This window comes from Quercus lobata, chromosome 6, assembly GCF_001633185.2.
Source record: "Quercus lobata isolate SW786 chromosome 6, ValleyOak3.0 Primary Assembly, whole genome shotgun sequence".
Classification (NCBI taxonomy): Eukaryota; Viridiplantae; Streptophyta; class Magnoliopsida; order Fagales; family Fagaceae; genus Quercus; species Quercus lobata.
This window is the reverse complement of record NC_044909.1, coordinates 27,293,850-27,365,938: the sequence shown is the minus strand read 5'-3', so window position 1 is coordinate 27,365,938 and position 72,089 is coordinate 27,293,850. Positions and strand designations below refer to the sequence as shown.

Here is a 72,089-nt window from a genome sequence, read left to right as displayed (position 1 = left end):
TTTTACTCTTTGTATTTCCTTCAAATGACTACCCTTGCAAGGGGTGCTATGTCACAAGAAAGTAATTTTGTAGTTTGTAATGAAAGCATTGTCATGAAAAAAGAAGTAGAAAGCAATGAAAATGGCAAACGAGGTATTCATAGAAATATGCAGTATTATAAAGCATATCAAGTATTATAGTAGAAGTAGCAATAAGTTACACACCAAAAGCATAAGTCATACTAGACTTAGTAGAAATAGTCATAAGTACTAAGCAAAATAAGCATATTGTGAAAAAGAAAAAAGAAAAAAGAGAAAGCTATAGAATAGTTGAGGTGGCAGAATACATAGCAGATGATCAAAGGCCAGTAATAAGGGGTTTGTCCTAGAAATGGTCAGGAGCAATCACATTAGAAAGGAGGCGCTCACGGCAAGCCTTAGAATCTACTATCTCCTTCTTCAAGCTCTTAATACAGGCATCAATAGCATCAACCACAGGTTATATCTTCCTCCTGAAGAAGATCGGGCAATCTCACGAAAATGCTCCAGTAGAAATCCCACTTCAAAATCAACATGGATCAACTCTTGAACCGATGCCCTCCATTGCAAGATCATCTTGGCAAAAATAGTATCCATGAAGTTGTGCTGTATATCATTCATAACACATCCCAACAAGTTGAGGAAACATTCTCTAGCAGAATTGGGAAATCTTTGCATAAAATCCCCATGGTCACAATGAACAGCTTGTAGATGCTTCAAGCAATTCTGAGGTACCCTGTATCCATGGAAGTCTACATAAGGAGGCCCAGTGCCCTAGAAGTCCATTAGGTCGAGATCATTCCTCTCCACCTGATCGAAGCGAGTGAAAAAGGAAGTGGCCTCCTCCATAGGATCAGCAACAGCGGCATAATTGTTCCTTGTCTCAAACACAACACCCTAGGCTCTCTCGATGGGCAATGGGCCTAAAAAGAATAAAGGAGGAAGGAAGAAACAAACAACATGTGAGCCTCAAGCAAAGAAGAATATGTTAGGATTAGTGCCCTAAAATCTTATTGTATGCTATGTATGACATTATGTTATATGTAATAAAGTTGTTTTATTATTATCTAAAATAATGGTAACATGAATATTTAGACATTATCATATAGTTTTTGAGATGCATTGTATATGATTTATGTGATTTAGTTACAGAAGATATAAATCACAAGTTCTATGTAAACTCAAAATCTTAATTTGTAGTCGGTGATGAAATTGGGTCTTTCATTTGTGAAGACTATAACATATCAATTAAGATGATTTGTCTTGATCATGGAAGTGAAGACTTCTAGTTGATATGTTAATATGTTTCAAGTATATAATACATATTGAACTGGATCGTTGTGAGATTTATTATTCTATTAATGACAGTCAAATGAATAATAAATGTCACGACTTTTATTTACATAAACTCTCAATCCTGAGAGAATAGTAAACTCGATCATGAAATATAGGTTGCTTTGATATATCAGGAGTGAGATCTATTCTAACAGTCAAAACCTCAGTATGTTGGGCAACCACATGTAGTATTGAAGGAACACATATTCTCAAGATGGAATTCATAATCTCTTTATAGAGATATAAAATATTTCATTGAAATAAGTTTAATGGGTTAGGCTATACAGAGTGTTAGGCCTAATCACTTTAGTAAAGAGTTACTAAAGTTTATATTTTATGAAATTGGATTTCATAAATATGTACGAATAACTTAAAGGATTAAACCGGGTACTCAAGGATCAAGATGTATTAATCTTCAAAGTGACAGTTATATATTAAGACTTTGTATTACTACAAATATTTTCATGAAGGGGTTAAATGTTTAATAAAGTTTTGGGATATAATTTATTAATAAGGCCTAGAGTGCAATTATATTTATATAGTGGTATTAAATATAATTAATGATAACTTTGGGCTTGTCAAGAGTTGACAGATAAGCCCAAAGCCCATTGGAGCTAGAGATTTATTTCTTCCTTTTGGTCTGACTCTAAGCCACATACTAAAACCCAATTGGGCTGGCCCAAAAGGCTAACCCAATTAGGTAATCAGTTATTTATTTAATAAGAGTTATTAAATAAAGTAATTGCCAAGTGCAGAAAGAAATACGTATGATTGAAAGAGAAACATTCAGTTTTTTCTCAAGACACTTGGTTATTCTCTTGAACAAGTACATATAGAACTGATTGGGAGACCACACATCTTGGATGTATTGTGGAATTGGAGTGAAGATTGAAAGTCTTCCCAAGTTCAATCTCTGTTTGCTTTAAATTTCACTGCATCAAGGTACGTCTTCTTGTTCTTTGTTTCTAATATCTAGATGTTTCATGTTATCTCACATGAATGAAGTAGATCCGTTTATTTCTGCTGCGTGTTTTTGTATGAGATACAAAAATGTATTTTTCATGTGTTTTCCCAACAAAATAGTGGAATGAAAACATCTATACAATAACAAGAAGAGAAAAAAAAAGAAGAAAAGATAAAGTAAGAGAGCTTATACCCATAGCCTCAGTGTCAGGTTCTTCATCAGAAGTGTCCTTGGAATCAGAAATACTTGTCTTCATGGCTGGATCATCATCAGAATCCTTACAAATCTCCTTAGATCCCTCATCGTCAAATAACTCCACATCAAGCATTTGGGTGGCAGAAGAGGGGTTAGAGGATGGAGTGACCATCAATAAAGGCCCACCTCCAACCGCCTGAGAAAGGACAGCAAATGGATCACTGGGAGATATGATTGGTAGAGGAGTAGTGAAAGAAACCCCCTTAGTCTAGGTAACCATGGGAGAAGCATCTCCTTTTAGGCGAGTAGAAAACTCAGCAGAAACAGGGCCAAACTCTGCTAGGGCCTTTTCTTCAACGAAAGCACCCTTCTCAGCAAAAAAAGCTCTGATGGAGGAACTAAAGCCTCGGTAGAAACCTCCCCGGCAATAGTAGCAGTGGTGAAGGCCATGGCATCTACAATAACATCAACACCATAAAAAAAAAAATGCCTCCATGGAGGTGACTATAGCTACAGAAACCTCCTTTTTCTCAGGAACATCGCCCTCAACAAAAATTGTTGTCGTACCAATAATGGGCCCAACAAAAGCCTCCTCGCTCATGGTAGCATAGACAGAAATGGGCTCAACATCAATCTGAAAGTGACAAGATGAAGAAAAGAACAAATAAATGAAATAAAGCAAAAAAAACTCACCTCGGCCTCATCAAGTATAATGGGCTAAGTGGCCAAAGTGTCCTTTTTGTGCTTAGCCTACCAAAGAAGGGGGGATGCACACACAAGGTTAGCCATAGACAAAAGCACCAAGGAATTACAATAAAGACAAAAGGGAAATCAGAGATAACATACTCTCCTCTTAGAAGCAACAAATGAAACTAGGGGAGATGTCATTCTCTTGCTACCATGGGTTTTGCTAGATGGAGGGTGTAGACACCACATTTTGTACCCCTTACGACTCAACCCCCGTTTCCCAATGATGCCAAAATTCTAAAGGCCCAAGGATGGTTTAGGGCCCAATCAGATTATAAATTGACTTAAGAGGTGTTAAAATGGAAAATATAACTTTTTATGAGCAAATAACTTTATTTTTGGAAAATAAAAGGCCATGGAAACCCTTGACCTGCGTACACAGGCACGGACCTGCGCACGTAGCAAGGGTTTTCGAAACCTATGAAAGACAAGTTTTTTGGCATTAAAGACTAAGGTTTGGAATAAATCTCACATCATCTAGGAGTCGTTCCAAACTCCCATTTTTCAACTATATAAAGCCTTACATGGTATATTTCAAAACACACAAAAAAGCCTAAGGGAAAACCTAAGATTCACTAGAAACAGTAAATCAAAAAAGGAGTTTTTTACAAAACATCCTCAAGTCAATTTATTTTGATTACAACCTTTTTTGGTCTTGATCCTCGAATTTTGAAGTTTACTAATCATTTCTGTTTGGTTGTGAATAGATTTGACTGAGGGGAGCAGTCAAAATTAAGCTACAAGAGCTTTTGTTTTAAGGTATATATTCTAACCTCTTTTCTTTCATTTATGCCTTTAATCTTGCTTTAAATATTGTTTCTTTGCTTTGTTAACATGTTTGTTTAGTTCAGGTTTAGGGTTTTTTTTTTTTTTTTTTTTTTTTTTTTTAAAGCATGCTAGGTTGCTAGATTTGTTATTCTTTTATTTTCTGTTCTTGCTTTCTGGGGTAGGGTTCTTTTGAGTTTGTCTGCGTGTGCATGCTTCTGCATGTGTACGTAGGCTCGAAGTATGCATATGCAAACAATTAGCTTGCGTACACAGGCCTATGTATGCACACACATACTTGTGCTTGAAAACCCTAATATAAGTTTTTCAGCTTCTGTTTCTTTGTTCCTTTCATATAATATGCTTCTGTTTTAATCCCCTTTTTTTTATTATGTTTTTAAGTCTTCGTTTCTCTATTTGATTGTTTGTTTGCCTTTAACATGTTAGATTAGAGGTTTCCTCCAATGTTTTCTTTATTCTACCATGAACATGCACATGATATGATCATGCATTGATGCATAAGTGTGTGATTCAGTAAGATAAGTAAGGTAAGTTATGCATTCACATGAACATGCATTTTGGATGATGAACACAATGAATATGTTTGTTTGATGCTTGGATACCATGTTTAGATGTTTGAGTTATATTTGATTTTAATACCTTGCTGCCATGTCTATGTTTCTGCCTTTGTGAATATCTTGTTTGTTTGCTGCCTTGGATGAGATGATATGATATGCATGATAGATGTATGCTAGACTTGAGATGATTGCCATGATAGATGTATGCGAAGGTTGGCTGATTGCCATGATAGTTGTATGTTAGGGTTTGGAATGAAGTGCCATGTTGTATGCTTAGATGTATGATAATGTGTGTGTGTGTGTGTGTGTGTGTGTGTGTGTGTGTGTTTAAGATGCAATGTTGTGCCTTTAATAGGGTTATGATGTAGGAAACAATGAGTGGAAGTTGACCCACGAGCCGGGCGGTTCTAGGTGCCTAACACCTTTCCAAAATAGTACTTAAACTCTGAACCCAAACTCTGGTAGTAAGATCAGTCATTCCATGTAAAGACTCTATATTTATGGTTCCTAGACCATAAAACTAGTGGTGACTCCTTTGAAAGTTCAATTAGCGTATAAAACACTAATGAATGTTTAGAGCCCTAATTACAAAATTACCAACACAAGCTTATACATAAATAGTATATGTGTGGAATGATAAATATAAGCTAAACCCAAATTGGTAAAACACTCTAAACCTAAACTAATCACAAACACAACAATAATTAAAAGGTAAAGAGTAATGGAAGAGAAATGCAAATACAAAGATGACATAGTAATGTGTTATCAAAGAGGAAACCGAAGAACTCGGTGAAAATCTCTTCACCGCCCTCCAGGCGGTAAATGATCCACTAGAAAATCAGTTGGGATACATGAATAGCAATAGACTCTCCAAGCCTTATCTACTCGATGCACCTAAACCCTCTAAGCTTCTTGCTCCAACAGGGTTATGTCGAACCTTGTCTTCTCTAGCTTACCGGATCTCGTAATAAGCTCCATATTGCATCCGCCATCCTTGACATCTTCCAATGCTTCCCAAAACTCCAAAACACTCTCAACACCTAAAATGGGTGTGGGTAGTGTTTGGGTACAAATCTCCTCTTAATGGGTATAACAATGGGAGAGGGAAGGAGAAGAGACTACAAAGATTTTTCTATAAGAATGAGTAGCTCTCTCTAATAAGGTGGGTGTGTTGTAGAAGTCTCTCTTAGGATTTTTCTCTCTGAATAGCCACCCTTACATTTCGTGGGTATAAGGGTATTTATAGTAGAGTATGTGAGGAATGTGAAAAGTCAGTTTTCATTCAAACAGGGCATTCTAGTGACTTGGCCTCGCGACTAGAATGAGTCTCGAGTTTGAGTCGCAAGATAACTTCCAAGCTAGAGTGTACTTTTTGTCCAACAGTGCTCCAACTATTATGACCCAGCAACTCCCTACATGCTTCACACGTGTGCCACTTTGGCGACTTGCCAGTCGCGAGATCTAGTTGCAAGACTCCTTTGAATGCACACATTTTGAGTTTCTTCATATTTTCTCACACACAACCCTTACATTATTCCTACCTAAATATAGAGTTTCTACATGCTGAATTACAAGCAAATTTGGGACGGAATAAAGTCAATACATGGTTGAATAAATTCAACCTTACATCCTTGTTTCTCCACCCTAGTCCACTTGGTCGAGGCGTACTCCCCAAAAACAACAAGGAGCACCAAACCGCGCGTTGTGCTCACATTGGCGACTCCACTGCAGATAGAGAGTTTGATTCCAATGTGTTCTATTTCTTAATCTTAATAAAGACTTGTTCAATACTTGTTTGCACACACTTCACTTGGTTCTTTTGTCCATTTACCTCAGTTAGTGATGAGTGGGAAGATAAGTATGCTCCATTCGAGCTCAAGTCTTTCAAAGTTCATCCCACCAACTCACAATGTGTGCCATTACCTATGATGGGTTTTGAGTATGTTAACAGTTTGCCACCAATCCACAAAGGTCCACTTAGGCCCTCGGTTGAAATCATAGCTCACCTAGTTGTGAATAACCTACTGATCTATCCCTTTAGCTTTAAGGAGCTTACCCACACTTAGAGAGATCCTAGATCCCATCAAAAGAGGATACCCTTTATATCTCTTGTCAGTTCAACCATATATCTTGTGCTCACTTAATTCTAAAGGACAAATAAAAGGTATAAAATTGAAGGATAAGACAAAAGTTATGGCATACCCTAAGATATTTGGGATAAAATAAAAAAAGTTCTCACATATAAGAAACTTATCCCAAATTCTAAAGGTATATCTTAACTTGAAAGGTTCATAAAACCATAGTCTAATTGCTATCATAAGCCCAAATCAAAAGGCCTTTTGAAAAAGAGAGCATTGGGTTTAAGGTAACAAGTATACTATGAACTTAGTATCCAACATCCTACAAAGTCAAAATGAAATTCCATAATCTTAGGCCTCCTTGTTGTATATTTAGGCCCAAAATGATGAGAAATTCATAGACTTTGAAGGAAATGTTGCAATATATTCTAGCTAAAGGGTTACTTCAAAAACGATGATGATAATAAAATAAGTACCTTTGGAGCAACAGCTGGGAAATTGCTAGGTTTTTTAGTAAGTGACAGAGGGATAGAAGTTGACCCATCCAAGATCAAAGCCATATTAGAGATGCCTCCACCGAAGAGTGAGAAAGAAATAAGGGGATTCCTAGGTTGATTACAGTACAAGCGATTCATTACCAAACTCACCTCCACTTATAAGCCCATCTTCAAGCTCCTAAGGAAGAATGAACCCCATGCATAGAACAATGAATGTCAGAAAGCCTTCGAACTTATCAAAGAATACCTCCTTCATCCACCCATCCTAGTGCCTCCACTGTTAGGATTGGTGCCCTTAAATCCTATTGTATGATGTTTATGTATGACATTATGCATGACATTATGTATAACTTAATGTTATAATTAATAAAATTGTTTTATTATTATCTAAAATAATGGTAACATAAATATTTGGACATTATCATTTAGTCCATGAGATGCATAGTATATGATTTAGTCACTAAAGATATAAGTCACAAGTTCTTTGTAAACACAGAATTTTAGTTCGTAGTCGGTGATGAAATTGGGCATTTCATCTACAAAGACTATAACATATCAACTAAGATGATTTGTCTTGATCATGGAAGTGGAGACTTCTAGTTGATATGTTTTAAGAGTTAAGACATATTGTACTGGACTGCTGTGAGATTTATTATTCTCCTAACAACTGTCAAATGAATAATAAATCTCACGATTTTTATTTACATCAACTCTTAATCTGGAAAGAATAATGGACCTAATCATGAAGTGTAGGCTGCTTTGATATATCAGGAGTGAGATTTAAAGTCACGATCAAAATCTCAGTATATTGGACAGTCACATTTAGTGTTGATGGAACATATATTCTCAATATGGAATTCATAATCTCTTAACGGAGATATAAAATATTCCCTTGAGATAAGTTTAATGAGTTTGGTTATTCAGAATGTTAGGTCTAACTATTTTAGTAAGGAGTTAATAAAGTATATATTTATGAAATTGAATTTCATAAATGTATGATAAATAATTTAAAGGATTAAACCAAGTACCCAAGGATTAAGATGTAGTAATCTTCAAAGTAGTAGTTTACATTCATGACTTTGTATTATTACGAATATTTTATGAAGGGGTTGTATGTATAATAAAGTCTTGGGATATAGTTTATTAATAAAGCTTAGAGTGCAATTATATTTATATAGTGGTATTAAATTTAATTAATAGTAACTTTGGACTTGCCAAGAGTTAACAGAAAAGCCCAAGACCCATTGGAGCTAGTATGTATAATAAAGTCTTGGGATATAGTTTATTAATAAAGCCTAGAGTGCAATTATATTTATATAGTGGTATTAAATTTAATTAATAGTAACTTTGGACTTGTTAAGAGTTGACAGAAAAGCCCAAGACCCATTGGAGCTAGAGTCTTATTTGTTCCTTTTTGGTCTAACTCCAAGCCACATACTAAAGTCCAATTGGAATGATCCAAAAGGCTGACCTAATTAGATAATCAGTTATAAGGAGAGAAACAAAAAATTTTTTGTTAGAGTATGAAATGGTTTTGTATATGAGTATAGGACATTTTTTTATTCTCCTTTGAACACACACATATAAACTGATTGAGAGACCACACTTTTTGGGCATAAGTGGAATTGGAGTGAAGATTAAAAGTGTCTCCAAGTATTTCTAATCTTTAGTTTTGAATTTCACTGCACTAAGGTACACTCTCTTGTTCCTATATTTTGAAATTTACATAGTATATGTTATCAATTGCAAATGAAGTAGATCCGTTAATTTTCCGCTGCGTATATTTTGTATGTGATACAAACATGTATTTTTCCAACAATTAGTATCAGAGCCAAGTTTTGTGAGTTTTGGAATTAGAGATAGTAATTTCATGATGTTAGAAGATTATACAATTAATTTGCTGCATGGTTGTTGAAATTACTATTTGATAAAAACTGATATTGATGTTATGATGTTGTTTAAGTTTGATGTTAAGTATGTTAAATTGAACTTTAAGGCTATAGCATCAATGGAATTCAGTTTTGATATCAAATTCTGTCTATTATGCTCATATGATGGTTATTTGTTCATGAAAAACCGTTGAAAACTGCTTCAAAAAAAATTCTGGAAAATTCGAGTTTCATGTGTTTCGATTGATCGAAAATTGCATTCGATCAATTGAGTAAAATAGTGACCAATCTGTTTGATTTGATTGATATTCGATTGCTAGTCAATCAATCGAGCAGCGATCGAGTACCAATCGAGCTGGTAGATTGTTAAGTACGAATTTTAATTTTTTCAACCGATCGAGACATACATTTGATTGATCGAAAACTGTGAATTTTGAATTTTTCTAAGTGTTTTCACATGGATGAAGTGCAAGGCTATGTGTAATGAGATTACACATGTTTTCTAAATAAAAACCTTTCTTTTAAAATATCTAGTGGGAGAGAGATACAGGGGTTGGATCTCACGGCCTCCATTGTCGGTTCATAGTAGTATAAAATATATACTTTGTCTTTGCTTCGAGCTTAGCATTCCATGCAGAGAGTATTTATTTCATGGTGCTACAAGATTGAATTTCCTAGTTTATAGTGGTTTGATCAAACACCTTGTCTTAGCCTTGAGCTTTGCATTCCATGCGAAGGGTGTTTTGAAACATGGTACTACAGGATAAACTTGTTATTGGTAGATGAAATGTGGCTACACATGATTCTAGACATTGGTATATACTAGACTAAATATTATAGTATCCTCTATGCTGAGTTCTTACTATTATTATTTAGAGGCTAAATGTATAACGGCATATTATTAGTGTTTGATAAGAGTTATCATGATAGCACTAATAATGAGAATAGTTCTCAATCAATTATGGTATTTAATGTTCACTCTATGCTGAGGGATATTAAATATGGGACTAGGTTGTCGTTATATAAATTTTATATTATGGTTTTATTAAAGTTTCATACTATATGTTTATATACTAAATTGATAATATCCAGTTTACTTATTATATTCATGTTTATTGTTTTCAGATTTAATCATGGCATCATTTAGCCCACTTGTTGCTATTCTTAATCAAAACAAACTGACTGGATCCAACTATGTTGACTGGAAAAGAAATTAGGACATTGTTTTTACTGCTGAAGAGCACAAATACATGCTTACTTAAACATGTCCAAACTTTCCATCATTAGATGCTCCTTCTAAGGAAAAAAGCGATATGATCGTTGTCAGAAATCTAATGAGATGGCCAAGTGTTATATCCTAGTATCTATCTCAAATGTTCTATAACATCAAATGCAGGATGTAGGACTAGCTTCGGACATAATGCTAAGTCTGAAGGAGATGTTTTGTAAGCAAGGCTGTTCTACAAGGTAAGAAACCATGAGGCAAATTTATAGTACCAAAATGGCTAAAGGCACTTCAGTGAGGGAGCATTGTTTTAAGATGATCTCTAATCTGAATACACTGGAAGTTTTAGGTGTCGATATTAATGGAGAAATCCCAGTGGATATGATACTCTAGTCACTACCAGAATCATTCAAGGAATTCAGATTTAATTATTCAATAAAAATTTTGCTTCGTTTATGATATGACCAAAAGAAGCATTGTCCCAAATCAAAGCTTTAATGATTACTTCAAAATCGCCTTCAAGAATAATGGAAAAGGCACCAATATCCTTAGCAAAAAGAAAAGTTCTAACGGCAGCCAGGGCTTCAACTTCATTCACAGATTGTGGGAGAGTGGATTTGTCTGACATCGAAGCAATAATCAGCCCCTTCTCATCTCGAATGGCAACACCAAAACTAGCTAGCCCTTCTTCTGTGACTTTGACATGAGAAAGAGAGACTTTTTATTTCTGATTTTAGTTTGATATTTTTTTTGTAATCAAATTTAAATTTAAAAAATCACAGAAATCACATTATAATTTTGGTTTAGCACATGAGAGATGATGTAGTTGTCTTGGCTAGAAGGGCAGCATTGATAACACATTAAAAATATATAGAATAGGTACTAAATTTATTAAATCAATCCAAGATGTAGGATTAATCCTACTACTCCTATCTAAGCTATTGGTTATTGCTAGATTCTAAAAAAAAAAAAAAAATTATTATTGGTTACTAATAAATTAATAACACAATAATATAATTTTCAATACATTTTGGAAACATTTATTAGGTTTAAAATAATAAATATAGAGGAAAAAATTTAAAATTTTTTGATGATCAGGTTTTTGGATATGACTTTCACTTTCCTAAAAAAAGAGCTTTGGATCTAGCATTATTATATGGACAAAAGAAAATGATGTCATGTTACTGTAAATATAAGATTAAAGAAAGGAGAAAAATTGTAATGACCAGAAATCACCATAAACACTTGTTGTTTCAAACAAAAGTAGCCGAAAATTAATTCCAGCATGTGCTAATAAAAGAGATCCAATCATACGTGATCAAATTTAAAATAATGGTGTTTCTATTAAAAAAAAATAGAGAAGAAATTAATGCCAAAATATGGGATATAAAAGGTGTTTTGTTTGTTGCAAAATAATAAAACTATAAACACAATATTTTTACAACAATTTTAAATAATATATTATTAATGATTGGTAAAAAAGTGATATAAGATAAAATCTTTAGTAATAATTTTCCAAATTGTTAATAATTAGTTAAAAAGTGTTGATACCCATTTTTTGACAAAAGGCCCAACAGCAGGAAAAGCCCTATAACGAGGAAGGGTGAAAGAGCAAGGAAGCAGAAAAGATAAAAGTAAAGTAAATGGGCATGGAAAGCCCAAGGAAAAAGGTGATAAGCCCAATGGACCAATATAATAGGAATGACAGCCAACAGACCCATAGGCACCACAAGAGGTAAAAGTAAAGTAAATAAGCTGGGAAAACCCAAGAAAAGAGATAATGAGCCCAATAGGCCAATATGGCAAGAATGACAGTCAGTAGACCCATAGGCACAACAAGAGGTAAAAGTAAAATAAATGGGTCGGCGAAGCCCAAGGAAAGAAGTAATAAGCTCAATGCGCCAATATGGTAGAAATGACAGCAAGCAGGCCCATAAGCACAACAAGAGGTAAAAGTAAAGTAAATGAGTCGAGGAAGTCCAAGGAAAGAGGTAATAAGCCCAATGGGTCAATATGGCAAGAATGATAGCCAATAGGCCCATAGGCACAACAAAGAGGTAAAAGTAAAGTAAATGGGCCAGAGAAACCCAAGAAAAAAGGTAATAAGCCCAATGGGCCAACATGACAAGAACGATAGCCAGCAAGCTTATAGGCATGGTAGGAAGAGAAGTAACAAGAGCAAAAGTCCAACGGACTAGATGTAGGGACTTCTACCAAGCCAATGTCCAAGCCCACAGGGAAATAAGAGAAAATAGTACAAGCCCAAGAGCTCACGCCCTTCATGCCGTGGAGGATAGCATGAACACAAGAGACACACAGCAGAATGAGACATGGCAAGAACGGCAGAAATGACGTGGGAGTATAAGAAGACAAATGCAGAAGGTAGTAGAACACACACACAAGGGCCGAAGCACCACCCATTTGTATCCAACCAATATAGAAGATGTGGGCCCATGGTCAAGGGGTTCAAAGGGTGTGGTTTGGTGGTGGGGGGAAAAAGGGTTCTATTTTGGGGTTCTTGCCAAGACTTCTTTTGGGAAAAATGTCTTTTTGGGATGACATTTCACCCAAAAGAGGTAGGTAAAGGGCTGGAACTATCTGATGCATGCCATAGAGGTAGGTAGAGAAAGGAGTTCGAGCCCTTATCCATTCGGGTTAAAGTAGGAAAGGTGAGTGGAGAAACAAAACAAAGTAGAGTTTTATCCTAGAACGGAGAGTGGTACAGCAAGTACACTCTAAGCAGAGGTAGTGGCTGGGCAACCAACAGGTTAGTGAGCAATCTTGAAAGAATGCCTACAAGATTCCAAAAGCGATTGGTGAAGCCTTAGGGACAAAAGTGAGAAATCTCATTGAATGAATTCATTATAAAAGGAAGAGGTAGCCAAGATGGAAGGGAGGAGGAAGGAAAAACCCATGATGAGATAATAGCAAGAAACTAGAAGTAAAAAGAACTGAAAGAGAGAAAGAAAGTGGTAAAAAGGAAGAGAGAAAACATAGCAGAAATGGGGACATGCATCAATAGACTTTCTTTTCCCTCCTCTTGACAAACCCACTCTCTAGAGCTCTACAAACCATAACCCATAACCATTTAGGTCATTCCTCCAGAACGAACAACTTTGATGACAGAAGCTTATAACAAGGTTGTCCGTGTTGGAGTTTGGATCCCTTCTTGGACCTTTTGCTGTTGAAGGACTTGACCTAGGATTGAGAGAGTGAACTTACGTTATTTCACCTGCCTAGAGTTGTTGTCATCGTCCTGCTGTGGCTTCTTTTAACTTGCTTAGCATTCTTATTGTTGTTTGTTCCGCTGTAGTATTTTACATTGTTGGTTTTTCTGCCGTAGCACTTCTTTTATTATATTTGTTATATAAGTTTTTCTGCCGTAGCACCCTTTTATTATATTTGTTGTATCAGTCATTCTACCGTGGCATCTTTTATTGTACTTGTTGTATCAATTGTTTTGTTGTGATTTTCTTTTATGTTTTTGCTGTATCAGTTATTCTGCTGCGATGTTATCTGCTGTGTCCGCCGAGGCACCCAATCTGCTGTAGCACTTTTCGTCTTGTCTAAACATCAAGAATGTTAGGCTCGCACACAAGCTGACCTGCAGTATAATCCCATTCCACAGGACCTAGTGTAGCAGAATGGGCTTGGCCCATCAAACACACAAAAAAAAAAAAAAAGGCCCCATGAAAAGTTAAGTAAATTCAGTAGTCGGTAAAAAAGAAAAGAAAAGAAAAGTAAAAATCAGCTGGGATCTGATGGTGTTTTTTTTTTTTTGGTACGTTTGTTTGTTGGGATAAACAGTTAAAAGCACATCCTTCAGGCTCAAATTTTGAGAGGGTGAAATTGTCGTAAGCTTCTTCACAAGCGGTAAAAAAAAAAACTAAATAGTAAAAACGGCCTGTAATAATAATAAAAAAAAACAAAAAACAAAAAACAGGAGAAAAGAACAAGTAGAAAGAAAGAAGAGGGTCCAGCTACGACATATTATAGCTTGTAGGCGTTACAGTACATAAAAAGAAATTGTTAATTAAATCAATTCAATTGCCTTTTATTCATTTCTATAATTGTCTGCCTATTATACTCACCATCAGATCCAGAATTTAGCTAAATAAAAAAAGAAAAAAAAGAAAAAACATACACATACACGCACAAACAAACCACTACTCAAGAGGCAGAGCTGAAGGCAGCGGTGACCCCTTTGCTTGTGTCCATCTTATTCCTCCTCATCAGGCTCAAGGGGTCGCCTCTTTTCTTTTTTCTCTTTTACCTATCTCTAGAAAACAAACAAGTTCTCTCTCTCTCTCTCTCTCTTATTCTCAAACATGTCGGAAATGGCGAACACAGATCCCGAGGGAATCGACGCAGTTCGGATGAGTTGGAACGTGTGGCCACGAACGAAGGTTGAAGCGAGCAAGTGCGTGATCCCACTCGCTGCCTCCATTTCTCCGATCCGTCCTCACCCTGACATCCCCACGCTCCCCTACGCTCCGCTTCGCTGCAAAACCTGTACCTCAGTTCTCAACCCTTACGCTCGCGTCGACTTCGCCGCCAAGATCTGGATCTGCCCTTTCTGTTACCAGCGCAACCATTTCCCTCCTCACTATTCCATGATCTCCGATACCAATCTCCCCGGCGAACTCTACGCTCAATACACCACCGTGCAATACACTCTCCCTCTTTCTCCCCATAACCCTAACCCTAACCCTAATTTCAACGATCCTTCTATGGCTCCTCCGCCACCGGTTTTCGTTTTCGTTCTCGATACTTGCATGATCGAGGAGGAGATGGGCTATGTCAAATCGTCTTTGAGGCGTGCGATCGGCTTGTTGCCCGAGAACGCCCTCGTTGGGTTCGTTTCATTTGGGACTCAGGTTCAGGTTCATGAATTGGGGTTCTCCGATATGTCTAAGGTTTATGTCTTCCGTGGGAGCAAGGATGTTACAAAGGATCAGATTTTGGAACAATTGGGACTCGGCAGCAGCGGCGGCGTTTCCGCAAGGCGATCCGTTGGTGGCATTGGAGCAGGAGCAGCAGGGTACCAGAAGGGAGGAATTCCCATTGGATTTCCCGGTTCTGGTTCTGGCGTTACGCGGTTTTTATTGCCCGCCTCGGATTGCGAGTACACTCTCAATGCTGTGAGTTTCGGGATCCTTTGTTTGTTTGAGATTGATAATTGGGATTTTATTTTGATGTGTTGATTTTGATTTCAGCTGCTGGATGAGCTACAAACGGATCAATGGCCTGTTCCACCGGGGACTCGGGCTTCACGGTGCACGGGAGTGGCTTTAAATGTTGCCGCAGGGTTGCTTGGAGCTTGTTCCACCGGCACTGGTGCTCGAATTATAGCTCTAGTTGGTGGTCCTTGCACGGAAGGACCTGGCACGGTAAAAACTATTATATCAATGTTGTTGCTACTAATTTGCGCCTGATGTTGTCTTACAGTAATTCACCGTTTTATTGGTGTTGAGTTGTCAATGTTCTTTTGCTGTTAAGCTACCCTTGTTGTTGATATACTTTTGGGTTGTACTAGGAGTGTATGATACTGTGGAATTAGATCTTGGTATCTAATCGCTGTTATTTTGCAATGTGGCTGAATTTGGCTCATATTAGTAGGATTTTATTTCAATTGTAATTTTATTTTTTTTGTAATTGTAATTAACTACTTGATGCCACTCTTATGGTGCGAGACATACTCTACTCTTAGGTCTTGTTCTTTTTTCTTTTGTGGATTTAGTGTCACACATTGGGTCTTGTGTTATTATTAATTGAATTCTTACTTGCATTTCTATATTTAGTTGGGTTAGTGCCAATTTAATCATGGCCTTTTATATTTTTGTTTATATGCCTCTATTATCAAGCTTTTCAGACACCACTGCTTTAATGGTTTCAAATCTATATAATGCCAACCTGGGCCTGCCCATTTAGCACTTGTGCCAAGGCTAAGGCACCTAGAATTTTCCTATTCAATGCTTCTTAAGTCAAATATGAGAATTTTTTATGCTCTAATCTCATGGAAAAAACAAAATTCCCCCTTGAACTTGAATTTTCTTATTGTAAAATATTATCTTTTTATGTCAAGTTCTAGAGTTCACGATGTCGCTTTTGATTTTGTCTCCGTACGTCACCACTCCATCTTCCAAGTTTCTTTTTTTGAAGTATATATTTTTACATTTTGAATAAGCAGTTTCTTTTTTTATTTTACTCTATGTACATTATTTGCCCGTGCAATCCTGTGTCCATATGTTTGCCCTCTATTTATTTTCCAATTGCACCACCTCTGTGAATACTGAATAGTCACATATGCTGGCCTATGCAGCATGAATTAATATTAGGGAAAAATGGTGGGGTCTTGTGTAAACTGATTTATGCTCAAGGGTGTGATATTCTTGTAAGATCATGATGGTAAAGATATTGATTTTGATAAAGTTTTGTAGATTGTGTCGAAAGATCAATCAGAGCCAGTGCGATCACATAAAGATCTCGATAAGGATGCGGCACCGTATTTTAAGAAAGCGGTCAAATTTTATGAAAATCTTGCAAATCAACTGGTCAGCCAGGGTCACGTTTTGGACCTCTTTGCATCTGCACTTGATCAGGTTTGTGTTAGTTTGCAGTTTAATTCTGTAATGACTTCTAAGATTCTTTTCTTTATTTTTTTATTTTTCAATTTTCATGTAATTTCACAAACTGGATCATTGCTTGTGTTTTTATTTTTTCACCGTGATTATTTCTTCAGTCAGTTAGGTCATGTAAGATACATTCCTTTTTTTAAACATATTATGAATTGTGGGTCCTGCCACTTTCCTCATGGTAACCTTTTTTATTTATTTATTTTTGATTGGTAAGTTACACATGCATCTAGTTGGTTTTGAACCAGTAGCTCACCCTCCATCCCATTGTTATGGAAGGACGAAGTGCCAATTGAGATAGAGCTAATTTGCCCTCATGGTAACTTAACGTGAATAGCTTACATGTGGAATAAATGGTACCATATATGAGGGTTTTTATTCCCCTAATGGACCTCATTTGAGAAGGAAAGGTAGGGTTTTTGAGCTTTATGTTCAAATACTGTAACGAGCCACTACAGCTGTAAAGAAATCATGAATGCCTGTGTAATTTAAAGATTTAAATTATTCATTTGAAATGACTTTTACGTTTTATTTTAAAACTTAGCCAGTTGGCATAGATATATTTTTTTAATATATCAAAGAGTTTTTTTATCACTGGTTTCAGGTTTAAAGTGTGTTTACACATCTTTTTTATTTATATTTTTTTTGATAAGTAACGTAAGAATATTATTAATAATAGGAAAAGTGCCAAACCAAGTACATTGGGGATGTACTATGGGGGCACAAATCAGGAAACAAAAGTACAATGGTCAAGAAAAATAGGAAAGGAAGAACAAGAAAAATGAGAAAAGACCACACTCTATTCAAAGAGAGTTTGCAAGAAAAAAGACTTAATCTCTATCAAAGAACGTTCACAACCCTCAAAGCTTCTAGCATTCCTTTCACGCCAAACTTCTAGCATTCCTTTCACGCCAAACGCACCAAATCAAGCAATGAGGCACTAATTTCCAAACATCAATGTGATGATGTCGTGCAAACTTTCCTTGCCAAGCCTCAAACAACTCAAGAACAGTATGAGGCATAACCCATTGAATACCAAACAAGCAAAAAACCAAAGACCACAACTCCCAAGCTATGGAGCAAAGAAGTAGAAGATGATCCACCGACTCCCCACAACTCTTACACGTATAGCACCAGTCAAGCACTATAACACGTCTTTTACGAAGGTTGTCTATTGTTAAGATCTTATCTAAGGAAGTAGACCAAGAAAAGAAAGCCACCCTTGGAGGAACCTTCGAGTGCCATATCATTCTCCATGGGAAGGAAACAAGATTAGGAGGATAGAAGGAGCTATAATATCCTCTAACCTTAAAACCTCTATTCCTTGCAGGCTTCCAACAAACCTTATCTGGGCCAAACCCCTGCCCTGTCGTGGAATAGACCAACCCCAAGGCTTCTTCTTCCCAATCTTGTGGTGAACGACGAAATTGCACATTCTAGTGAAACCTTCCAGCAGACCAACCCATAACTTCAGCTATCGAGGAATCCTTTGACCTACTAAGACAATAAAGCTCTGGAAAGGCCTCTTGGAAAGTACAATCCCCGCACCACACATGCTTCCAAAATTTCACTCTAGTACCATCCCCCACATCATATACAAGGAGTTTAGAGAAGTTCAACCAGCCACTTCTAATGTATCTCCATAGGCTGACCCCATAAGGACTTGTCACCTTTTTCATACACCAACCACCCCAAATATTCCCATATTTTGCCTCTATAACCCTCCTCCATAAAGCATTAGTCTCCATGCCATACCTCCACAACCATTTTCCGAGCAAGGCAGAATTAAAGCTTCCCAACCGTCTTATACCCAACCCCTCAACCTGCAAAGGTTTACAGACCTTGGCCCAACTAACTAAATGTATTTTAGGTTCACCACCAATCCCATTCCACATAAAATCTCTGTAATTTCTCTATACGCTTTGCCACCTTACCCGGTAAAGGAAGAAGGGAGAGAAAGTATGTAGGTAAAGATGAGAGTGAGCTTTTAATGAGTGTCACCTTACCCCCTTTTAATGGGATTTTAATGAGCTTTAATCATTGGTTTTCAGGCTCAAAGTTTGTTTACATGTCGTTTACATGTTTTATTTATATTTATATTTTTTTTACTTATCAAAATTTTTTATTTTGAATTTTAATGTACTTGTTATTTTCCTGATGTTTGGTGGAAGGGAGATCGCCGGAAATGTATGGAGAAGGATATCTGAATCAAGGCAGCAAGACCAGTAAAGGGTCCCACTTGATTTATTTAATTAAATGACTATAGCAAAAATATTCACCTTGAAACATAAACATATTTAATGTATATAAGAAATAATATCCTCTATACCTTTTGAAATCTGTTTTAGGTCATTTAATTAATATGCAAGAGATTTGTTCTCTGTACTGTTGCTTTTTCTATGGATTTTCTTGACAATTGATTGCAGTGGGATACTGTTTAAAGTAATACCTTATGTGTAATATGAGAATTTTAGGGGCTTCTTCAGCCTTTGATTCTTCTACTGCTTTTTTAAGGATATTCTTGGCATATTTTTTCAGATTATCTTTAAAAGCAATATTGTTGGCCTCCATGACAAACTTTTAAATGCTTATAACCAATTAATAATTAGGTTTCATAGTATGTTCTTGATCAGGATTTTTATGTACTGTAGATTGAACGGGATTATGCTTTGACTCTTGGGCATTTTAAAAATGTAGGTTGGGGTTGCGGAAATGAAAGTGGCAGTTGAAAAAACTGGTGGCCTTGTTGTTCTGGCTGAAAGTTTTGGTCATTCTGTATTTAAAGACTCTTTCAAGCGTGTATTTGAAGAGGGAGAGCAGTCTCTTGGCCTTTGTTTTAAGTGAGTTCATCATTATGAAACTTTTGAGGTTTACTTGTCTTCTTCAATAGCTTTTGCCCCTATTTCTTCTTGGTCTTTACTTTGTGGCTCTTGCATCTTTTCTATTTCTTTAGTACCAATTATGCTTAGTTACAAAAATGTTCCATACTGTTAATGCAGCAGCATTGGGATTATGGTTGTTTGATTCTGACTTTGGACCATATAGATCTAGCTGTTTACATGTGATGGAGTACTGGTGGCTTTAGAAATAGTTTTCTAATAAGAAACATGATTAAAAATAGGGAGGGATTAAAAATTCAATTAGAAGAATGCAGCATCTGTCAAAAGCAGGGAAAGAAAGGAAATGAAAAAGGATATAGAAAGAGATTCTATGCGATAGAGAAGGCAGAGCAAGAAAAGATTGATGCAAAAGCTTCTAATATTGAGTTAACATTAAAGCAAGGGAAAGCTTCTAATAGCATGCCACCTCAAGGAGAAATTTTTTTTTTGGCTGGAACAAGGAGAAATTGTTGACTATTGAAACATCTGATCTTAGCAAAGAAGTGAAATTGCTCTTCTTATTTAAGAATGCATACATAAATAACTTTTATAAAAAAAAAAAAGATATATACATGTCAAGTTACACCTAGTGTAACTTTAAGCAATATTAAACCACATAAAATAATTTTTATTGGATTAATGTTTGGAAAATCCCACTATTATATAACATTTTCTATATGTTTTTAATATGTACGTCAAATTTTGTATCAATCAAATGTTATTTACTATCAAATTCATAGACTCATCTTTTATGCATAATTTAAAAAAAAGAAAAAGAAATTTGCACATTTTTTAGAGTGGCTGACCTAAGTAATTTGTTGAGATCCATAGCCAGCACTAAAAATTTGGAATTAAGGCTTCTTGTTGTTGCATAGTTATCGATCTTTGATTATCTTGAAATTTTGCTAGTATCAGGTTATAAGAAGAAATGTAATCCAAATGGTAGATTATTTTAATATTTGCATCCAATAACATCGCTTAAAGTTACACCAGGTGTAACTTGATCCCAACTCATATATATATGTGTATACTTTTCCTAAGAGCAGGACAATGTAAGATCTATTGAGATTAATGATAACTTGCTGTAGCTCAATTGACACCCTCTCTTGTCATAAGTTCTAGGTGGAGGGAGTGTTTGTGGGTTCAAGACCTATTTTTTGCGTAACTTACCAAATAAAAAAAAATGATAATTTTCTGTAAATGCAAATGTCTATCCTTAGTGCAACCCTTTACAACAAAGGATTCAATTCAGGGAAGAGAGAAGTAATAAATGTTTGTGAAGTTACTTATAAAAGAAAAATGTTCTTGAAGCTCAGTTCTCTAGAAAGAAGGGGAAATGATAAGAGGATAGTCTTGGAGCTCAAGTTCTAGCACCTGTGCCTTGTACAATTCTTCACACGCATGTACACTTAACAATCTTTTATACGTTTCTTCTGCTACTTATGCCCGTGTGCTGTGATTTGCCCCATTATGGCTCTTATTTAGGTTGTAATTAAATTTTTAAGCTCACTCACAACTTATTTGTTTCAGTGGCACACTCGAGATCAACTGTTCAAAGGACATCAAAATACAGGGTATAATTGGACCTTGCACATCTTTGGAAAAGGTCAGACTAGTTGATATTTCAAAACCTATTTTCTTTAGCTTGATAGCATTGTATTTTGAGTTTGTTTAAGGCAAACGGAAAGAAGATTGAATCAAACCTGGAATGGTGGATTTTTATGCTGATTGTTGCAAACCTTGCAGAAAGGACCTGCTGTTGCTGATACTACCATTGGGGAAGGAGGTACAACAGCATGGAAATTATGCGGTCTTGATAAGAGTACTTGCTTGACGGTGTTTTTTGATCTCTCATCAAGTGATCGATCAAATACTCCAGGAACTGTAAATCCACAGTTGTACTTACAGTTCCTTACAAGGTATGTTGGAATCTTGTATCTTTGACCATGTGTGTATTGTTGTGTGTGTGTGTGTTCATATGTGTGCCTCTTTTTTTTTTGAGTGCAATTAACTTTTGACTGTCTTATTTGTAATTGCAGTTATCAAAACCCTGAGGGTCAATTAATGCTTCGAGTTACAACCATTAGTAGAACATGGATAGATAGTGCTGTTAGCTCAGAGGTTTGCAAATTTCGGTTTCATATCTTTTTTATTTTTTATGCCACGTATGTCATTTGTCTACTACTGTTCAAAACATAACCAAACTGTGTGTGTGTGTGACTGATACTGATGAAGCTTAGATTTCTTTGATTTTCATTTCTTTAGCTCTCCTCTTTTTTTCTTCTTATATATATATATGTGTGTTAAGACTGTTTTCTAAGGTGTGAAACCTGGAAATTTATGTGAGACCTGCTGGTCACTGGTGTTGCATTTGTAAAAATTTTGGTTAAACAGTTGATAATCTTCTATTTCATTGTTTGATGGCTGCAGAGATGTGATCGCTTCTTAAGCAAAGGGTTGTTAAATTGCTTGCTTAGAAAGGGCAATTTGATTGTCATAGGAGTGGTGATATTTGGAATTCTATTCCACATTGTCTTATTCGATCTAATTGGAGAGAATGGAGTTGGAAATTCTCTGGTGTAGAACATTCTCTGACATCTCTTGAGGCTTCTTTTTTGAGATTATTGTAGTACTGGTTGTCAGCTTTATGCATTTTTCTGTCTTCCTCTTTGTTTTTTGGATTGTTTATGTTTCTTAGAGATTAATCCTGTAGATGTTTTGTGTACTTGGGTGTTTCTCTTTCTAATGAAGTATCTACTTAGCAAAACTACTGAAACACTGTATACTTTTTGGGAAAATTTGTCTTTAATAATATGGGCAAGCCAAGGTCCTCTTTAAGAATCTTTTTGTTACGTTGTAAAATAACATCATGTAAGAAACTTTTTCCGAAGCAAGTATATCAGTGGTAATAAAAATAAAGTCCCAGCATTATTGTTCCAAACTTGACAATAACAATGTGGAAGCCCAAGTGGAATAATTGCCTCCAAAGAGGCAAATATGTCTCATTAGATGTGTTTGACATGTTTGTTCATAGGAGGCACCACAGTAAAACTTTTTGAGTTCACTCATGGCTGTCTTGTGGATGAAATTTGGGTTGTTAATGGGAATATAAACTATGCTTTATTTATTTGTTTTTATAACTGAAGTTCATTGGAGGCTTCTTGAAATTTTCTATAAATTTTTGAAAGTACGCTAATTATCTTTTCTAATAAGAGTAAGATGTCTATCAGGATAATATATTTTTTATCCTTTCATCTTCTAATGTGTCCTTGCCATGTTGTTTCATGTCACTAACAATTCTTCATGTTTGTATGTTCTTAGTGTGAGAATAATGGTTAAGTGATTAAATTCACCGTCTTCTATTATCTTAAGCTTTTGGGACTAGTGATAGTTTATTACTTAGTTTAGTGAATGTGTCCTATTATGTGTCCATGCCACATTAATGCAACTTTTATTCCTTAATGATTGCCTTCTCACAAATGATCACATTATAATATGCCTACTGAGCTGATTTAGGCCTGTGTTCAATGGTTGGCCTTATTTAGGAGCCTGAATTTTTTGTTGCCAGATATTTAGATCTACTTCGCAGTCGAAACAATTGATCTTGTTCCAACATCTTGTTAGATGTTGTCTATGAGGTCTAGCTCAAATGGCACCTCTCCTTGTAAGAGCCCTCCTTCTAAGAGCAAGGTGGAGGGTAAGGTGATGGATTCCAAATGCATTGGGTAGAATGTAATTTACCAATAAAAAAAAAGGTTCTGGATAGTTGCTACTAACTTCCTATTAAATCTTGTTTTATGTTGCTCCATAAGTACAGTTTATAATTTAAGAATGTGTAAGAAATCCACCAAGTGGATCTTGATGCTGACAGGGAACATGCTGCCTTTACAGGAATTGGTACAAGGATTTGACCAAGAGACGGCTGCTGTGGTAATGGCAAGATTGACTTCCCTGAAAATGGAAATAGAGGTATGTTTCTTGTTTTGTCAATAGCTGTTGATTTTTCATGTATTTAGCGATCATATGTATTTCACCATCTGTTGTATCCATGATCACTCAAATACGCACGTGTTTAATTTGCATCAAGCTATATTCTTGTTGGAATAGATGATAGTGGGACTTCAAAGAAAAATGGAAGATTGAAAAAATATAGAGTTTTTATGTGTAGAACCAATTACAAAGATATATCTGTTGTATCCATGATCACTCAAACGCGCATGTGTTTAACTTGCATCAAGCTCTATTCTTGTTGGAATAGATGATAGTGGGACTTAAAAGAAAAATGAAAGATTCAAAAAAATATAGAGCTTTTATGTGTAGGACCAATTACAAAGATATTTGAAACCGAAATTTTATTTTAGATCTCTGCTGCATCTGGACTTCTGATTTTAATGATCAAAATCCTTTTAATAAGATGAGTTTCTTAGTCATATTATATATTGGATATATTTATTATTATTATATTTAAAGAACGGTGTACTACTATTTTTAGCATCTTGCTTGTGAAAAACATGAGGATTTTGAATGATTTGCTTCTTTGTTAGTTCAACTATAGATTTGTCATATGTTCTGTAATGAGGCTCTGCAATGTTAAAACAAAGTAGCCCAGCTTATAATTTATAATTTTATTTTCTTTTTTAATAATCAGGAAGGGTTTGATGCTACACGGTGGTTGGATCGGTCTCTTATTCGTCTCTGTTCTAAATTTGGTGACTACCGGAAGGATGATCCAGCATCTTTTCAATTAAACCCATCATTTTCACTGTTCCCTCAGTTTATGTTTAATCTGCGACGATCACAATTTGTACAGGTACTCATAACTTAGTGATTTTCTTTTTCTTCTCTTTTCCTTTTTTCTCTTATATATTACCTGATATGTACACATGTCTAACATCCTTGTTTCTGGCAGGTTTTTAACAACAGTCCAGATGAGACTGCCTATTTCCGCATGCTGTTAAACCGGGAAAATATTGCCAATGCTGCTGTTATGATTCAACCGTCATTAATATCATATTCATTCAATTCGCTGCCTGCACCAGCATTGTTGGATGTGGCTTCCATTGCTGCTGACCGTATTCTATTGCTGGATTCTTATTTTAGTGTTGTCATTTTCCATGGAATGCAAATAGCTCAGTGGCGTAATGCAGGATACCATAATCAACCAGAACACATGGTATCTACACTTAATTGTGCTGGAAATTGTTCAAATTTTGGAAGTTGGTCTAAAATTTATCGTCACACATACCTTTAGTAGAGATTATTGTAACTAAGCCTTTATAAATGTCATGGCTCTTTCCTCTTCTTCTTGGGGTGGGTTTTTTTTTTTTTTTTGGGGGGGGGGGGGGGGGAGAGATAGTATTGATTAAGGTTGTGTTTGGTTCGTGTAAAAGCATTTCCGGAAAATATTCCATTTTCCAGAAAGGAAAATATTTTCATGTGTTTGGATGCATTTCAAAAAAATTTCTGAAAAATATTTTCTGGTGTTTGGAAAAGAAGAAGGAAGAGACAAACTCAGAAAAACACGGACAAAACCCAGAAAAAAATCATCAACGATCGACGCTCGACTGGCTAGTTCGACGAGGGGCGAGATCGCGATCGACGCTCGACTGGGTTTGACGGCGCGGTGCTTCGCGAGATCGCGATCGACGCTGATCTCGCGAAGCGCCGATCATGATCTCGCTTTCGTGCCGATCGCGATCTCGTGAAGCACCGCGATCTCGATTGACGCGCGGTGCGATCGTCTGGTGCGTGCGATCGAGTGGAGCGGCGCGGCGCGGTGCGGTGCGAGATTGACTGGTGCGTGCGATTGGTGCGGACTGGAGCTCAGGGTTTGCCGGCGATCGTCGGATTGGACTGGACTGGACTGGAGCTCGGGGGCCTCTTCTTCCTCTCACTCTCTCTCTCTCTCTCTCTCTCTGTGTCCGGAATTCATTTGAAGTGAAAATAGGAACAGAAATTCATTTCCGTGGTCAAAGTCTATTATTTTCGGTCAACTGAAATTGATTTCCGGAAAATTCTATTTTCCGGACCAACCAAACACCCGCATTTCCGGAAATGATTTTCACCCAAAACAAACACACCCTAATCCACAACTGAAGTTGTTACTTAACCTTCGTTTTGTGATTGGTTGTTTGTGTTGTGCATATGTGTAATTAACTTTCACATCTAACTGATAACCCAAATACATGGTTTCCCTTCAGGCGTTTGCGCAGCTATTGCAAGCTCCTGGTGATGATGCCCAAATGATCATTCGGGAACGTTTCCCTGTACCTAGATTGGTGGTTTGTGATCAGCATGGTTCCCAGGTTAGTACATTTATTGTAAATTTCATCTTTTTAAAAGCTGTATTTCCTTTATTGCTATTAATTCTTCTTCCAAAGTGCGGTTTCTTCTAATTGTTGTTGATGCATAATTACTAATTCGCCTCTAGCCAATGAATCTTTACCAGAAGCTAGCTATGCTGTTGCTTGTGTTTAATATTCATTCATAACAGTAATATAGTCTTCATTGGGAAATGAAATACTGGAATTCTTTTACTTGGTTGATCAAACAGCCATTTTAGCCTGCAAAATGGTAGCTAACCCTTGCCCTCCCCAAATCTCTTCCCTCTCATGGCATGAATCTAAGACCCACGGTGGGAGAGTAACGAGAGTTGGAGATAGCCATTAATTTCATTGCAATTTTTAACTTCTATTAGTAGCTTTAGGAATTCATTTTTATGAAGCATGAGCTCTATTGTTGTTAAGTTGACCAACTACATGTATATTCTACAATTTTAATAATTTTTGAAATGGCTTAAACTTTTTTCTATGACATTACACTTTGGGATATTTGGGGGTGTTGAAATGGAATAACATTGTTGCAGATTATGCTCATATCTTCAGTTCTAAGAGTTGGCTATATGTTCTGCTAAGTTACTCTATTTATATTCTTCTGGCAAATTGATGTTGCCTTCCAAGGATACTCTTATTTTCTTTCTTCACTTATTTTAGAATGAGTGATGTTAGAGATGCTACAAATTTTACTACATTAGGCTTACAAACTAATGTGTCACCAATTGCAAAAAAGTTATTCAAACATTCATTTATTAGGTTGTTGAAGTGTACCAATAACATTCATCATTACATCAGTTTGTAAACCTTTTGTAATAAAACTTGTACTCCCTCCATCCCAAATTCTGGTCCTCTATTCCATTATGAGATGTCCCAAGATGTAGTCATCTTTGAAAAGAATATAAATAAATTTCCTAACTTACTAATTAAAAAAAAATCCTAATTTACTTTTTACTTTAATAAAAAGATCAATACCATTCTTTCCCTAGAGTTTAAATTAATGAATGGTAGTTTTGGAAACTTGTACCTTTTAAACTAAAATTTAACTAAAAAACAAAGCATTAAATGATGTTCTCTTCAAAAGTTGGATTTTCTAAATAGGACCAACAATATGGGATGGAGGTACAAGTAACTTTGTAACTTTCGTTTTTCAAAAATAATTGATCTTTGAGGGATTATTTTATAAAGTATTTATGCTTTAGATTTTTCGTAAAGTTCACGCCAAAGCTGCTTATCTTCCTTTTGTCTTGGCCAAAGTAAATTAGCTTCTCTCCTTGACTGTTTTTCTGTATTCAATAATTTATTTGTCTTTTCCATTATTATGCTTCAAGAAATTAAATCTTGATTTTGATATTGTAATTGAGGAATCAAATCATCTGTAATCTGAATCTCAAGACTGGGCTTAAAGGTTGTGCTCTGTAAATAAATTTCATCGAATTTAATGAAAAATGTTTGTTGTTTGCATTGTCCTTCAAAAGTTATCTGCTCATTAACTTACCGATCACACTGTTAAATAGAAGATTATTCCTAAATAGATTTAGTTAAAGTCACTATTCAAAATGTAGCAAAGAACACTTTTTTTAATTGATTGAATTGGTGGCTGCTTGTCAAAACTAGAGTTTTTTCTGATATGGGTTTAGGTAGTACAAGAAGTCCCCTTCAGACTTCTGAAGTGTTCAAAAACATGTGCTTTCCATGACGTTTCCCCATTCATATGTATTGTAATTTATAGTTTCCCTTTTCCTTCAAAATAAATTCCTTTGTTTGAACTTAAAACTTAAAAGGAAAGAAAAGCCACCTAACTTGGGGCCTGTTCTGTTTACTACATAAATCTTTCTTGACTTGAACTTTTTCATGAAATATCCATGGGATCACCATCATGGAAGTAGTTACCTTTAAGTTTTATTTCAAATCGCAGTCAAAAGAAAGATGACCCGGCAATGTTATGGGTATATGATTCAGTTGCAATGATGAAAATATTTGGAGGACCTTTTGGATTAACCAATCTTTATTTTGAGAACTGGGCACCATGGCACTCTATGTGTTCACTTTGGTTATTTAATGTATTTTGTGTTAACATCTGTAAATTTAAGCCAGTAATTTCAGCATTTCTTGAAATTCTGATCTTGGTTCAAGTGATAAAAAGATTGGGTGGGATAGGATTAGGTTTGATGTTCAGATCCTCCCAGAAAGTAATATCTCTGTCTCGTGTATAGATATGACCGAGAGGTCTTTAAATACCCACCATGTGCAATACCATCAACTGTTGGCTAATTGATGATTGATATTGGTCCCAGAGTTAGTCTGGTGACCTAAACTATCTCTTTTTTTCTGTGTGTCTCTGTTTTTTATTTATTTTTAATTTAAAAGATTTACTTAAGATATACTGTTCAAAAGTCTATTCTATATTTTGACGTGATGCATTTGCATTTCAAAGTGTGGTGGATATGATTTCTTTAACTTTCACCATATGGAAATTAATATAGTTTCATTACATCATCCCATGCTGAACAGGCTAGATTTTTATTGGCGAAGTTGAACCCATCAGCTACATACAATAATGCTCATGAGATGGCAGCTGGGTCGGATGTGATCTTCACAGATGATGTGAGTCTTCAAGTCTTCTTCGAGCATCTTCAGAGGCTGGCTGTGCAATCTTGAGAGCAGAAAAGGGTTGAGATTTATACAGTATTCTATGGGTTTTTGTTGTAAGGGGAACTCCCTGTCCTGTATCCTCCTGTTCCATTTGGTTTTTTTTTTTTTTTTTGACCTTTCTTTCCATAGATTTTAAAGATGAGAGATCAGACCCCACATTATTTGAAATAAGAAAGCCAATGGTATTCTTTGGGGTTCTGGGGAGGTGTTGCTTCCTTGAAAGAATAAGGGACAGATGTGAGTTGAGTTTTGAGTTATACGGAAAGAAAGGTATAATCAGAGTGTAACTTAAGAGGTTGTTCAGTAGTGTAGCCAGTTAGGAAGATACTTATATCAAATGATATTCTTTTCCTCTCCTCTCCTTTCCCTTCTATTTTTTTTTAAATTTTTTAATTTTGTATTCACCGATATCATAAGTATGCTTTGTGTATCTGAAGTTTCTAAGTTATATACTCAATGGGTTGATGCTTCTGGGTTGGAAAGTTCAGGAGCGCTAGTCATTTGTTCATCTTCATCTCTCTCTTTGCTTAGCAGTCAACACCCTCTACTCAGAGAACACCTTTTCTTCTTCTTCTTTTTCTTTTTTTATCAAATTCATTTTTATTTATTTACTTACTTCTATTTGCTCGCATTCCTTTGTCTGACTGGGCCAAATGACGGAATGACGCATTAATCTCTGACGCGGATACTTGACAAGGAAAAGGGGACGGAAAGGAATCCAGCTAAAAATGGAAGAAAATTGAAAGATTCAATGAGAGAGGGGGGATAAATGCCGAACTATTGAATACTACGAGGATTAAGAAATCTATATCAAAATCAAAGAATGGTCTAAAATGACCGCACAAGAAAGGTCTCCTACTTAAACTTGTCCTCGATTCGAGCGGGCATTACCTGTCATGACACACATCGAATGGGATAATCCTTGAACTGGGGCCTGCTCTTCTAACCATCACCTTCCTTTATATCCTCACTTTTTTCTTCTTTCTGAACGGAAAAACATCATTAGCAATTTAGCACGATTATGTTAATTTGAAATTCGATAAACACTTGCTTATCTGCCCCCCCCAATTCATCCCCCCCCCCCCCCTCTAAACCAAAAAGTTATCGTTAGAAATTTAGCATGCTTAAGAGCATTAGCATCAGGTGTGCCAAATGCTACATTTTTAGCATTTGGCACACAAAACACCAAAAAAAACCTCCCACATCAAATGTTCTAAATGTTTAACATTTTAGCATGGATGAATGATACTGTTCCAAATTTGGAATAGGACAAAAATGGAATAATTTTTTTTTAAATTTTTTAAATTCTTCTCTCTCTCTCTCTCTTTCTCTCTCTCACATGTTTTTTTCCCTATTACTCTCAGCCTCTCCTCTCTTCCTTTGCCACTCAGCCTCTCTCTCTCTCTCTCTCTCTCTCTCTCTCTCTCTCGAATGTGCTGGGGCCACCAGTGTCTCTCATCGGGCCGCTGATCTTGCCATTATCTTTTGTAGCAGTTGTTGTATGGATTTTTTTTTTGGTTACTGTGGGATGGATGGGGTAGGTTGCAGTGGGTCTTCGACAGTGGTGGGTTTGCGAATACAGTGAGTTTGGATCTAGTGGTGGGTGGTGGTTTTGGGCTGGGCTTGGCTAGCCATTGGTGGTGGGTTGCATTGCAGTTTGTGGGTTTATGTTTGCAGCTTGGGGTTGGGTTGATTTTGGTGGTGTTTTGTATTTGGGTTATTTTTGGTGGTTGTGGTGGTGTTTTGCTGGTGGTTATGGGTGGTGATCACGGTGGTTTTGGGTTGTGGTCATGAAGGAAGCTTTGGTGATTGGATTCTAGTTTAGAGAGAGAGAGAGAGAGCTTGTATAAAACCTTATAGTATTTCTAAGATATTAAACCTTATATTATTTCTAAGATATTTAAGGTTTACATCTCTTCTTCCCATAATAAGTACACATTATGAATAAGAAATTGAGTGAAATGGAATATATCACAGCCTTCCTACTCTATTTAAAAATATTTTTAAAATAAATAAAAAAGAAATAATTTTACTGGCAATACACTTCAGATTTGATTTTTCTTTTTCTTGAAACAGAAATAAAATCTATGTTTCCCCTTTTATTTGACTAGAATAAATGAAGTGAATAAAATAGAACGAGCTTTATAAAAAATCCCTACCAAGGAAATAAATGGATATCTATTAAAAAATTTATTTCATTACATATTATATATTTACCACTTTTTGCAAATGTATTCAATATTTACCATTTTTTTTTAATGTTTACAATGTAAATTTACATTGAAAGTACAATGTAAATATATAAATTTTTTTATTTTTAATGGCAAATGGTAGCTTTTTGAATTAATCAAATAGATTTAGAGTAATTATAGTAAACCTATCTGTGGTATAGCCCATATTTACGTTACTTCCCCATGGTTTGAAAGGTGTCACTTTACCCCCATGAGATTTATTTTGTTTGTCTACTATAACCCATCTATGTTAAAAATTAGAGAAAATATGTATTTTTGTTCTTTTTTATGTCTTCCCAAAACAAAAAATACATACAAAAATAAGAGATAACAAGATAATAAAAAAAAAATGAAGGGTTTTGTAAAAATCAAGAACTTCCAACCGAAACATTCATCCAACCAAAATTAAAATCGTCCTACCAAGACAATCATGCTCATGAAACACCACATTTTCCCAAGAAACAAAGAGGTTCAACCACCATCAAACCCAAGGAGAAAGAGAGAGAGAGAGAGAGAGAAAAGAGATATTAACAACACCAATAGCAAAGGTGCACGATAGAGTAAAGGCATAAAGTTGGTTTCCAAGGGGATTGCAAGAAATATTGCAGGTGGAGATTGTTAAAACTTGAACTCGAATGTGTAGCCTCCATTACCAAAATGAGAACAACTTAAGTTGTATTGAATGTTGATTAAGCTGCACATGCTTGCATTTTAAGAATAAAATTGAATTTGGCTACACCTGGCATAGCTGATTTCATACAAAAAATACAAGTAGAATACAATTTTCAACCGATAGTGCAACTACTTACAAATTGGTATCTAGCAAGACTAGCATGTCAATATATCATCCTTAGAACCATACAATGTAATTGTACTAGATGGTAAACCATGTTCACAGATTCCTCTCCAACCTCCGCTCCCCCCTTATGCTCCAACTTCCCAAGCGGCACCAACACAACCTTATACCCTTGCAATTTATGCTCGATTCCTGAACAAAATACTGAATTGTTTCAGAAAAGAAAAGGAAAAAAAAAAAAAAAAAACTTTTTTATTAATGACCCAGGTAAGAGAAAGAGGTAGAGATAGAGACACAAGTCAAATAAAGAGAGAATTTTGATTTTTCAGGTTTGTGGGTTTTTTTGGTTTGGCTTTGAAATATGAATTTTTTGATGTATATAAAATACCTAGTAAGCACGGGTGTGGCTCCAGGGGGAGCCGCACCCGCACCCGACACGCACGAACGCGCTATGCGGTTGTCGACGCGGCTGCACGCGCGTCAGTGGTGAGTCCCTTTTTTTTTTTCTCGTTTTTCGATTTAGGTCGAAATACATGTTTAAAAAAATAAAAAATAAATAAAAAACCTACAAACCCAGGTCACCACCATGTCACAGGTCGCCATTTTTCTTCTTCTTCGTTTCGCACTGGTCTTTCCCTCTTTTAATTTATATTTCTACTGTCTTCTTCTTCTTCTTCATTTCGCACTGGTCTTTTCCTCTTTTAATTTATGTTTCTATTGTCTTCTAGAGTCTAGTACTCTTTTTAGGTTTCAACTTTTAGTCTTTTACAAAGACCACACGTTATTAGTTTTGGAAATTACAAAGAAATTATATTAAAAAAAAAAAAAAAAAAAACCTAAGCAACTGTCAGACTAGGTAGTACCTACAGTGGTATAGAATATATATTAATGCTTATTTATACGAACAAAAAAGAGGTATTATTATTAGGAGAAGTAATTGTTTACAATGTTTTTAAAATAAATTATATGTTTAAAGTTTTTATTTGTTCTAATTTGAACTTACAACTGAAATTTAATTTTTTTGCCCATCAATATCAACTAATCTGTCACTTTGAATATGTTATGAAAATATTGTGAACACAATATTTTTTTATTGTTATGCATTCACTTTATTATCTACTATTACTCTTAAATTGGTATATGTTTACCATTATATGAAAAAAAATATGTTTAACAATATATAGAAAATATAAATAATAATATATTTAATATTTTATTAATAAACGTATCCTGCTGCACTTGTACCATACTTTTTCAAAAATGGCCAAGTCGCCGCACGACACCTACACCCAAACCCAAATCCACACCCATGCTTCCTAGTAAAATACACAAAAAATAAGACCCAATCCAATTGCTATGTGCTAAGATTTATTTTGGGTTTTTCGTTTGATTTTGTTGCATTCTTGTAATTGTTGCTATGAGTTTTGAACATAGGTTTTCAAATATTAATTTTTACAAAACTCTTACTTTTTGATCTTGTTTTCTCTTGTGTTTTTATGTTTTATTATTATTATTATTATTATTATTATTATTATTATTATTATTATTATTATTTTATAGAGGAGAGAAACATAAAAGAGGTGCAAAAATACATATTTGCCCATGTTTTTAATAGAGGTGGGTTACGGGAGATAAACGGAGCAAATCTCAAGTAGGTAAAGTAACAACTTTTAAACCACAAGTAAGCAACGAGAATTTGAGCCAAACCACAAGTGGGTTTACTATAATTTACCCAATATATTTCTTGCATCCTCATAGAAGAATAATTGTCAATTGGGATTCTTTTGACCACACTCTCATGGATTATTTTCTAGAACTCCTATTCTAGCTAAACACCAAGGACGGAGCCATTCTTTGGCTTTGGCGCCCCCCTAAATTTTGGCAAAAAAGTTAGTAGTAGTAGCAGTAGTATATATATATATATATATTTATAGTAACTGATCTAGAGACTAGAATCCCAAAATACAAATTAGCAAGTTCAAAAAAATTAGCCCAATCACAAAATGACCAAGAGAAAAGCTAAAGAAAATTTAGCCCAATCAAACAACTTTAGACCCAGCCCTTGAAAAATTTAAACAAAACCAATATGAACTCAATACCACAACAGTATCCCAAAACCATTCCATCAAATTCCAAAAAAAAAAGAGCAAAAAGCTAATCAAAGATGCTTGTGAAGGCGTGACTATGTGAGGAGGCAAAGTGAAAACATCAGCAATTGGTTAGAAATAGCCAAAGTGGGTGACCAATTCAATGGTATGTTGCAACTTGTGAGCTTGCATCTCTCTCTGGTGTCTCTGTTGTTGTTTTCTTTTATTCCCTAGACTTTTCTTTCTCTATTTGAAATTTGATAGCATTTCTTATGTGAGTAATGAGTGGTGGGGCTTTAAAGACTAGAGGGACTCCATTGAATATGTGGTGTTAGTGTGTGTGGTGTGTTACGGACTTAAAGCATTCCCATTAAGGATTGCATATGCTAAAAGATGCTTTTTTTAGCATTTATAACCCCAAAAACTTGCTCCATCAAAGATTGCATATGCTAAAAAATTTGCAATCTTGCTACAATGAGCTCTTATTTTTGAGACCGCATTGTAGCAACATGCTATCATTTTTTATTAATTTCTTTCTCTCTCTCTTCTGTGTTTGTCTCCTTCCCAAATCTCTTCTCACTTCTCCTCTGTCACTCCATCTCACTCAAGCTTCTTCCTCTCCCTCTCACCATCTCAGCCAACTCTTTCACCACTACAAATTTTTATTATTTCTTTCTTCCTTTTCACTTTCTCTTGTGCTCTCTGTCCCTCTCTCCTTCTGGTGTCTCTCTCTCAGGCAAGCCCTCCATAGCTCGCCAAAACATGCCGCCGTTATTCTCCAAACCCATATGCTTTCTCCTCATCACCATCATCCCTATTATCTCCATCCCCATTGTCCAATCCGAATACAATTCCTCCACCATCAGATTACCCTCTGATCTCTGCACTAACTCCATACCCACATGCCACCGCTGATCTCGTGCTCTCTGTCCACTCCTTCTTACTCTTTCTTTCATTTTCCCTCCGCCTCTCTGTTTTCCTTTCTCTCTGCATCTCGATTTTATGGGTCTTGGGTGTGGCCGGGATGTGATGTTGGGTGTGGTTAGGCTGTGGTGGTTTTTCGTGGATCGTGGGTCTCTACGGTGGTTCGTGATGGGTCTCTGTAGTGGTTTGGTGAGTGGGTTTTGCGATTTGATATCAGTAAGTTTTAATTTCAGTGGTTTTGATTAATTTTGGTGGGTTCTTGATTTCGGTGGTTGGGTTTGTGGGTTGATTGGGGTGGCTTTAGGTGCTAGGTGTGGGTTGATTGGGGTGGTTTAGAGATGGGTGTGGGTTGATCGGGGTGGTTTTAGGTCTTTGTTGTGATTTTTGTGATTCTTTGATGGCTTTGGATGTGGAGTGTTTTTATTTTATTTTATTTTATTTTATTTTATTTTATTTTATTTTATTTATTTATTTATTTTTTTGCTGTTGTTTTTAGTTGTGGCGATGGTGGGTGTAATGGTGGTTGTGATAGGTGGATATGGTGGCTAGCGGCGCTAGGTTGTGAAAGAGAGACACAGAGAAAGAGAGAGGAAGAATAAAAAATGATAAAGAATGAATATTTAAATGAAGTTTTTTAAAAAATAGAAGTTTTGATATAAGGGATATTGTAAAGTAGTGTGTTATATGTTATAAAATTGGGTTTTGAGATGGTAAATGCTAAATTTTTTAGAAGTGTTGATAGGAATGCTCTTACAGTGCGTGTGGTGTGTTATAGTGTGTAGGGTTATTTTATTTTATTTATTTTGTGGTATTATGTTCAAAAAAAGCAAAGTAGTACTATACTAGTAGTTATTAAAAAGCAATAAATAATAGTTAGTGAACTTCGTGTTTGGTAGAGTTAAAATCCACTATGGTTATTCATTTTTAATTTTTAACTTAATTAGTTGGTTGATTAGTTAAGAAACTATTGGAATTGTAATGGGATCAACGTTGTTATTCAAGTATGATCAACATAATTACTCAATTAGAATGTGATTTTCTAATGGACTGTTTGATAATGTATATTGAAAGGGAAAGAGAGATGCAAATTTTATATGTGATTTTTGGGATTTAAATAAATGCCGAGTTCCATCATGAAACAGATGACATAGATTGAAGAGAGAGGAAGAATAAAAAATGATAAAGAATGAATATTTAAACGAAGTTTTTAAAAATATAGAAGTTTTGATATAAGGGATATTGTAAAGGAGTGTGTTATATGTTATAAAATTGGGTTTTGAGATGGTAAATGCTAAATTTTTTAGAAGTGTTGATAGGAATGGTAGCTTGGATTTTCATGAAAAAATTTGTGTTAGAGTTTTGACACCACCCCCCCCCCCCCCCCACCCCCCAAAATACAAGTTATGCAGGGTTCCTTCATTTATGTAGCTTCTTGTATCTCCCACAATTTTAGTGTGCGTTTGACTAGAGCTTATTTTTAGTAGCTTTACTTACAAATAATGTAAAACAAAAGACTAAAATGACACTAATTACACAATACATGATCAGTAACACTAATTACATTCTTAACTAACTCAACAAAATTCAAAGTCTCCAAAGAGCACCCCACATTAATTTAATTCATATTAAGGACTGTAAAAAGCTTAATTAGAAAGCCACTCCACAATATTGAACATAACGTCAAGGGTATATAATGGTACCTCTATACGCTATTATTATTATTAATTAATGTTTTTTTTTTTTTTGAGAGTGATTATTAATTAATGTTCTATACGACAAGAGACTATAATTAACAACCAACAAGGTACACACCGTTATCAAAAAAAAAAAAAAAAAAAACCAAGGGTACACAGCAATCTATCTTGACGGTCCAAACTTCACCATAAATTGCAATCAAATTTGAGATTTTGATGGTTGAAAAAGAGATATGGGCTCCCATCTCTACCTACACCAAAAATTGATTAGTATCTTGATTTGATTATAAAGAGTTATTATTAGGAGCGGACATCATAGGTTGAAATTCTCTCAAAAAAAAAAATTAAGACTCTTCTATTAAATTAAATTAAAAGAAATGTTATGTCTACAAAAGTTTTACAATAAATCTTAAATGACAGATTGTTATTGAAGGGAAAAATAATAATTTCAGTGGTGGGTTCAAATGAGAAGAAATAACAACTTACCAACTAAGATTTGTAGTGGAAATATTGTGGATGTAGCTAGCAATTCTCTTAAATTAATACTAGCCTTTGCGCACGCACGTGCTCAAAGGCTTTTCTATTTTTTTGGGTAAAGGTTTATAAATTTGCATCTATTATAATTTAGAAATATATTTTTTCTATTTTTCAAAAAAAAAAAAAAGGGATAAACTTTAGAGATAAGTAGTAACTGTAATTTCTTTTTTGAATGTGAAGGGAAAAAAAATCCTAAATTTTAGAAATTCTCTTTTTGAATTCAAAATAAAATTTGTTATTTGACATTTATGACCCTATTTCTAAATGAAGTTACCCTTCATTAATGAGAATATTTTTAAACCACATAAGAGTCTAGTTGAAAGAGAGTGAAAGCTCAAATTAGTGTGAAAATACTGAAGCTTGTTCAGACCCCAATTTTAATTGAAGAGGAAATTGAAGAACTCGGTGAAAAACCTCTCTGCGACCCTCCAAGTTGAAATCGATCTACTAGTGAATAAAGTTGGAGTATTTGAGCCTAGTCTACCCCATGCACTTGAGCCCTCCAAGTTCTTGCTACCAACGGACTTCTTGAAGTCATTTCTTCACTAGCTTTCCGGATCCCACAATTTAGCCTGATTGCATTCGCCACTTAATGACTCATTCCAATGCTTTCCAAAGGCACCAAAACTTGACTCAACACTCAGATTAGGTGTGGTAAGTGTTTGGGATAAGAACCTCTCAAGGATGTAGAGATGGAGAGGTAGGAGTAGAGGAAAACCAAGAGAAAATGTGTAGATGATTATAGGTATAACAATCTCTAACTCTCAAGTGTTTTTACTAGGGTTTTCTCTTTGAAAAGCACTCCTTACATTTTGTGGGTGTAAAGTTGTGATTTCCAACTAGCCTTTGTTGGCTTTAATTCTATGCCAAATTTGATTGTAATTTCTTTAATCATTTCCTTGTATTTATGTGGGTTTATTTGTAATAGATGAGTGTGAGAGATTGGTGAAGAATCAAGTTTCAAAGATGAATCAGTGCAGTTCACGACTAGCTTGCGAGAAACTCATGAGAAGAGTAACTCGCGAAAAGGCCATGTGTGAAGCACATGACTGGAAGTTGAAGAGTCACGTTAGGTTGTCAAGTTTGCGAGTGTTTCGCGAGAAGGGCCATCTCGTGAAACATTTTGTTTGGCAAAATGATAAGTTGCTTTACCAAATTCTTTACCCACACTATAAATACCCCCATTACTCACGAATTGTAAGGAATGCTTTTCGGAGAGAAAACCCTAGTAAATACACTTGAGAGTTAGAGATTGTTATACCCACAATCATCTACACATTTTCTCTTGGTTTTCCTCTACTCCTACCTCTCCATCTTTACATCCTTAAGAGGTTCTTAGCCCAAACACTCACCACACCCAATCTGAGTGTTGAGTGAAATTTTGGTGCTGTTGGGAAGCATTGGAAGGAGCCATTTAGTGGCGGATGCAATCGGGCTGAATTGCGGGATTCAGAAAGCTAGTGAAGACAAGATTTCGAGAAGTCTATTGGTAGTAGGAGCTTGGAGGGCTCAAGTACATGGGTAGATTAGGCTTGGAAGGTCGTTTGTTACTCGTGTACTCCAACTATATTCACTAGTGGATCAATTTCGACTTGGAAGTTCGTGGAGAGGTTTTTCACTAAGTTCTTCAGTTTCCTCTTTAATAACATATCTTAGTGTTATTTTGAGTTTGTATCTCTCTTCTCTACTCTTTAAACTTTTCATTTATTATTCATTGTGGTTGGATATGGTTTAGAGTAGTGTTACCGGTTTATTACGCATATTTACTCGCAAGATGGTCTTTCTTGTGAAATACTCACGAGTTTGACAGTTTGGCATGACTCTTTAGCTTCTACTCATGTGCTTCACACGTGGCCTTCTACGGGTTACACTTCTCATGAGCTTCTCGCAAGCTAGTTGCAAACTGCACTGAATCTTCTTTGAAGTTTGATTCTTCACTAATATCTTACACTCATCCCTTACAATTAAACCCACATAAATACAGGGAAATGATTGAAGAAATTACAATCAAATTTGGCACGGAATTAAAACCAACAAAGGCTAGTTGGAAATCACAACTTTACAAAGAGGAATCCTCTTATATATATATATATATATATATATATATATATAAATTAATATGATTAAATTGAAAAATTAATCATATTAATTTCAAATTAACTTTGCCTGTATTAAGGCATATGGTACTCAGTTTTGTTGGTTCACGGGTCTTATTGCTGCTAATTGCTGCCTATATAAACAAGTGCAGCACCTATCAGAGTCCAAATCTTCTATCTCATGTGTTGTGCTCCACTCCATACTCCACCAATAATATTTCAACAGTTGGTCTCTTTCTTTTAGTGAGATAACGCCTTTAACGTTAGTGAGATAATGCTTCTTTCTTCTGGGGTTCCCTAAATTCAATATCTTCATTATCTAATTTTTGTCTCTTCCGTCGCTCTTGTTTTTTGTTTTGTTTCTTCTCTCTATGGTCTTAATTTGAAGTGTTCATCTTCATACTTACTACTCACTAGATACGGACGCATCCGCCTCTCTCTACAAACTACCAATCACCAACTCTCCTTCTCTTCGAATCTTTCACACGTTCTTTCAAAAACCAATTACACTTCTATTGGTTTGTGGAAAATAACTTTCTTGGATTTTTTCGGTACCAAACATTTTAAGGGTTTGATGTGGAAGTAAAGTGTGGAGAGAAACAGAGTGGCTTGTTTATGGTGATAATGGTGTTTGATTTTTGTTCCATTAGGAAACATGTGGAAAGAAAAAAGTTTCTCTTTCTTGTAAAAGTTGTATTCAGTAAATATTTGGGGTTGCTAGGGGGGTGTTTGGTTTATGTTTTTAAACAACCATTTTTAGTTTTTAAATAACATTTCACGCATTTCAACGTACTTTTTCACCTACACGTATTTCCACAAACGTTTTTAAACAACAATTTTCAGTTTTTAAACACATGTACCAAACGGGCCCTAGATTTTGTATTTTACATGTTTGTTGAAATTCTTGTATATATATTATTGTAGAGATTACAATTTGATTTGAATATATGGATAACATTTTATTTAAATTTCAGATTTCATTATTTTATCAAACTCTATCTGATAAGTACGACTTAGTTAATGGCTATCTGTTAAGAATGCTTGGACTGATATGTTTTGGTTTTGTGCTTCAGTTGAGATAAGGTCGGATTTGTCTTAATAAATGGTGGGGTGTAAGCCCATAAATTGGTCGGATATGAAGGAATATGATTAGACCACAGATAGAAGAAAAAAAACTAGAACAAAAACAAGAAGCGACGGACAGAAATCAAAAAGTTATTCACATGAGATTTACCTCAAATGATCTTCTGTTTCCCTAACATTAAAGGCATTATCTCAGATAAAAAAGGTGCGTTATCTCACTAAAAGAAAGAGGCTAGCTGTCGAAATATTATTGGACTATAGAGTGGAGTACAATACATGAGACAAAAGATTTGAATTTGATTATTACAACCGAACCTCAAAAAATGATTGTCCTATTTTGTACTTTTTATTAAAAAAAAAAATTAGAAAGATTATTCTGTACAATTTGATTAGGCCAAGTGTAACATGGAATCCTTTGACCTATGTTTCACGCAAATACACACTCTAAAAAAAAAAAAAAAAAAAAACAAACATATATATTGTAGACCCTTGCATTATTGTTCAGACTAGAACTCTAAATTAATTATTGCGTAGTGTCGTAGTTAAAAATTAATATATAAGTATATTGACTTCAGTTTTCATTACTTTTTTATTATTAAGAATGTTAGGATATATTTGAATTACGTTAGGAACATATGTCAGTATAGAATTGGCTAATCCTTTGACAAAACGCACTTTACTTGTAATTGGGTAGATCTAAGATGTGTTTAATACTTCAAGGAATAAGGTTTCAAGTTTAAGTGTTAAAGCCATGCAAGTCTGTCCAAGAATCTAGTGAAGAAGTGTTGGATTTTAAAGCTGGACAGCTAGTATCTATCGAGGTTTAAAAACTTGTTTCAGCCCGATGCTCGACAGTTGCTCAACAGATAGGGTATCTATCGAGGTTTATGAAAATCAGTTTTTTAGAGCCGATTTCACTCCAATCTGTGAATAGATGTTTGGACTTTCTTTTCTCACAATCCTAAACATATAGAAGGATTGTTTAAAGGGTCGTCACAGCTAATGCAACTCAATGCAAAAGTTTTTCACAAGCATATTGTGAATCAAAGACATATGCCCTAGTTCATCTTTCTATTCAAGAAGCTGCTGTGTTTGTACATCGTAGGGTTTTGTAACCAAGGAGTTTCGCGATCTTCATCGTGTTGTTGAACTGAAAAACTTTGCAACCAACATTTTTCTCAAGTTGGTGAGTAAGCTACATACTGGGATCCGCGCATTGAATTGGTTAGTCACGTACTGGGAGCCGTGCATTGAAAAGGAGAGGTTGTCATTATAGAAGAAGTCCAATTGGGTATTGGAGTAAGGGTTCTACTGTAGGTTGGTATAAGGTACTGAGATTCTTTTACTTGTAACCACTTGTTGTGATAATAGTGAATTCTCGGGAGTGGTGACATTAAAATCACTCGGTAGGGTTTTTGTCGTGTAGGTTTTCCCCATTCATAAACAAATCACCGTGTCAATTTATTTTTCACTGCATATTAACTTAGTTGGTGATTTGTTTATGCTACCACGCTTATTGCATGCTAATTGAATTAATTAATTAACTTGACTAATTAATTGGTTAATTTATCATAAAGGGTCAATACATTCTTGGCCTGTCAAAGAAGACAAAAATTGGCATTCTATAATTTTTAATTAGGACAAATTGCAACTTATCCACATGTGGTTTGACCAAAATTTAAGTTACCTACTTGTGGTTTGAAATTTGACATTTTACCTACCTAAGGTTAGTTCAGTTAGAGTTCCATAACCCACTTATGTTAAAAACATGGCTAAATATGTAATTTTTCTCATCTTTTAAGTTTCTCTCCTCCAAAAACACAAAAAACATAAAAATACAAGATCAAATGAGATTAAAAAGAATTTAGCAGAAAACTTGCATCATGGGATTTTAAATCACAGGTAGACAACTTAAATTTCGGTCAAATCTCAGGTGGGTAAAGTGTCAAATTTTAAATCACGGGTAGACAATTTAAATTTTGGTCAAACCACAGGCAGGTAAGTTGTAATTTACCCTTATAATTATATATTAATGTTAGTTCTGTAATTAATATTTCAACTGTAATATATATGATGCAAGATTTAGTTGAGTATCGTAAGTAAATTAAAGAAATAATTAATTCATTGAAATTAAACAAAAAAATAGATAATAAAATAAAAGGAAAACTTACCTTAAGTTATATGATAGAAGCAAATTGTGTTAGAGAGAGGAATATTTTTTTTTTCTTAAAAATCAAAGATCAAAACTAAAAAAAAAAAATAAATAATACAATTTCTTCAAAATGTTGGTGATAGAGCCTTCATTTGATTAAAGTTCTTGGAATTTTGATGCTAAAGTTTCACCTAGAACAAATTATCTTAAAAATTCGGTAATCAATATGGATTTTGAAGTGTGCTGAGGTACAAATTTTCAGGCCTTATTTTCATTAGCCCACTCACAAAAATACCCACACAAGCCCATAAATTATTTTGAGCTCACATAAATATTCCCCATATATATTGCCCAAATATTCTCCATATTATTGGGCCTTCACAAATACTCCATACACAAATCCCATAAATTGCCTTGGGTCCTCTCACAAATATTACCCATTATAGCCTACATATTATCCAACTTGGGTTTTCACAAAAATACTCACTATATTGGGTCACAAAATTATACCATCTCTATAAAAAGCTCAAAAGCATTTACCTTGGGGGAAAATTCAAAAAAAGCCCGTTGCTACACAGCATTCTTACAAAGCCTGTTGCTAAATGGCACCATAAAGTCCGTTGCTACACGACACTCTTACAAAGTCCATTGCTACATGGCACCCTAAAACCCGTTGCTACACGGCACCCTAAAAGCCCGTTGCTACATGGCACTCTTACAAAGCCCGTTGCTACACGACACTTTTACAAAGCTCGTTGCTACACGACATCTTTACTAAGTCCGTTACTACACGGCAATATTTTTACAAAATCTTACAAAGCCCAAATAATAATTTGGCAACTATTCCTACAAAAGCCCAAATCTATTTTGGCAATTATTTCACAAAGCCCAAAATACTATTTTTGGCAAAAACAATTACTTTATGCTCAAAGCCCAAATATTAATTTGGCACCTATTTTATAAAGGCCAAAACTATTTTGGAAACTATTTTACAAAGCCCAAAATATTATTGTGGCAAAAACAATTACTTTATGCTCAAGGCCCAAATGTTAATTTGGCATTTATTTTATAAAGCCCAAAACTATTTTGGCAACTATTTCACAAAGCCCAAAATACTATTTTTGGCAAAAACATTACTTTATGCTCAAAGTCCAAATGTTAATTTGGCACTTATTTTACAAAGCCCAAATATTAATTTGGCACCTATTTCATGAAGCCCAAATTCTATTTTGGCACATATTTACAAAATGCAAATATTATTTTGACACTTGTTTTACATATACTAAATCCCACCCTCATGGGAAATATAATTATTCATCCCTCAAGAAATATCTCTCTTACAAGATTTATAAAAGCTCATGAATATCACCCATGGCAAAACTCTTCATTTTGTAGTGATAACCAAGCCTAAAGGAGCTCAACTACAAAGCCCAGCTGAGCTAGCCCAGCCCACACACAAATCCTAGTAGCTGGAGGTCACGTGAGCTGACCAGAAATTTCAGCAACAACTGAATAGTTGGAGCCCCTTCCCATTAGGTCCCAACTTGTCCAATCAGATCAGAAGAGGACACGTGTCCCACAAGGGTTGAATCCTTCCTCCACAAGCTGAAATCCCATCATTTCTTATGTGACATAAAGCTGAGAGAGATGTGACAAAAAGCTGGGAAGCTTCAGCCAGCTGTCACTTTTTTCTTCTCCAACCCAGCCAGTCTAAAATCAAGAGCAGCCATGATTAGGCCATTAAAGCTCTTGAAACAACATGAAATCAGCTCATTTTCATACTAAAACTATGTATTCTCTGGGTCATGGACTAAGCACATGAACCCCAAATGGGGAAACTTAGGGAAATATGGTTTGGAGGGCACTAAGGGGATCCCAGCAGGGGCTTTAAGGTTGACACCTGGCTTGGGGTGATTTAATTTTCCCTAGGGAGCTCTGATTCTAGTTGCAGCATAACCAAGATCATTAGCCTAAAGCATGTTCTAATCCCATCAACCAAGGCCAATTAACATTCAATACTAAGTCAGAATCCCAGCAGTTATTACCCAAAACAACAACAACCTTCTAAAAGTTTAGCTTACCATTATTAGCTAAAATCCTAGGAATGATTCTTTAAGGATTTTTTGAGGATTGGGAAAGATTTAACAGAGATTATTTGCTAATCACCCCCTAAAAACCCAGATATAAATGGAACTCTCCATTAAATACAAGACCAACACACTAAGGAGACCAAGATACACTAAGACATACATAAGGAAAGTTTTTTCCTTAACCTCTCTGTTTAAGCCTCCTCTAAGCTCTGAAAAAGTTACTGAATTCTTAGTTTCAAGCCTAGAAACTAAGTTCCCCAGTTTCTAGCTCAAAAACACTTCTCATAGCTCTACTCATAAATACTTATCTGCCCCTAGCAAAAAGCTCCAACAACCTTACTATACACTCTCATTCATTACTCATACTACTCAGAAATGACTCTCTCACTCATTACTCATACTACTCACAAATGACTCTCTCTACTCATTACTCACTATGCTCACGAGCATGTCTTGGCACCATAATGATCTTGCTGCACTAACTGGGATCTCTTTCTCTCCCTTCATCTCACACTAAGTTTTCCTCATTATTTGTCATAATGGAACCCATGATATTTACTTATTCTTTTACTATCAATGGTAATGATGTAACTGTTACTATAGAATTTTTCCCTCATATTGCTGTATTAGAAGACTTCTCTCCAGAGCTAACGGATGATGAGTCTGAAAACGTAGATATTTCCCTTAGTCTGTGAAATAACTAATAGTTAGAGATCTATCTTGTTTTGTTTTACTTTACCGCTGGGCTATTTTCTTTAGAAGCACTTTATTGTTGGGCTATTTTCTGCAGAAACACCTTACCGCTAGGCTGTTTTATGCAAAAAACGCTTTACTGCTGGATTATTTCTTATAGTATGTTTTTTAACCGTGTTGACGTGTTCGCTGTAGGGATTGTTCATGGGTCACTCTTGTCAATTCCAATCTATGTCCAAGGCATAAAATATAGTAGATTTCTTAGATTTTCATTGATAGCCTTTAGGCCGTGCACCAAGCCCATCGTCGAGTTTCGATTTAGACCTCCAACCTAATATAAATCTTATTTGTCGGAAGGAAAACTTTTTCGCCCCCGACATTTTGGCAACTCCACTGGGGAGTCTATTGAAGCTAAGAGTTCACCATGCCTCCTAGATTGTGGAACAACCAGCAAGAGGGGACTAGAAACACCAGTCTCCCAGCAGCACAAAGCCATCACAGTCAAGCTCCACAAGGAGAGCAAGCTAACCAACATGAGGTCAACCAAGAAGATTCTGACCGTCGATTCTCTTTCCTCTTGGAGACAATACAAGGAATGCAGCAAGCTCAGTTCGAATTGGTTGAAACTTTAAGGGTCTTGAGAGAGACTCAAGGGCCAACGCCCTAGCCGTTACATGAAGGACCAAATCTTAGAACATAGCAGGAGAGGGGATCAGCCGCTGGGACCTTCAATCTGGTGAGCAAAATGCCTATCTTCCTCAGTTTGTTACATTATTTGATCTCACTACTTTGCTGGAAATGGAAAGGCTTAGCCAGCCAAAGGAACCAAGGCACTTTGTTCGTAGGCCACCCTACCTAGCTAAGTTACTAAGCAAGCCATACCCGAAGAAATATAAAACTCCCACCTTCTCTCTTTATTATGGGAGGAAAGGGAATGCAATCGAGCATGTCAACAAATTTCTTGATTCTATGGGTCCTTTTGCTGGAAATGGTGATCTTTGCCTAAAGGAATTCTCAAAATCTCTTACCGATCGTGCTTACACATGGTACTTCACTCTACAGCTAGGTTCCATTACCATATAGGATGACATGGTTGAAATTTTCTGCTCAAAATATTTTCATGGGGAGGAAAAGGTTACCGTCCTCACTTTTCACAACACTAAGCAAAAGTCCTCCGAAGGACTCCTTGATTTCATCTGACGGTTCCGAGATGCTGCTCTTGATTGTTATGGGTAGTTCAAAGAACAAGAGCTGGTTGAAATTTGTATTGATAACATGTCTCATGAGTATTGGGCCCATTTGGAGAATCTTGATATTGTTCAGTTTGCCCAGCTGCTCCAGAAGGCTCGTAAGACAGCCGTATCAGTCAAGCCTTTCACAACTGAAAAGTCCAAGTCAGAAAAGAAAAATACTCCTCAAGCTCTTGCAATCTCCACCAATGAACCAATAGTTGGGGAGAAGCGGAAAAGGGAAGAGAAGGAAGAATACCCTCCCATACCATGCACCGATAAAGAAATGAATGCTGTCATTGAAAAATGGGTGGCTGATGGAGTGCTTAGGCCCTTCATGCCTATCCGAGAGCCTACTCCGAAAGATATACGAAAACCTCTTTATTGTCGGTATCATCGGTATGTGAGTCATGGAATTAGGGATTGTAGAGCAGTCTGGAGGACATTCCACAAGAAAATTTCAGATGGCACATTGAACCTCACTCATGAACAAGAGGTCCAGCGGAACCCACTGCCTCAGCATCATAGAGGGAAAGCCACAGTCGCTGTACTTTTTCATAATAGGGCTGATGAGAGTGAGACTGCCAGCGGTACAAGCATGCCCCCAGCAGCTATCTCCACTCTTCAAAGAAGCCCTACCTTTCGGACTTTATTCAATCAGTTGGGGCTTAGAAAGGAGTCAAGGAGATCAGCAACCGAAGCTCTTGCATCCATCACTGCCAGCTCGGGAACACACTGCCTCACAGCTGAAGCTCATGCCAGCCGTGCCTTCCTAGAGACTACTAATGTCATTACCTTCACCGACGAGGATATAGAGGTACAATACCTTGATCATAGTAAACCATTATATATTGTTGCTCAGATTAATGATGTTCACATAAGAAGAGCACTAGTCAACACTAGTGCATCGCCTAATCTTATTCCAACCAGCAACTCAAAGCAGCTAGGATCCCACTCAGCAGAATAGCTGGGGCTCCTATTGAGGTTTTTGGCTTTGCTGGAATTCATGAATGCACTATTGGGAGTATACAGTTAGTTTTTAAAGTGGGGCCCATTGTTTCTTTTACCAGATTTCACGTTATCGATTCACCCGTTTCTTATCATGCACTACTTGGGAGGTTATGGCTGCACAAACACAAGCTTGTGTCGTCCACTTACCACCAATGTGTCAAGGGAAGGTTTAATGGTAAGCCCATACGCATCTCTGCTAATCCTACACCATTTGATCTATCCAAAGCACACTACTTTGAGGCTACTTTCTATGATGAGCTCATCCCAAGTTGGGAAGATTCTACTTCAAGGCCTGTTAGGATCCCTTTACCCAGCTGGCAAGACATTGAGAATAATCTAGAAATAGACATGAGGTCTTTCCTTGATCAAAGTAAAAAGAAAAGAGAACGTAGGGAAACCTCCAGCAGTGCATCACAGCCGTGTTGTGTACAAGTCCAGCTACCGGATGGTCGCTTGGGGTATTGTTTATAACGGTACGCGAGGCCTAGCTGCCTCAAGTAGAAGGGTCCCTGACTGAATGAAGCAAGTACTACACCAACATGCTGTTATACTCAAGAAATAGAAACCCCAGCGGTAGAAGAAAATCTGCCCAGCAGTCTGGAAGAATTGTCTGAAGAGCCCCCAACGGTAACCAATTTTTCACCTGATGTGAAGTTGGAAACCATTAATCTCAGTGATGATCCTAATGTCCAGCGACCAACTTCAGTGAATGCAACCTTGCCACTGTTGGAAAAGGCTTGACTCATTTCACTATTAAAAGAGTACATTGATGTCTTTGCTTGGGAGTACCATGAGATGCCCAGTTTGGATCCTAACCTAGTAGCACATGCTCTCAACGTGGAACCAGGGGCAAAGCCAGTAGTACAGCCCATGCAGGCCTTCCATCTTGATGTTGAAGCTCAAATTATCCAAGAAATCCGGAAACTTCTCACAGTTGGGTTTATTAAGCCTATCATGCACCCAAGGTGGCTTTCAAACATAGTACTAGTTAAGAAGAAGAATGGGTAAATACGATGTTGTGTTGACTTTCGAGATCTTAATAAAGCATGTCCCAAAGATGAATTTCCACTTCCCAACATGGACATGCTCATTGATTCAGCTGTTGGGCATGCTATGTTTTCATTCATGGATGGCTTCAGCGGCTATAATCAGATCCAAATGTCATCTAGAGATGTAGCCAAAATAGCCTTTCAAACTCCTATTGGCAACTTTTACTACACTGTCATGCCCTTCGATCTCAAAAATGCCAGAGCCACATATCAAAGGGCTATGACCGCAATCTTTCATGACATGATGCATAAAGAGATTGAGGACTATGTGGACGACATTGTTGTGAAGTCAAAGACAAGAAGAGATCATCTTACTATCTTATGAAAGGTATTTGAAAGGTTTCGACTCTACAAGCTTCACATGAATCCACTCAAATGTGCCTTTGGAGTTACGGCTGGGAAATTTTTGGGATTTCTTGTCCACCAAAGAGGCATAAATGTTGATCCCAACAAAGTGCAAGCCATTGCCACCATGAAGCCACCTGCAACACTCACATAGCTCAAAAGTTTCCTTGGTAAACTCTCGTACATCCAGCGGTTTATTCCTGGTCTCGCTGCCCTCACAGCCACCTTTACATCACTGCTGAAGAAAGGAAAACCCTTCCGCTAGGATTCCAGATGCCAACAGACATTCCTCCAGTTGCAACAGCTCATGACCAACCACTCAAGTTGTACTTGGCAACCAATAACGAAGCAATAGGGGCACTCATAGCCCAAGATGATCAAGAAGGGGTTGAGCGACCGGTTTATTATGTTAGCAGAAAGTTAAAGGATGTTGAAACCCACTATCCAAGGGCTGAAAAGGGCTTGTCTTGCTCTAATATATGCTGCCCAGCAACTGCATCATTATTTGCTAGCTCATACGGTACAACTCTTAACAAAATCTCATCCAATCCACTCACTCTTGAGGCAACCGATTCTTTTCGGAAGTCTAGCACAATGGCTCTTGCAATTATCTGAGTTTGAAATCATAGCAATCACCCCAACAGCTGTAAGGGGTCAAGCCATCGTTGATTTGTTGTCAAATTTTCTTGGTGAAGATAGCTAGGACATTACTGATGATGTACCTGGAGAGTTGCCGGTAGTTGCACTAATGGAAACAGTTGGGGCTCTCTGGACTTTACATTTTGATGGATCCTCTACCACTTCTGAAGGAGGGGATGGAATAGTCCTATCCAAAAGTATCGAAGAAACAATGGGTATGTCATTCAAGCTTGATTTTCCATGCACTAACAATATGGTTGAATATGAAGCATATCTCACGGGCCTAGTGGTAGCTTGTGAAATGGGTATCAAACATCTTCGAGTAATCGAAGATTCAAATCTGGTTGTTTGCCAAGCTAGAGGATATTTTGCACTCAAGGAACCATTTTTGGCTCCATATAGAGCTATGGCTCAAAGGTTGGAGGATTCTTTTGAGGAATTCAATATTGAACACTCTCTAAGGTCCGACAATTGCTTTGCCGATGCTCTAGCCACATTGGGATAAAAAATTAGATTTGAAGGTGTAACTATAGATGTTACTATTATGAAAAGGCCAATTCCAGTGGTACAAATGTTGAAGGAAGAGTTCTCTGATCAACCACATTGGGATAAAAAATCAGATTTGAAGGTGTAACTACAGATGTTACTATTGTGAAAAGGCCAATCCTAGTGGTACAAATGCAGAAGGAAGAGTTCTTTGATCAACCACTAGGACATACAGATTGGCGATCTTCCATTAAAGAAACACTATTGTCACCAGATGAGAAGGATCATTTGAAGGTACTCAAAGATTATGCTCTAATGGTAAGGGAATTGTACAAAAAACTTCCTGGAGGAGTTCTACCTAGATGCTTGAGCCTTGGTGAGTCCACTAAGTGATTAAAAGAAGTTCATGAAAAATCTTGTGGTCCCAGAGGTTTTGTCAGTCTCTACAGACGCCTCCAGCGGTTAGGTTATTACTGGCCAGAAATGAGCAAACAAGCTGCCATAGTCCAAGAGCAATGCACCAATTGCCAAAATGTTTTTGATCGGATGGAATCATGTGCAGTCCTTACCGCCAGCGATTGGCGTGTGCCCTTCCTTAAGTATCTCATAGAGGGCATCTTGCCCGACAGTCATAAAGAGGCCTATCGCTTGAAAAGATTGGTTACTCGTTATTTTGTGGAAGGAGGTATTCTTTTCAGGAAAGGATTGAATGGAGAGCCTTTGAGGTGCTTAGGAAACCTCGAGGCACAATTGGTTATGCAAGAGGTACATGTAGGAGAGTATGGTGACCATCAAGGCAAAATGCGACTTCTCCAACAACTGCTCAATCTAGGGTATTTCTGGCCCACCATGAAACAAGATGCAGTTGAATGTGTGAAGACATGCCATACTTGCCAAGTCCATGAGAATCTCATATATACTCACCCTACCAACCTCCAAAACATGATGACTCCTTGGCCATTCCATACTTGGGAACCTCCAAAACATGATGACTCCTTGGCCATTCCATACTTGGGGGCTCGATTTAATAGGTCCAATAAATCCACCATCCAAGGGTCATATTTGGATACTAGTGGCCACTGAATACTTTACGAAATGGGTTAAGGCCATTTCCCTAAAGAAGGCTACAGGCCCGGCTGTTCCCAATTTCATCCGATAACACATAATTTGCATGTTTGGTATTCCTCACAAGATTGTTACTGATAATGGCACTCCTTTTGTCAACAAGGATGTCTGAAAATTACTCGACCATCGCCACATCAAGCACCGCAAGTCCACTCCTTATTATCCACAAGGCAATGGTCAAGCGGAAGTTACCAACTGAGTGCTATTAAGAATTCTCAGCAAGATGGTGCACGAATATGAGGGTGGCTAGACAGAACACTTGCTAGAAAACCTGTGGGCATACCGAAGCTCAAGGAAAATAGCCACCAGACTATCACCATTCTCCCTTGTATATGGTACCAAGGCTATATCTCTAGTTGAGCTATTGGTTCCCACACCAAGGGTCGTTCATGGACAAGAAACAGATGTAGATGCTGCCACTTGTGCAGAAATCAGAACTCCAGACCTTGAAACCTTGGATGAGACATCAAATCTTGCCTATAACCGCACCCAGAGGTACCAGCAGCAAATGGCCAATGCTTACAACAAGAACACGAAATCTAGGATTTTTGTCAAGGGACAAATGGTTTTAAAGGTAGCAGATCATATCAAGAGGAATCTTTCAGCACCTTCTAAGTTTGCCCCAAGTTGAGAAGGGCCCTATCTCATAAGGGAAGCTAGTGCCAGCGGTTATTATCGTCTAGCTACGACAGAAGGTGAAAGTCTCACAAAACCTATCAATGGCAAATGGCTTAAATTGTACTACGCTTAACTCAACTTTCAAGTATGTACCAAGTAACTCTCTTTTGCATGATCTTAAACTACTATTATATGAATAAGAATTAAGCATTGCCTTTTGCCTTAAAAATGAATTTCTTATATTTACAAGTACTTTCACATTATTTTCCATGCATAAATATGCTTACTCTAAACTGTGAATAATGTTACAGCCCTAACAGCTGGGGATCTTGAACCAAAATAGTCATGAACACAATAAGTATTTTCAAAATTATGTACATGATTTCCATGACTATATTTTAGCCTGAATATACTATTCTTTGATAAATAAACACAGCCTATATAGCTAAATAAACCCAGAATACATAACATGTTTCATTACACCATTATCTAAAAACAAACTATCCAAAATACCAAACTACTAATAAAAAAAAAAAAAAAAAAAAAAAAAAAAAAAAAAAAAAAAAAAGCTAGTCAAATAAGCCATTGCCGAAGGTTTCCGCTGAGGAGGAAGCACCTCCAGCTGACAAGGATTTCATCTCTTTGACTCAATAAGAATGAAAGCTCAGCTCTCTTTGCTGCAATTTCTCTCTCAAGATTAGCTATCTTCATTGTGAACACATCATCTCAAACAATACAAGTCTCGGTAGCAGCCCGAATCTTATCAAGGATGAATTGAACTCCAAACTTCATGAACAACAAGTCCTTAAGGGCATTTTTCCACTCAAGCACTTTCTGCAAGTTTGAACTCTTAAGCTTTGTACGCTGCATGTCTAGCAGCATTGCAATAAGCAATTAAAGTCCAGATTTCCTCAATGAAGCACCCAGCTTACATCCAGCCATAAAGTGTGGATGTTTCCTTATAACTACTGCCAGCAGTGGCTGACCTTCTGCAGGAATTTTAGACCACCAGAACATGACAATATTACTTGAAAGAGGATAAAAGTTAGTTGCCACTTTTTCATTCTCTTCATCTTTTGTAAATTTCTCCAAGAATTCTTCAAGGCTCATTCCCTTGATAGCAGCATCAGAAGACTCAGCCCGTAGCTCTGCAAAAAAAAGAGGCATGGTTATGTCCCCAGTAGTAACAGAAAAATATTCATACAACCAAGTATCATTGAACACTAAACTTGCTTTACTGAATGTGAACAACTCAAAGTTATCATACTTGGAGGCTCTTTACAATGGTGTGCATCATGAACGGTCGGAGAGACAACGTGTCCTTGGCTGGGCATACCAGCAGCAGCTCCTCCAACAGTAATAGTGGCATCAGGACCCTTGCTAGCAGTAGCTTCTCCAGTAGTGACAAAAGCTCTTTCCGCTGAAACCGCAGGTTTAGTATGCTAGAAGCAGCTGGGACCCACACTGTCTTATGACTGGGGGCTTCACCTTTCAAAATCCACTTCTTTGGCACCCCGGGTGGGCTGACCTCCGGAGCCTTAACTGCTGGGAACAGAGAAGATGAACAGTACCATGGGTCTTGCAATGGTAATAAGGACTCCCTTGGCCCAACTTCCACATCATCACCCCTAGCAGTAGCCTCAGTCTCTAGCACAACCACCCTAGCCATACTGATATCACCATAACCCAACGGTTCCTCTCCTTTAGCCATAACTCACGAAACCAGAAATATTGATTTTTTTAAAAAAAAAGAGGTAGAAGAATACTCACTGCCACCAAATTTCAAACTCACTGCCACTAAATTTCAAACTCGCACATGTGACTAAGCAAAAACTGGAGGCTAAATGTTGAGGTACAAATTTTCGGGCCTTAATTTCATTAGCTCACTCACAAAAATACCCACATAAGCTCATAAATTATTTTGAGCTCACATAAATATTCCCCATATATATTGCCCAAATATTCTCCATATTATTGGGCCTTCACAAATACTCCATACACAAAGCCCATAAATTGCCTTAGGCCCTTCTCACAAATATTACCCATTATAACCCATATATTATCCAACTTGGGTTTTCACAAAAATACTCACTATATTGGGCCACAAAATTATACCATCTCTATAAAAAGCCCAAAAGCATTTTTACCTTGGGGGAAAATCCAAAAGAAGCCCGTTGCTACACGACACCCTGTTGCTGCAAAGCCCGTTGCTACATGGCACCCTTACAAAGCCCGTTGCTACATGGCACCCTTACAAAGGCACATGGCACTTACAATGCCCGTTGCTACACGCACCCTAAAGCCTATTACTACACGACACCTTAAAGCTCGTTGCTACACGGCACTCTTACGGCACCCTAAAGCCCGTTGCTACACGGCACTCTTACAAAGCCCGTTATTACACGGCACCCTAAAGCCCGTTGCTATATGACACTCTTACAAAACCCGTTCTACACAGGCACCCTGAAAGCCCGTTGCTACACGGCACCTTTACAAAGCCCATTGCTACACGGCAATATTTTTACAAAATCCTACAAAGCCTAAATAATAATTTGGCAATTATTCCTACAAAAGCCCAAATCTATTTTGACAATTATTTCACAAAGCCCAAAATACTATTTTTGGCAAAAACAATTACTTTATGCTCAAAGCCCAAATATTAATTTGGCACCTATTTTATAAAGCCCAAAACTATTTTGGAAACTATTTTACAAAGCCCAAAATATTATTTTGGCAAAAACAATTACTTTATGCTTAAAACCCAAATGTTAATTTGGCACATATTTTATAAAGCCCAAAACTATTTTGGCAACTATTTCACAAAGCCCAAAATACTATTTTTGGCAAAAACAATTACTTTATGCTTAAAGCCCAAATATTAATTTGGCACTTATTTTACAAAGCTCAAATATTAATTTGGCACTTCTTTCATGAAGCCCAAATGCTATTTTGGCACATATTTACAAAATACAAATATTATTTTGACACTTGTTTTACATATACTAAATTCCACACTCATGAAAAATATAATTATTTATCCCTCAAGAAATACCTCTCTTACAAGATTTGTAAAAGCCCATGAATATCACCAATGGCAAAACTCTTCATTTTGTAGTGATAACCAAGCTCAAAGGAGCTCAACTACAAAGCCCAGCTGAGCCAGCCCAGCCCACACACAAATCCCAGCAGTTGGAGGTCACGTGAGCTGACCGACCAAATTTCAGCAACAACTGAATAGTTGGAGCCCCTTCCCATCAGGTCCTAACTTGTCCAATCAGATCAGAAGAGGACACATGTCCCTCAAGGGTTGAATCCTTCCTTCACAAGCTGAAATTCCATCATTTCTCATGTGACATAAAGCTGAGAGGGATGTGACAGAAAGCTGGGAAGCTTTAGTCCAGCTATCCCTTCTTTCTTCTCCAACCCAACTGGTCAAAAATCAAGAGCAGCCATGATCAAGCCATTAAAGCTCCTGAAACAACATGAAATCAGCTCATTTTCATACTAAAAATATGTATTCTCTAGGTCATGGACCAAGCACATGAACTCAAATGGGAAAACTTAGGGAAATGTGGTGTAGAGGGCACCAAGGGGATCCCAGCAGAGTTCCCAACAAGGGCTCTAAGGTTAACACCTGGCTTTGGGTGATCTAATCTGCCCTAGGGAGCTCTGATTCTAGTTGCAGCATAACCAAGATCATTAGCCTAAAGCATGCTATAATCCCATAAGCCAAGGCCAATCAACATTCAATACTAAGTCAGAATCCCAGTTGTTATTACCCAAAACAACAATAACCTTCTAAAAATTGAGCTTACCAGTATTAGCTAAAATCTCAAGAACGATTCTCTAAGGATTTTCTGAGGATTGGGAAAGATTTAGCAGAGATTATTTACTAATCAACCCTTAAAAACCCAGATATAAATGGAACTCTCCATTAAATGCAAGACCAACACACTAAGGAGACCAAGATACACTAAGACATACACAAGGAAAGTTTTTCCTTAAACTCTCTGTTTAAGCCTCCTCTAAGCTCTGAAGAAGTTACTGAGTTCTTAGTTTCAAGCCTAGAAACTAAGTTTCCCAGCTCCTAGCTCAAAAACACTTCTTATAGTTCTACTCATAAACACTTATCTACCCCCAGCAAAAAGCTCCAGCAGCCTTACTATACACTCTCATTCATTACTCATACTACTCACAAATGACTCTCTCTACTCATTACTCTCTATACTCATGAGCATATCTTGGCACCATAATGATCTTGCTGCACTAGCTGGGATCTCTCTCTCTCCCTTCATCTCACACTAAGTTTTCCTCATTATTTATTATAATGGAACCCATGATATTTACTTATTCTTTTACTATCAATGGTTATGATGTAACTGTTACTATAGAATTTTTCCCTCATATTGTTGTATTAGAAGACTCCTCTCCAGAGCTAACGGATGATGAGTTTGAAAATGTAGATATTTTCCTTAGTCTATGAAATAACTAACAGCTAGAGATCTATCCTGTTTTGTTTTACTTTACTGCTGGGCTATTTTCTGTAGAAACACTTTACCGCTGGGCTATTCCTCTCCAGAGTTAACGGATGATGAGTCTGAAAATGTAGATATTTCCCTTAGTCTGTGAAATAACTAACAGCTAGAGATCTATCCTGTTTTGTTTTACTTTACTGCTGGGCTATGTTCTGTAGAAACACTTTACCGCTGGGCTACTTTCTGCAAGTACACCTTACTGCTAGGTTATTTCTTATAGTATGTTTTTTAACCGTGCTGACGTGTTTGCTGTAGGGATTGTTCATGGGCCACTCTTGTCAGTTCCAATCTAAACCCAAGGCATAAAATATAGTGGATTTCTTGGATTTTCACCGATAGCCTTTAGGCCGTGCACCAAGCCCATCGTCGAGTTTCGGTTTAGACCTCCAATCCAATATAAATCTTATTTGTCGGAAGGAAAACTTTTTTGCCCTGACAAAGTGCGTGCTTTATCTATATATACTATAAAACCTTTATCTATAAATTAATTAAGTGCAAAACAAGAGTAAATGAGTCGTAATAAAATTGGAACACTACTTTAAGGCATAAGCAAGTACAATAAAAAATAAATGTAAAACTTAAGGAGTAGGGAAGAGAAATGCAAACACAAGATAACACTAAGACGTGTTATCGAAGTACTCGGTGAAAAACCTCTCCGCAACCCTCTAAGCCGAAATCGATCCACTAGTGAATAAAGTTGGAGTACATGAATAATGAAGAGACCCTCCAAGCCTAATCTATCCAATGTACTTGAACCCTCCAAGTTCCTGCTTCCAATGGGCTTCACGGACCCATGTCTTCACAAGTTGTTCGGATCCCACAATTAGCTCCAAATTGCATCCGCCACTCAATAGCTTCTTCCAATGCTTCCCATATGCACCAAAACTTCTCTCAACACTCAGATTGGGTGAGGTAAATGTTTGGGCTAAGAACCTCTCAAAGATGTGTAGATGGAGAGGTAGGAGTAAAGGAAAACTTTAGAGAAATGGTGTAGATGATTTTGGGTATACAATCTCTAACTCTCAAGTGTTGAGCTAGGGTTTTCTCTCTTAAAAGTTTCTTGTAAAAAATCCTTACAATTTCGTGCGTAATGAGGGCTTTTATAGTATTGGTAAAGGTATGTGAAAATGCACACTCAAAATTATCCAGGCAGAGAGTTTTGTGGGGCACTTGCAACTTGGCCTGAATCGCAAAATGACTCGCAAAATCCAGCCTAGCAAAGACTCTTCAAATTCCAACATGTGCTTCTCACGTGGCCTTTTGTGGATTGGCACTTGCGAGCCAGTCGCGAGCTAGTCGTGAATTTTTCATTTTCACATAATTTTCAACAAACTCTCACACATAGCCCTTACATTAAATCCCACAAAAATATAGGGAAATGATTGAATAGAATTACAATCAAATTTGACACGGAATAAAAGCCAACATAAAAACATGTAAATCACAACTTTACAATCTATATATAAATATATATATATATATATATAACCGAAGCCTTTGACTTTTTGTTGACCTCTCTAGAGCTTGTCACATCATTATCATTTTTTTGAACAAAATTATTTAACTTTTTTTAACTACATAATGCACGTTTAGTTTGATAAACCATAGCAATAATATAACTAGTGAGACCTAGGCTAAAAATCAAAGTTAAGAGAGACTCACGATTAGGACTCTTCTCTTCCTATCTCAAAACCCTAACAATTAGCTCAGCGGCTTAACACTCTCTAATGGCATTTAGCCTAATTAGTTTTCCTACATACAATGTTCTTCCTCCATAAAACATGACACACTAAAAGATTAACAGAGGGAGACACCGCTTATATAGAAGTCATTGTTTGAGCGAGCTATTCAGCTATTGTGGCAGCAAAGGATTGTGTGATACTCAGTTTCCCTTCCTATCCCTTATTTTACTCTTATGCTTTCAATTTGGTTGGGAAGATACTTGAAGCTTTCTATAAAGAATATATTATAAACTACTTCGCTTTATAACAAAACATGGATTCAGTATTTAGTGTGAGAGGTTTAGACTTTAGAGAGAAAGGGATGAGGAGTGGGAACCCACAAGCTAATAATTTCTTGGTGATTTTTATTTTGTTTATGAACTTCTCTTTACTTTTTCTTTTTCTTGCCTAAGTTTAGTATGTAATTGTAAATAGTTTGATAATATATATATATATATATATATAAGCTTTACATATATTGTAGGAATTTACATTGGTAGTGTTATTAAAGCTTCCGATGATAGCTATTTCTATTTCTATTATTAGTTTCTATAGGAAAATATAGTATTCTTGAATTTGCAAGCTATATATGTTTCTTTGTATTGTTGTGGTTGGTGACATTGGGGTAATAACTATATTTTATATCAATTATATTCTGTTTTATATTAAGAAATACATGACAATCACACTATGTATATATTCTTTTTACTTTCAACTTTGGTTGGCCTACACAAATTAAGAATTATGTATATTTCTTTGTGAGATAATAATTTTTTTTGAAAGCACTATTAGCACTAAAATTATTTTTCTTGCAAAATTGACATAAATGCATTTGATGTGCTAACCTTTTAGCATTATTGAGAAAATTTTTTTTGCATTGCACAGGTTAGCGACTAGTATATACTATTAAACTGAAGTATTTGCCAGTATTTTACTCTTTTTAGAGCTCTACACGTCAACATTATTTAAAAAATATATATATATATTTTCCACAATTCTAAAAATCAAACTCGTAACATCCCAACTCTGAAAATCTTCTCTACTCTCTTCTCTACCCTTCTCTTCCCCCAAACGCCATTCTTTACATCAGCTTCCTCTGATTTGTTGTAAAAATAAAGCCCAACTCCTTTGCTCCACAAACTCTATCATCTCCTTCTTCCTCAACTCTACCTTGATTCCGCAGTGGCAGTGGCAAGACACTTTGTGTTTTCAAATCAATATTCTTAATTTCATTCCGTGTTTATTTTTCCTCACATCAATGATTAAACATAAAACTTTAGATTTGCTACTAAATGATTTGTGAGGGAAAAAAGAAGAAGAAAGAAAGAATTTAGCTGTGGCTTGGGATGGACGAAGAAGCATTCCGCTGGTTTCTTCAAGGCTTGCATTTGTACTTTGTAAGTTTGTAGAGTTTTCAAACTGGTATAGTGAGATGACTAAATGAGACTAGGAAATATAAAAAGGCGAAAGCATTGGAATGTGGTATCACGTGGGATGGTGGCTGGACTTGGGAGTGGAGAAGCTTCATGATGTATAAAATTATAAATACACCAATATATTTGTTTATTTGGAAGAAAACCCACATGTGAATAATTTTTTCCTCAATAACCATTCTGATCATCACTTTATTATGATTTTCTTTTTTGAAATATTGTAATAAATAAAATTCATTAAACTATATCATTTGGCTTAATAATAGTCATAAGTAATATCATTGTTTCGGCTATCATCACAAAGATTTCTGGAAAACAATACAAACTGATATTTTAAATACTAACTTTTATTTAATTTTTTGTTGATTGATATTTTCCAAGAAAACATTAATGCTAAAACAAAAAGAAAGTTAGTAATTTAATGTTTCATATCGCAATTTTAAGACTGGAATCTTAATACGTAATCAAAGAGGTTACAAAAGGTTTTTTTTTTGAGAGTGAAGAGGTTACAAAAGTTTTATTTGTAAAACATTTATATTAAATAATAAGTCATAATCAATAGTTTTCCCAAACATCGTACGGGCTAGCGGCTAGTGTGTGTATATATATATAAAATCAATATGGTGGCAGAGGTGTGGTATAATCACAAACATGAATAGCACTACAAAAGATACAGTTAACAAACTATCACTTGAACTCTATGTACGTCCCATTTTTCACACAATAAACAATCATAAAATAAGATAAAAGAGAATAAATCTCTCGAACTGCATAAATAAGTAGAACTAAATTTCAAAATTTACATTTAGGGCAGCACCATTATAAAGTTATTTTGATGATTTTATTTTTTATTTTTTAATACTAAAATGTTGAATGAGCTGTATCATTTTCCTGATATAACTACAAAATGCGGGGGTATTAGGCCGTGTTTGTAAATATGCTAGCAAGGAAAAATACTTTTTCTCTTATATTGTTGTGGCAGTTATCAATCGTATGTTTTTTTGTTTTAGTGATGCTAGGGATAGTTCTACAAATTTCATCACTAAACCTTATAAATTCCTATAATAATTAAAAAGAAAAAAAAAAAAGGCTAGTAGTATGCCGGTGCATTTAATTAAAAATTTTATATGAAGGAAAATCATATGTTAAAAATATTTTAAAATTTAAGTGAGCCATTTGAGACTTTAATAAAGTTTTATATTAATTAAATTATTGAAATACAAACATATATTGAGTTATTTGTTCTAAACATGCCATATAATGGATAAGTTTTATTATATTTGAATATAAAATTATGAGTGGGCCAGTTAACTCAATTGGTAAAGTCTCTAATGGTATGCATAAGAAATTTGTGGTTTAATCCCCATCTACACCAAAAACTGATTGGTGTCTTGATTTAATGATAGAGCTATTTTCAGGAGCGGACACTATAGGTTGAAACTCTCTAAAAAAAAAAATTATGATGATTGAAAATTTAATAGCTTTTTATTTGATTAATAATTTGAAAATATTCTTTATGTTATAACATGGATGCCAAATATCATGCCAATTGGACTCTATTTACTATTTAATTCATAAACCCATCTTTGATGCAAAATTTTAAACTATAAAAACTTGAACTTCAAACATTTCATTAACGACATAGTTATAGATTTTATTTTTTATTTTTTTATTGTTTGGGAATTTGTAGGCACGGATAATATATGAAGATAATGTAATCTAATGGTGAATTTGACAAATTTGCATCCAATAAAAAAATTAAGTGGTGTAATATTGTTTAAAGTTGCACCACCTAATAACTCTTTATTTGATTAATAATTTGAAAATCTCACTGTTGAATTACATATTTTTTATGTTCTTAACCTGTATGTCAAATCTTTTGCCATTCAGAATTTATTTACTATTTAATCCAAAAACTCATATTTGATGCATTATTTTATACTATAAAATCTTGAACTTTAAATGTTACATTGGTAACATATTTATTGATATTTTATTGTCTTAAAATTTTGCAAACATGAAAAATATATAAAGATAATGTAATCCAACAATGAATTTGTCAAAATTCACAACTAATAAAAGAAATATTAAGTGGTACATTGCTTAAAGTTACATCACTTAATAAATTTTTATTTGATTGATAATTAATTTGAAAATCTCACCATAAAATTACATATTCTTAACACGTATGCCAAATTTGATTCCGATCAAACTTTGTTTAATATTTAATCTATAAACCCATCTTTGATACATAATTTTAAACTATAAACACTAGAACTTTTGACATTTCATTGATAACATAATTATTGATCTTTGATTGTCATGATATTTAGCAAGCATGAAGAATTTATGAAGATAATGTAATCTAATGGTGGATTTGTCAAAATTTGCAATCAATACATTATTTTATAATGTGGTATAGTATATAATTTATTAACTAAAATTTATTGAATATAATTTGTTATCCTTAAAAATTGAACTATTTCTAAAAGTATTTTCCATCTCTCTACCACTACAAATATATCATTCTATTGTTTTAGTTTTAGTTTTTTTTTTTTTTTTTTTTTTTGAGAAAACTGGGTGTGTTTGATTGATATTTTTCTTTTTTGAAGTGGTTTTTATCATTCAAACTTTTGTTATAGTGTGTTATTTTTTTTTTTTTTTGGGAGGGGGGTGGGGTACAACTAAACTTTTTTCAATTTGAAATTAATTATTCAATTTCCTTATTCTCTTAAGGAGATTTAATCACATTTTTTTTGGGAGATAATGTGAGCTAGAAGAATACTAAAAAATAAATGTATAGTTGTAAGCACCAAATTATCCAAATCATACTACATAATAGAATAATATTATATTATTATATACTATATATGTCATAGGATTATAGGATAGCATCTAACAATTAAAAAAAAATAACAAATTAAAATACAACTTAATTGCATAAACTAAAAGTAGAGTTCAACACAAATATTTATCAACTGAAAATAGAAATGCAATAAAGAATTAAAAATCTACCAAAAGAAATTAAAAAATAAAAATAAAGAGAGGGAGATAAAGTATTTACCTTTTTGTGTGGGCAAAATATCAATTGAATGGAAGAGAGAATACCAAAATTTTATAGTATATAAAAGGGGTAGAAAATGAGTCAAAATAAAAGGAAGATAAAAGGGTGAGGGAATTATAACATTAAGGTATAGAGTAGTGGGGAGAAAAAATGTAAAAGTGAAGGGAAATGTAATTGTAAGGTGAGACATTAATAAGGAGAAAAATAGTTAAAAATGAGAGAGAAAGTGTTAGAAATATGTGGATGATGTGGCCATTTCAATAATAAATACTATGCTTTAGTTTTTAGATATATATATATATATATATATATATATTAATGGTGAGCTAAAATTTAGACCATCTCCAGTTCGTCCATATAGTTGTCCAGGACCAAAAAGGTTAACCCAACATAAGAAGGTCGTCCACCGTCAGGAGGTTGTCCGTGGGTATGAAGATCGTCCATCAGGGGAACACCTAGACGACCCCTCAACACTTAGAAAATTTTTAGAATGGATTTACGTATAAAAGCTTATAATTTGGACCACGTTCTACTATTTAGAAGTATGAGCAAAATCCTTGTTCATCGTTATAACTTCCCACTAAGTTATTAACTTCTAACAGCAGTTGTAAAAGATAAGATTGAACTTTCTAACTTTTATAGTACTTATGGAAGTTAAGTTTGAGCCTTCTAACTTCCATACACATTGAGGAAGTTACCAAACAAGTAACCACTCTAAAACTCACTATATAAAGATTCATCCACATCAAATGAAAGTAAGTTTCCACGACCCTCAAAGTTGAAATTCTTGAGTTCTAGAGAGAAAACTAACTTAAGTATCGGAGGGTTCTTGGCCGGTTCACTCCGGTCACCTTTGATTTTGTGTTTCTTTCTTTTCAGGCCTTCCAAGTAATCGCTAGCCCATTGAAACCTGGAGCATTCAGCCTACTGATTTTTTGTGTATCATATATATATATATATATATATATATATACACACACACACACACATAGATTATTGTTTTTACTTCAACTATTTAATTAGATAGTTAATGGATGTCCTAAAAGTATTGGTTTAGAAAATAATTTTAGAAACTTTTTATGAAAAAAGAAAAAAAAACTGCCTATTTTATATTTCCCATAAAAATTGTATTAAAACTATTATAAAATGATTTATTAACAAATGACGAAAAGCAACTATTAACACAACTCTTATATAATATATTATGTATCTTAAGATCAAGGAAGGCAGTAATGAGTAAACGATTTTAATAAGTTCATAATATTATAAACGTTAACAAAAAAAAAAAAAAAAGATTTATAATGAACTTGGATGTCTTTATTTTAATGGACCTGTAATAGATTTTTTTTTTTTTTTTTTTGGTGTAGTTGATCAAATTTATATTCGTTTTACAATAGAAATTGAAAAAAAAAAAGGAAAAAAAGAAAGAAGAAAAGTTGATAACCATAATTAAACTTTAATAAAGGATAAGTTTAATAAGTTCTCTCAAAAAATTTGATAAAGGAAAAAAAAAGAAAGAAGAAGTTTTTATATATATATATATATATATATATATATATATTGAGAAAGAGGGATAAAGGATAAGTAGATAAAAATAATTAAATTATTGTTGCACCAATTTGGTGCAAACAATTGATATGATATGGATTATTATTATTATTTTTTGTAAGTGAAAAGCATTTTTAGGTCCTTCTGTTGAAAAAGTAAAGCATTTTTTTATTTTTGGTATTTAAAATGAAAAAAAAATGGTGGTCATATATTATTATATCCTCAGCCTCGCGCCAAAAATTTCAAAAAAGCAAAATCAAAATTCTCTGAGAGAAGTGAGAAGTGAGAAGCACAGAAATGTTGTTCTGCTACGATTCACAGAAACAACCAGACCTTGAAGAAGAAGAAGAAGCGAATAGAGAAGAATTAGCACAAGTATGCTGTGAAGGTCACCGATCCACACTGAATCTCCAAAGCCAACAAGGCGAAGGAGGAGGATCTATTTGTCTCCTCTGCTTCTCCAACCTCATCTCCAACCCTCTCTCTCCTACTCTCCACGTTTCCTACGCTCTCTCTCAAATCTCTCAATTTCTCATCTCCTCCTCCCATTCTCACTTCCTCGTCTCTCCTCTCCTCAAAGCTCTATCTTCCTTCGACGATCAACCCATAGCCAATCAGCTCATAAATCTCATCCTCAAACTCTCATCCGAATCTGAATCCTTCTCTGCTCATTTCGTTGCTACACTTTCCCACCACCTCGCTTCCCGCGCGTTAGCCTGGACTCGACCCCAACTGTTTACGGTATTTTCAATTTTGCTTTTTACTTGATTATCTGCCTTCTTCTACTCATTGATTCATTATATAATATGATAATATAACTAGATGCTTACACATAATAGAAAAAAAATTCAATAATAGTAGTGATTTATGAGTTGTTGATTTTTATAAAGTTAAATTGGATACATACATGCCTCAAAATTAGACAACAATAATAAACTAATTTGAATTTTGATATAACAAATATATATAATATGATGTGTTGCTTATTATATATATATATATAAAAAAAAAAAAAAAAATTATTTGATGTGTTTTAGATGATGTGCTAAAAAAGAATGCAATAAGAAATATAACAAATAAAAATTATGCATTAGGATCTTAAAATAAATTTATCAATGGTTAGGGTTAGAGGAAATGGTAAATGTAATTATTTATCTAGTAATTCTAACACTTTCTCTTGACTCCCCTTCAATTTATATGAAAGGTAGGATGAAGACAAGTTTTAAATTAAGGATCTCGTGCTTTAATACTATGATAAATTACGGATTGTAAGTTTAAGTAGTGTAGAAGAATTGTGGGAATTTAATTATTTAAACATTACTGACTGACCCACACTCCATTTCTATGAATAGCTTCACTGCTTAGGGGTTCTTTTGAACTGTGAGACGAATAATCTGTACGCCCACATCAAAGATAAATATGGCCTTGTTTCCAATCTTGTTGCAGGTCTTCAATTGCCAAGGTAATAAACAAAAAAAAAAAAAAAAAAAAAAAAAAAAAAAAAAAGCAGCCTGGAACTGAATTTGTGAGAATTTTTTAGTATTATACTTAAAAAAAAAAAAAAAAAAATTCCTTTTTATGACAGTGAGGAGATCCGGGGGGAAATCCTGTTTGCTCTGTACAAAGTTTCTATCTTCCAATATGCATCAGAAGATGGTGATGGAACTGATGTTTTATTAGCCTTTTGTCCTAAGCTCTTGCACCTGGTGGTGGATGCCCTCATCAAGACCCAAGTTGATGACGTCCGATTGAATTGTCTAGGTTTGTCATCTCTTTCTTCGTTTCTTGCACATTCAATTTCTTATTTCCTTTGGGAACTCTAGCTGGAGAGGTAGCAAGATGTGACCCGTCCACCATTTTGGTCAGGATCAAATGCCAAGAGCCTTTTCGATTTTGGTGTTATCACTAAATCATCATGATATTATTAGATGGTGATATGAAGGTCTTTTTAGTTTTGACATGAATATTTAACATGGCACAAAAGCAATTTTATTTAATTTTTCTTTGACACATTTCAAGTGGGTCTGGAAGGATTTAAACTCTAAATGTCTCCGTTGGAAACATTGGAAAGTGCCATCTTACCTAAAGGTCATTGGCAAGCATTTGATTTAACTGGCTCATAAACAAGTAATGAGTTTCATCAAAGACATCTTTGAAGCCATAACAACAGGATTATAGGATCTTGTGTATTAAATGTTAACGTGATTTTTGAGATACTAAAATTTTTCAAGCTAGCTCTAAAAACTCGGGTGAACTCCAGAAACTTCTGGTCCATATATTGGACTCAACTATAAGGCAAAACTTGTTGAATACTATATAGCCACAAGCAGCAGTTACTCTTGACACAAATGTAAAACTCACCAGTCCAGATGCTACTATATCATTGTTGAGTCATGATCATTTCATTTTCATCAATATGATTGTTTCTTTCAACTAACAGTTTTCAAATCATTCTTGCTTAGCACTTTTGACGGTTTTCGCTCAGAGAGGGTTTTTCGCTAAGGTGAATGCAAATGAGGCAAGCAGCATTATTCTATATGAAGCAGATAACTTCATGCAAGGACCAGAAGATGGAAAAGATGGGCCTCGTTTGAATATCATTTTTGCTGAGGCCATCAAAGGTCCATTGCTTTCGTCAGACAGACAAGTCCAACAGAGCACACTATATTTACTGTTTCATTATTTGTCTTGCGAAGGTGCTTCAAGACAGCAGACCCAAGTCCTGGTGGAAGAAAATATTGCAGATTATGTGTTTGAAATACTTAGATTGTCAGGTGAACTTACATTGCATATTAATTCAAACAAAAAGCAAAAGGTACTCTGCATAATTTAACATGAATTGTTAGAGTAGCTGCTGTAACCAGAGATGCTGCCTTTTAAACAGGCAATGATTGATCAAATCAAATCAATTGTTCAGTTCGTGGAAAATTTTGCATATCCTGTCTAGTCTGCCTCAATATTTCTCATTAAAAAAATTGTTCTTGGAAAACTTGATTCTAATTATATTATTTTCCAAATATCTCCTAGCTAAATGAATTAATGTGTATCAGCCTTGTGCAGTTTGTATACTTTTTAGGTCCCTATATATATATTTTTCAAATTTTAAAATATTAAAAGTGAATTTATTGTCCTGCAAACTCTAGTTTTGTGGTAATGACTTTCTCTATTGACGAACAGAATATAAGGATCCAGTTGTCAGCTCTTGCATTCAGGTACTTGATCTCTTGTCAACAGCAGAGCAAGCTTTCAAACAAAGGCTGCTTGTTGGGTTTGCAACTCTGATTCCAGTAGTACATTATGTAGCTGAAGTTCCTCTTCATCCTGTTCAAAGTCAGACTCTAAAGCTCATATGGAACTATGTTTCTGATTGCCTGGGGATGTTATCCACTTCTCAAATAGAAGAGTTAGTTCTTGCTTTAACAGGGATGCTTAAAAAGCATACCGAGGGGAGGATGGGCATGCTTCCTGAGACATTTATACTGATCTGCTCAGTCTTTGTAGCTCTAATGAAGTTTTCTTCTTCCCATGGGACTCCAAATCTGGCAAGACCAGTGCAAGAAGCATCTAAACATGCTGTTTTAGCCTGTCTAGACATCTCTGAAAAACATCCTGGACAACTTTTGCATTCCTTATACCTACTTAAAGAGGCGTATCTGTATGGTCATGAAGAAAGCTTTGCCGAGTCCTGTAACATGGAAATACGAAATTCTGTGGTGGACGTATGCACAACACATTTATTACCTTGGGTTGTAACAGCCATCAATGAAATGGAGGAGGAGGTCGTCCTTGGGGTGCTGGAAACTTTTCATTCATTACTGCTTCAGGATTCTGATATCCAAGCAATGGAGCTTGCAAAGACCCTGGTTTCAACATCTTGGTTCAGTTTCTCATTTGGATGTCTAGGCTTATATCCCACGGAAAAAATGAAATGCAGAGTATTTCTGATGCTCAGCTCACTTGTGGACGTTCTTCTGGGAAATGATTCTGGGCAACCCATTAGAGATGCTGCCTTATATCTTCCATCCGATCCTGTAGATATGTTATTTTTACTTGGGCAAAAGAGCTCTCATAATTTGGAATTGTCTTCTTGTCAGTCTGCCATTTTGGTGATATTATATACCAGTTCTTTACATGATGAAAGGTTATTGAGCTCTTGACACTTCATCTCGTTCTTATACTCATATTTGAGGAGGTGGCACCTTATGTAACGGGTATATGCAACGTCTTTATCACATGTATGTGGGGTCCATGAAAGTGGGTTCTATAAGCATGCAAGAGGAGTTTTGCATACATCTGTTGCATAACATATTTCTGTTTTAAGAATATACTTGTCATCTTTCTTTCCTTACATTTTAAGTATCTTCTTTTCCAGACTTGCAGATGAGAAATCGGTTTTAGCTTCACTAGAGCAGTATCTTCTAGTTAATAGTAGTGATTTACAATCTGGGGCTACCAATTCACTGGCACTGATGCGAGTGGTTAATCTTTATTGTCTTTTTCGGGGTCTTGCCAGCATGTCCTCCCAAATTCCATACAGTTTGAAAGCTGAGAGGATCCTATTCCAGCTATTGACTGAAAATGAATGGGATTTGCCTTGTGCAATAGTTCACTCAGTGTCTTTAAAATGGTTGTTTCAACAAGAGAAAATAAGCAAGCAATTGTCTTATCAGGTTCTGCAATTCTGCAGGAGCAATATCTCAAATGGGACTGACATCATCGTCCATGGAAGAAATGATCGAGTTCTAAATGCACAAGCATTTGCAGAGCTAGTAGCATCAGGAGATAACTATGGAGCAACAATTTTGGTTTGCTTGTTGATACAGCTTGCCAAGGATGAAGGCCAAGAGCACGACATAATTTCAGTGGCTAATCTCATGCAGATTATTATTAACATCTTTCCAGCTGCTTCAGACCAATTATGTTTGCATGGCATAGGGAAGGCAATCTACACTCTTTATTATGATTCAAGCTATGCATCTTCCCCAGCAATATTAATGGCCACCTCAGTTCTGAGTTTTAACATTTTAAGTTTGGTGCAGCCTGAAATTCTTTCTGATGATGAATATTGGCTTGCAGTGACCATGAAGGTGAATAATTTAACTTTGACCAACTCTAGTTTGCTTGCAGTTGTGTGAAATTAATCAGAAAATACACTTTATTTTGTAGTTAATGGACTACTTTAACCTCTCAGAGGTAGCAGATAGGTGGAATCATCAAAGTCTCTTAGTAATTGGAATATTTTCCCTGATTTTGTACCACTCCACCAATGGGATACTTGTAGAAACTGCAAAAACTATTATGTATAATACTTCTCTGGTCTCTGCAATCAACTGTGCTGCCAGCTTCATAGGGCCTGCATTGGTTGATCATGATGAGGGAACAAGCAAAGGAGAAATTTTGATATTTTTGCTTTTACTAAATTACTTCTCTTTAAGAAGGTCAGTACCTCCCATTTAATACATTAGTATGATTTTATGTTGTTGAAACTAACATTTATTTTTTGGTTGCTCTAGTTTGCCTGTTGTTCTACCAGGGTTTATGGACTGGCAAAAGTTCTTTGATCCACCAAATGGGACACAGCCACTGTCATTCATTGGCATCCGTTGCCATGACCTATGCAGACTCATGCATTTTGGGTCTCCTCTGGTCAAACTTGTTGCTTCCTACAGCCTGTTGGAGTCGCTTACCAGATTATCAGACCAGCGATATAAAATGCAGTTGGAAGTGAAATGTACCATGGGGTACCTCAAGTCTGTAATTGCTGTGTTAGAAGGCTTAATTTTTTATAGCGATCTCAGAGTGGCTTTGAACTGTGGCCTCTGCCTATCAATAATTTTGGGGTGGGAAAAGCTGGACATGCAGGAGACAACAATGATTGAAAAGATCAGTTGTAGGCTGATTGTAGAAGAGTTGGCAATGTCTTTGGCGGCTCCATGCTTAGCATCAAAATCTTTTATTAATCATCACAAGCCTGCAATTCATGTGGCTGTGGCATTGCTAAAACTCCAGAAGATTCCTGAGTGGATGAGATCCATTTTTGATGATACCTGCATATCTGGCATAGTTAAAAACCTTTCAGCTAGTAATCTAAGCACAGAGATTGTATTTTTGTTTCGAGAGCTACTGAATTCAGGGTTCCTGAAGACTGAACAAATTGCTGATCTGCATCGGGTGCTCCAGGTGACAATTCCTTGTTCTATATCATGTTTTTCTGTTCCTTTTGCTTTTCTTTGGGTTGTCTTCTAGGTTCAAAGTGCACTAATCAATATACCAGCAGCAACAACAAAACCTTAGTCCCAACAGACTAATTGCTGTTGTTCACATGTATTCTTTTCTGCCATTCAATTCTATAGAAATTTTACTCTTTATCTCCTCCTTAATTAACACGTCCCATTCTATGACTTCTACTAGTTTTATTATAGTTCTTCCTCTTTCATTCACTCAATTTGAATCAAATTACTCTTCCTCACTAAGGCATTATTTGCTATCCTTTGCATATGACCAAACTATCTCAAGTGACTCTTTGTTATCATTTCATCAATGGGAGCCATCCCTATCTTTAATTGATTTCTTCATTTTGCATCTTTTATATATTTTCACCATCTACTGTTTCATTTTCATTTCAGCTATATTTGTTTTATGAAAGTGTTGTTTCTTAGTAGTGGGATTCATTCAAATATAGCTATCGGTCTTATAGCAATCTTGTAAAACTTTCCTTTTTTACATCTATCCTGCTCCTGTCACATGATTCACATGCTTTTATGCTACACACTTATTAATATATCATTGAAACAAAATGATTAGTTGTTCTTTTTGTTTTACCCATAACATTTGTGCATTACCATGGTTTATTTGGTTTAACTGTCACTATTGTCTCGCTGTCATTATACCTTAATTTTAAGACTTGATAGCATTCAACTCCTTGAAAGTTGAGATCAGAAGGAAAAAACAACCAAAGATATTGTAATAAAAAGGATGATAGCTAACAACTTTAATTACATATTTATGATCTTGTTGATATTGCAGGAATGCAGAAAACATAAGTATGCTGACAATACTCAAGATGATCGAGCAGATAAGCATATGAAGAAGATGGCTACCACCCCACATGATTTGGAAGAAGTTTGTGAGTATCTCATTCACTTGATGTCATCCGATTCATCTCTAGATATGGATTCTAGAGGGTTACATTGCGGGAATAAGAGACTTTTAGAAGAGATAGAGTTGTTTTTTAGGACCTTAACATTGGAGGATGACGGCTAATGAAATCGTATTAATCCATTTTGCTTTTACTTGAATGAAGATTTCTCATTTGATCTTTGTGGCACTATAACCTAGGGCACAAAAGGGGTGTAAGGAGCAAGGTGCTAGCCTTTGTGAAGCAAGCCTGCATCTTATAGAGTACTAGCCTCATCACACGTGCTTTGTGCGTGTGATGCAGTTTTTTTTTTTTTTTTTTTTTTTTTTTTAATTTAAATTTTAGATAAGTTTGTTTTGAAGACATGAATTAGTAGGAGTGCCCTATTTGTAGGCATTTTAAGTCGTGTTGGAAATATATTTTTACCGAATTGTCCTCAAGATTTAAGAGTATTTCTGAACCATACAATATACAAATTGAATGAATTTTTGGATATCCAACTTATACATATATATATACATATGTGTGTGTGTGTTTCATCTATTAAAAATTTGCATCTATTTTTATTTTTCAAACAAATAAAAAGGATAAATTTTAGAGATAAGTAGTATCTGTACGTATATATATATATATATATATATATTTTTTTTTTTAACGTGTGTTTGAAAGTGAAGTGATATAAAGAAAAGTTTGGGTAGCAAAAATAAGGTGAACGTGTGGGGGGAAAAAATGCTAAATTTTAGAATTTTTTTTTTTAATATTTTTAAATTGGAGGTGTTTTACATTTATTTGAATGAAAAAGAATAAAATGCTAAATTTTAGGAAATAAAAAGATGAAGGTGAAGGGAATTTTTTTTTTTTTTTTTTAATTTTAGGAGTTCTCTTTTTAAATTTAAAATGAAACTTATGATCTTATTTTTAAGAGAAGTTATCCTTCATTAATGAAGGTATTTTTGAACCACACAAAAGTCTA

The 72,089-nt window shown here is 35.6% G+C and overlaps 2 protein-coding genes and 1 long non-coding RNA gene across 7 annotated transcripts; 2 read left to right on the top strand and 1 right to left on the bottom strand.

Annotated features, from left to right (window-relative positions):
• Window positions 1-14,377: 14,377 nt before the first annotated feature.
• LOC115994045 (protein transport protein SEC23) lies at window positions 14,378-29,298 on the top strand. The gene is made up of 12 exons (XM_031118057.1): window positions 14,378-15,432; window positions 15,508-15,681; window positions 16,732-16,893; window positions 19,624-19,766; window positions 21,336-21,411; window positions 21,552-21,724; window positions 21,845-21,926; window positions 23,697-23,774; window positions 24,454-24,615; window positions 24,715-24,978; window positions 26,006-26,110; window positions 28,652-29,298. Exons 1-12 carry the CDS (start codon window positions 14,620-14,622, stop codon window positions 28,796-28,798), a joined length of 2,379 nt encoding a protein of 792 aa, XP_030973917.1. The 5' UTR covers window positions 14,378-14,619; the 3' UTR covers window positions 28,799-29,298.
• Window positions 29,299-31,638: 2,340 nt separating this feature from the next.
• On the bottom strand, window positions 31,639-32,488 carry LOC115993983. Its single transcript, XR_004093106.1, has 2 exons — window positions 32,393-32,488; window positions 31,639-32,011 (listed from the first exon to the last, which is right to left on the bottom strand). It is a non-coding gene; the product is annotated as an uncharacterized LOC115993983 (long non-coding RNA).
• A 31,746-nt stretch (window positions 32,489-64,234) lies between these two features.
• LOC115993816 (protein PRD1) lies at window positions 64,235-71,546 on the top strand. 5 transcript variants are annotated; one of them, XM_031117791.1, is made up of 9 exons: window positions 64,235-64,719; window positions 65,425-65,440; window positions 65,659-65,739; window positions 66,441-66,752; window positions 67,156-68,119; window positions 68,351-69,065; window positions 69,145-69,416; window positions 69,492-70,158; window positions 71,005-71,546. In XM_031117791.1, exons 1-9 carry the CDS (start codon window positions 64,276-64,278, stop codon window positions 71,239-71,241), a joined length of 3,708 nt encoding a protein of 1,235 aa, XP_030973651.1. In that variant the 5' UTR covers window positions 64,235-64,275; the 3' UTR covers window positions 71,242-71,546. The 5 variants fall into 5 exon arrangements, with proteins under 5 accessions (XP_030973651.1, XP_030973653.1, XP_030973650.1 ...); XM_031117793.1 differs by having other exon boundaries at window positions 65,331-65,440; window positions 65,564-65,739; window positions 68,666-69,065; XM_031117790.1 differs by having other exon boundaries at window positions 65,331-65,440; window positions 65,564-65,739.
• Window positions 71,547-72,089: the final 543 nt, after the last annotated feature.

Coding starts and splice junctions, on each gene's coding strand:
- LOC115993816 (XM_031117790.1), top strand. CDS start 64,276: ATGTTGTTCTGCTACGATTCACAGAAACAACCAGACCTTGAAGAAGAA. Junction 65,441..65,563: donor GCAGGTCTTCAATTGCCAAG/GTAATAAACAAA, acceptor TTTTTATGACAG/TGAGGAGATCCGGGGGGAAA. Junction 65,740..66,440: donor CGTCCGATTGAATTGTCTAG/GTTTGTCATCTC, acceptor ATTCTTGCTTAG/CACTTTTGACGGTTTTCGCT.
- LOC115994045 (XM_031118057.1), top strand. CDS start 14,620: ATGTCGGAAATGGCGAACACAGATCCCGAGGGAATCGACGCAGTTCGG. Junction 16,894..19,623: donor TTGCATCTGCACTTGATCAG/GTTTGTGTTAGT, acceptor TTAAAAATGTAG/GTTGGGGTTGCGGAAATGAA. Junction 21,725..21,844: donor TACTTACAGTTCCTTACAAG/GTATGTTGGAAT, acceptor TTGTAATTGCAG/TTATCAAAACCCTGAGGGTC.